Source organism: Lampetra fluviatilis, chromosome 43 (genome assembly GCF_964198595.1).
Source record: "Lampetra fluviatilis chromosome 43, kcLamFluv1.1, whole genome shotgun sequence".
NCBI lineage: Eukaryota > Metazoa > Chordata > Hyperoartia > Petromyzontiformes > Petromyzontidae > Lampetra > Lampetra fluviatilis.
In genome coordinates, this window is record NC_136317.1 from 2,448,884 (window position 1) to 2,520,972 (window position 72,089).

General features: G+C 49.3%; 1 protein-coding gene and 1 non-coding gene across 3 annotated transcripts; both read right to left on the bottom strand.

The window, feature by feature from the left end:
• Positions 1-3,065: 3,065 nt before the first annotated feature.
• Positions 3,066-33,298, bottom strand: LOC144947011 (cytoplasmic protein NCK2-like). 2 transcript variants are annotated; one of them, XM_078876130.1, is made up of 9 exons: positions 32,319-33,298; positions 10,951-11,108; positions 10,208-10,304; positions 9,168-9,349; positions 8,074-8,287; positions 6,380-6,489; positions 5,810-5,949; positions 4,850-5,033; positions 3,066-3,803 (listed from the first exon to the last, which is right to left on the bottom strand). In XM_078876130.1, exons 2-9 carry the CDS (start codon positions 11,068-11,070, stop codon positions 3,609-3,611), a joined length of 1,242 nt encoding a protein of 413 aa, XP_078732256.1. In that variant the 5' UTR covers positions 11,071-11,108; positions 32,319-33,298; the 3' UTR covers positions 3,066-3,608. The 2 variants fall into 2 exon arrangements, with proteins under 2 accessions (XP_078732256.1, XP_078732257.1); XM_078876131.1 differs by having other exon boundaries at positions 4,850-5,006; positions 32,319-33,297.
• Positions 33,299-37,233: 3,935 nt separating this feature from the next.
• Positions 37,234-37,306, bottom strand: TRNAF-GAA (transfer RNA phenylalanine (anticodon GAA)). The gene has a single exon. It is a non-coding gene; the product is annotated as a tRNA-Phe (tRNA).
• Between the last annotated feature and the right edge of the window lie 34,783 nt (positions 37,307-72,089).

A 72,089-nucleotide genomic window follows, 5' to 3' on the forward strand; every position in this document is an offset into this window, starting at 1 on the left:
GGGGTACGAACACAACTCATTTTGCAACGGGGAGAATAGACATGTCTTTTGGGAACGATCATTTCCGAGGGGCTTTGCGCTGTCTTCTGTTCTCTGGGTGGTCAATGTCTTGCGATGGTGGAGAACCATCTTTCGGAAGATGCAATTTTTACCAGATTATAAGGCTTGCCTTTAACTTTTTTTTATTTAAAATAAGAGGGGGGGGGGGGGGGTGAGGGAGTGGTGTGCGGGGAGTGCATCATAATCTGGAGAAAACAATATACAACCGGGTGATAAAAATGCCAACACCACTGACGAAGAGCGAACACTTCTTACGAGTAACGGCCCCCCCGGTAGCCCGACACCGAACCCGCATCTCGAGGGACATTTCATTCACCAGCCACAGATCCACAACAATGTCGACGGATCGGCTGCCCGCGGCGATAACGGAGTCGCGCAAGTCGACGGCGCAGCAATCCCCCTGGATCGCTTGAATCAGTGCGATGTTTCACAGCGAGATGCAGTTCTATCACCACTGCTGCTCGCTCTTTAACCCCCCCCCCCGCCCCCCATTGTAAATTCGACCTCGATTAGCAACTACATGACTCCCCCCCCCTCTCGCTCACAGATCCCCGGCGTTTCTCTCGACGTTGTCCAAGATTAGTTTTCAAAGGGGCATTAGTGTTACAGACTGGCGCGCGGCTTTCGAGGACACGGCGTGAGAGCGAGCGGGCCGAGCACGAGAGGTCGTCATGGGGGTGACGGGAATTGTCGCTGCTTCCGCTGGTGGAGGGAGCGAATCCCAAGTCGAGGGTTGGGAGTTCAAATTCTGGTTTGGGAGGGGGGGGGGTGACTAGGCCCATTTCGTTGCTCCGGGGTCGATAAAATAGGTACCACTTCGTGGGGAAGTCTCAACTGTTGTTGTTGTCACGTGGGTATACTTGTCCCTGCCGTAGGAACTGGAATTGGGCTGCAAACAAGAAGGCAGCACCGCCTCATTGCTCATTTTAAACAGGAAATCGTTGACTTTTTCACGCAAATGTAGCAGTGTCCAAGGAGCATCAGTGATCAGTGCTGGGCAGTAATGAATGAACGTAATGATATTATGATGAATCACCACAACGATATTACTGTATTGTAGCAAAAAAGCTATGCGTTCAATCTTGATTTAAAGCTTTCGTGACTGCAGGAATTCATACTCTTTAATTCTTTTAGTAAAGTCACTTGGGTAGAATTTTTTTTAGATCATGACGTTTCGATCGCCACAAAAGCAACCGTCTTCTCTCACCTGAAGATGGTTGCGTGTGTGGCGATCGAAACGTCGTGATATATTATTTCTTCTACCTACATGACTTTACCGAAAGAACTAAAGCGTGGAAGCTATGTATTATAACGGTTGCTTGTTTTTTAATCAAATTGCCGTTACCTTGGCATGCACGGGCTGATTCACGACTACCTATTATTACTTTTATTGTTATAATTACTCGTAAAACAACTTTAAAAAAAGGGGGGAGGGGGAATTTACGGCGACATCAGCAGCCCGAGTTGCTGCCACCACACAACAGCGTTCACATAGGTCAACCGCCATGGGGAGCGGGTGGCGTTGCATCGAAAGCACACCGCCGCCACGCTCCCCGAGAATTAAACCAACCTCGCGCAAGAAGTCAGTAGAGAGAGTAAATCGTAAAAGTAATCGAGCGAGGAGATCACATCACTCTGTAATCTCAGAACACAGCTAATACCAGACTATGTTAAGTTACTTCTAAAATGCCGAGTAGCCGGCAAGCGCAGAGAGACAGAGAGAGAGAGAAAGGGAGAGAGAGAGGGGGGCAAAGTACTCTTCTTAAGTCGCCCTCCCATCACTGACGATGCATGGAGGAAGCCAGCACGAGGCGGACGTCAGCAAGTGACGAGCGTTTGCGGGGGAAGCTCGCCGCATCGGAGGAGCGACGGCCGCATCGAAGGCCGCTTCGTCGCTTCGGAAGAACCGACGCCAAGGGCTCGTGCCGCCACCATCGTCGTCGTCGCCAACATCCCCGGCAACGCCACCAACGACGCTCGAAGCAAAACTTCCCCCACGGCTGCTGGGGGCGACAAGACTCCACCGGAGTGCCGCGTGCGTCACGCCAAGCCGCGAGGCGCCGTGCGATCCGGTGATGTGGTAAATGGGAGTGCTGTGGGTTCGGTTTCTCCATATCGCGACGCGATTTTTGTGTGGTGGTGGTGGTTATTGTGGTGTGCTGTTGTATGCTCGTCTAAATGTGGTGTAAATGTAGTGTGGTCATTTAAAGAGGATCTGGTGTGGCGTGGCTGTGTGGTAATGAAGATGAGCTGTGGGAGTGTGGTATCATGACGAGGTGGTGTGGGTGTCGCATGCTGAGGTGTGGTACCGTGGGCAAGCAGCACGACGGCGTTCTTCGGCAAGATGCGGCGCGGCACAATGCGGCATCATTACGTGGCTCGGCACGCATTACGCAGCCGGGCGCGCGGCTCGGCAAATTGGCACGCGTAGCAGCGCACCTCTTTGTGAACCCCCCCCCTTCCGAAAACATCACAACCACGCTGCCCTCGCGGCCGCTCATCGTCGTCAAAGTTCCAAATCTTCTGCTACAATCCGCGGCGGGGGGGGGGGGGTGGCGACGGAGATACCGTCGAGGCCTACAAAAGCACCGCACCGTGACCGACGTCGCAAGGGTTGAGTGGTGTCCGGGGGGCGGGGGGGGGGACGTAGTCGATTGGGGGGCGCTGTTCTCCCCTCCGCTGCCGATGGTCCCCCGCTGTTCGTCGCTTGCCACCGTCATTTCCGCGGCCGGTTCTGGCCCTGTGTATTGTTCCTTTTCTTCCCCCGTCTGGATTGTGGATAGTTTTTACTTACAATCGCCCAGACGCGTTGCTTCGTTTCTTGTTTACGTCTTCCCCCCCCCCCCCCCCGCGTGCATTCCTTCAATCTCACGGCACGCACGCGAAGCGAATGAGCGTTGGCGGAAATTGGCGCCACGGAGAATTGGCGAACAGAAACACCCCCCCCCCGCCCACCACCACCGCCCCCCCCAGGCCCCTCCCCCCCAACCAAAACAAAACCCATCATAATTAAAATAATAATAAGCAGAACGTTTCACAAACACTATTCGAACAATGTTAACAATATCAACAATAACACTTGTGTTGTTTAAGACAGTTCTCTTCTGCTCGTAAAACGCCAAACCCGCAGAGCAGAGGGGAACGGACATGTGCGCCCAGAGAAGCAGCGAGTACGAGGTGGGGCCCTGGGGGGCTTTGGGGGGCTGTGGGGGGGGGGGGGGCGGTAGTCGAGTGGAGTTCGACGGGCAGGTGGTCCAGCCGGGAGGGCCGCTGGGAGCCACGCAGGAAGTGAACGGGCCGCCACCCCCCCCCCCCCCTCCCGACTAAAACAAAGCCGGGCCTTCGCGTGAAAACGGTTCGGTCTGCGGCGTCGCGGGGAGAACACGGCAAGATGAGCTGGCGTCGGGGTCGGGGTGAGGGGTGGGGGGGTGGCGATGGACGACGATGGCGGCGGCGCCAATCGCGAGCGGGGGACGGGGGGGGGGCACCCGGCGTCACAGAGTCAGCGTGAGCGGCGACGATCGGTCGCGTTTCTCGGCGTCCGCGGCTCAGGGCAGCGGCCGGATGAGGTAAAGCTTGTCGCCCTGGCTCGAGGTGAAGATGGGCGCTCGCTTGTAGTGCTCGATGAGGTCGGCCATGCTGCTGAAGCGCCGCTGGCCGATGCAGAAATCGTTGCCGTTCTGCTGCACCTTGAAGTGCTTGTTCTTGCCCGTCGCCTTCAGGGAGACGGAGAAGTCCGTGGGCTATGGGGGGGGGGGGGGGCGAGAGGAAGCGTCAGAGGGAAGAGTTGGAGGGAGAGTTGGAGGGAGAGTTGGAGGGAGAGTGGGAGGGAGAGTGAGTGGGAGAGTGGGAGGGAGAGTGAGTGGGAGAGTGGGATGGAGAGTGGGAGGGAGAGTGGGAGGGAGAGTGGGAGGGAGAGTTGGAGGGAGAGTTGGAGGGAGAGTTGGAGGGAGAGTGGGAGGGAGAGTGGGAGGGAGAGTGGGAGGGAGAGTGGGAGGGAGAGTTGGAGGGAGAGTTGGAGGGAGAGTGGGAGGGAGAGTGGGAGGGAGAGTTGGAGGGAGAGTGGGAGGGAGAGTGGGAGGGAGAGTGGGAGGGAGAGTTGGAGGGAGAGTGGGAGGGAGAGTGGGAGGGAGAGTGGGAGGGAGAGTGGGAGGGAGAGTGGGAGGGAGAGTGGGAGGGAGAGTGAGTGGGAGAGTGGGATGGAGAGTGGGAGGGAGAGTGGGAGGGAGAGTGGGAGGGAGAGTTGGAGAGAGAGTGGGAGGGAGAGTGGGAGGGAGAGTGGGAGGGAGAGTGGGAGGGAGAGTGGGAGGGAGAGTGGGAGGGAGTGTGGGAGGGAGTGTGGGAGGGAGAGTGGGAGGGAGTGTGGGAGGGAGTGTGGGAGGGAGAGTGGGAGGGAAGAGTTGGAGTATGGGAGGGAGAGTGGGAGGGAGGGAGCGAGGGAGTATGGGAGGGATGGTTTGTAACACTTTTGCCTGTGCTCTTATTTCAGTATTTCCGTATGCATGGCACTGCATTTTGCTGCACTGCCCTCTGCTGCCAATGACGTAAATCCACAGGCGAAGTGAATTCTGGCTCAAATGAGCATTGAGACTGTGTTCGGTACCCATTTACAGCCCTTAGCAAGTGGTGGGAATTCCACACGCCTATAAACCCACTACTGACCTCGCAAAGTGCATCTCATTTTATCGATCACAACGGGAAAGGTTTCTTGGCAAACGTGCCATTGTTATTTATTGAAACAGCCCCGCTGGGCGTGTGTGCGTGCGTGTTATTTGCTATTCGTGCTCACCGACGACTCGCTGTTGCGCACCAGGAAGTCCCCGTCGACTCCGCGCTCATTGAGGGCATCTTCCGCCTGCTGTCGCGTCACGTGGCCATAGTACCAGGGCCGCCCGGCAAACTGGCCCGACGACGCCGGGCCCAGGCAGCCGGCCAGCACCGCCGCGCTGCATGCATCGGCACGCGCACACGCACTAAGGACAAGAGATCCAACCACACCCCTGCCGTGTAGCCCAGACAGACTGTTGGGGACAAGGAGCGTAATAAACCACCATCACGCAAACTCCGGTCGGCATCCTCGCAGCAGCAGCGGCAGCTTTTGGCTGCTGGGCCATCGAACAAAGACGGTCACCACATCGCGCGGCGCTTTCAGATGCGCTTCTGCGGCCGTCTGGAACGCTCTTCCTTCCGATATTAGGAAGCCACTGGAGCTATGCACTGAGAAAGATTGTTTGAGGGTGCTTTATACATTTTCATTATTATTATTAAATCCAAGTTGAAAACTCGTTTCTTTATAACTATTTTTGGTGTTTAGTTTGTAGTTCTTTTTCCGCACCTCCGATTAACACAGCTGGCTATGTACAGTGCAAAAGAAGTTCAACATACATACAACTGCCCAAGGTGCACACAACTCTGTCGTGTGCCTCCAACAGAGCATCTCGAATCGTTTCCTGAACCCCTTGTGGAAGACTTTTATTCTTCCATTATTTACTAACTTATTAAGTTCAGCTCCCCACCAGCCCAACAGCCAACACACATACAAACACGGTGGTGGTGTCTCGCGTGTGCCCGCGTGTGCCCGCGTGTGCCCGCGTGTGCCCGCGTGTGCCCGCGTGTGCCCGCGTGTGTCCGCGTGTGTCCGCGTGTGCCCGCGTGTGCCCGCGTGTGCCCGCGTGTGCCCGCGTGTGCCCGCGTGTGTCCGCGTGTGCCCCCGTGTGTCTCGCGTGTGCCTCGCGTGTGTCCGCGTTACCTGTGAGCTCGCTGGCTGGGAGAGTCGGGCACCACCTGCACGTAGTTGCGTGGCACCAGCCCGACGCGCCCGTCCGACTTGCGGCAGCGCCACCACTCTGGATCGTCCTCGGGTTTCTCCAGCACGTCCATGACCTCCCCCTGCGTGGCACCGCGACACGCACACACGGGGGGCCGGCGAGCGGGGTGGTGCAAGTGTGGTGCACACGAACAAGGGGACGAGGGGGGAGTGAGAGGGGGTGTAAGTTAGTGTAAGAGGGAGGGGGAAGGGGGTCATACATGACGCGTACGACGAGGGTAAAAAAACAAGGGATGTCGACGTTCCCACTGCAATCCCAACCACAGAAAAGATTCCCACTTCCGCACCAAACAATTTTTTCCAGGCTCAATATTCCCCATGGGATTTCCCGCTCAAGTGTTTCCATTAGTACTCTGCCCCTCCCGTGCATCCCCATGGGAATTCCGCCCGGCACGTGCATCCCCATGGGAATTATTCCACTCTTGTGCATCCCCATGGGAGTTCCCCGCCTCCCTCGCGTGCGTTCCACGGGAGTTCCACACTGATCTCCACCTTGTTGAAGCCGAGTTCCTCGTCGCTGCCGGAGCTGAAGGGGTACATGGCGTGCACCACGTGCAGCACCTGCGGGCACGCCGGGGAGACGCACGCTCCACCGCGGTTTCCTACACACCCACGCACACACATAACACACACACACACGTACATATATACGTCGCATATATATAACACACACATATCACACACACGCGCATATACACAAAGACAACGCTTCCCTCAATAACATTTCACATGCTGTAAGTGCTGCTCGCAGGCTTACAAGGGGGTAGCGTGCCCTGAACTACGCCTCGCCGTCTTTGTCTCCCCAGTGCTAGATGTTTTCACACTGCACATGAGGCTGAGTGTACCTAGAGGAGGGCCCACGATCGGTTGGTTCAGATATCGTTCACTACACCCCTCGTTAGCCGAGGCCAGGAATCAAACTCGGGTCGCCAGGTTCGTAGCGCAGCTTTCATTTCAGACGAGAAACCTTCAGGCGGCAGGCGAACACCCACCGCACGTCCCCACGAAAAAGCCGCGTCGTCTCTCTGCGGGTGGCACGGTGGTGAAGCGGTCACAATTGCGTCTCATGGGAAGAAGCCCCCGGGTTCATTTCCAGACTCTTCTTTTTCTTATGGAGTTTGTATGTTCCACCCCACATCCCACCTCCACCACCCCCTAAACCCACCCCCCACTGTTTCTCACGGGTTTCTTCCGTGTTCTCCAGTCCTCTTCTCAAAGCTAACGACAGCACACAACGTAACCGGCGTTGGCCAAATATATCCCCAATGCTGAAATACTGCCTACAAATTACCCACGTGGGACGACGCACATAGCAACACGTTCCCGCGGCCTTGCAGCGGATAAACATGGCAGAAAACCTAGTAACAAAAAAAACAAACGAAGTGTCTCGAGGCTTTCCTCGGTAAAAGAAGCGTAAATAATAAACATGAGAAAGTTGGGGAGCAGCGTTCGCAAAGAGAGTCTATGCAGCTTCCGCGCTCGCCGGATCTTCGCAAGAGGCACGCGGTAACGAACGTGTCCCCGCCGCCCCCTCCCCCCGTCAGGCACGGTGGGAGCGTGTTTTGTGGCCGGTCACGCTCTCACTTCTAACTGTGGCGACCCCCGCGCGTTTAACCGATTTTGCGGGCGCGCGGCCGTGCAATGATGCGGGCAAAATATCTATCCCGAGGCCCTTGGCCGACACGACACGGCCGAATAAAATTGTAATTGTCACGCCCGCCGCAAACGTTTAATGACGCGCCAAATTTTTATTTTTGTTGTTGTTGTTTCGGCTTGACGTCGCTTGTCAAAGTCGACTTGCAATTCGAGCCAACCAACATTTTTTTAGCAGATACTAAACTAAACAATTTTTATTTTACCATGTAAGGCCACAAATGATAGTTGAACAAAGTGGCTCACCACGTGGAAATTTATAGCAGCCAAATACTTGAAACGCTTGATCTCGATTCTAAATGTGAAGGGGAAAAAATCGGAGAAAAATCCACGCGACCACACGGCGAACAATTCAGGGTCGGGATCGAGCTCACGACCTCTCCTGTATACCAAGGCGATATAGTTAACATCTCACCACCGACGCTCAAAACTGCGTTGTCAAAGCATCTTCAGGAAGCTAGGAATAAAACCCAGAGAGACAGAAAACCCCGCTGGGATGGGTGGGCACGCATGCGCACCGTCTCGTATCTCACCATTGGTGGCCGACAGCGCCGCGGCGAGCGCCGTGCCCAGGCGAGGAGACGCAGCGCCGGCGTCGAGACGCCCCATCCCACCCCCTCCTCCTCCTCCCCCTCCTTCCACGACCTCCTCCACCACGTAGTTGGAAGGGAACCAGCCTTCGCGGCCGTCGCACGCTCCCCGCCACCAGCCGTCGTTGCACTTCTCCTGCACGGTGACGCGAGCACCCTGCGTGGGGCGGCGACGGCAAAAACAAACGCGATAACGCAAACGCCACACGGTGCGATATACAACGCCACGCGGTGCGATATACAAAATAAAACTCGGGAGGCTTGATGAACCACAGACAGGCGGGAAGGCAGCCACACGGCAAGCCGGCGCCAACAATTGCCCAAGTTCTGCTGTCCTCTATATATGAGGGTGTTACCGGCCAACTAATGATTGTTTACATGTGGGACGAAAACAGTGCACCTGGAGAAATCCAACCCGTGCGAGAGTGCAACACTATTTCATGCAGATGGAACCGGTGTTGTCCACATTTTTACCGTTACCGCCTTTTCTCCTGGCGAGCCAGGGTACGGCCACCTCGACGCCCACGGGAAGGGAGTTTCACAACGACTGCGTGATCCACCAACCCTCCACTCCAAAATGCTGCATTACGGGCGCGCTCAGCCATCACCAGCGCCTGGGTTGCCATGTGCCAAAGGCAAAAATCTCTCCGCTATAGCGGTGGTGCTCTTTGAAGGCAAAGCAGCAGGTAGGGCGTTACGTGCTTTTCTAAACACGGTAATGGTTCGTTTTTTTGGGTTAAATCACGTAAATATGAATGTGTCGTTAACCTACCACCACCACCAGACACGGCCAATTAGCAAGGTTTGTCATGTAAACAAAACGCCGGTGTGTTGGAGCGTTAACCCACAACTTTCACAATTTGAGCATGACGTTTCGCTGGCTATTACAACAATCAGCTCCATCAGACGATTTGCCAGAATTGTGAAGACATCTTCCAGCTTCTGTCTCAAAAAGGTGAGAAGACCGGGGGGGGGGGGTTTAATTTAACCGCTAAAAGCCCTGCCCCACATCATCCCATCCTCCGTCCACCCCCCACCTTAATGAGCGAAAGCTCGTCATCGCGTTCGGCCGCGTAGTTGAACTTGACGATGGCGGGGAGGCTTAGGGCCCGGGTGGTTTCCGTGGGGCTTCCGTCGGGCCCCGAGTCCAACGTGGAACTGGGGCTTGCCGCCGCGCCTCCCTCGCAGTTGCTGGGCTTGCGTTTCACCTTGCCGATGCCTGGCGCACATGCAAGCGGCGGAAGGGAGCGGAAGGGATGGGAGTCGGGGACAGCAGTGGTTCATGACGAAGGCCCCCCCCACCCCCCCTTAAAAATTGACTGCCAGCTGCCCCCCTTAATAATAATAATAGTTCAATTTGTAACGCGCGCAAATTTGCAGACGTAGTGGCCGCAACTCAGAGGCGTGGAGCCAAGCTCAGAGTCGCTCAAAAGCACGTGATTATAGAGGTGAGTTTTTAAGTGTCTCTTGAAGGAGGCGATTGAGGTGATGCTGCGAATGCGCAGAGGGATATCGTTCCAGACTGTTGGGGCTGCCACCGAGAAGCGGCGCATAGACACGGATCTTGGTATCAAGAGGAGGTCGTGAGTCGCACTGCGCAGGCATCTGCCGTGTCCTGCCCTCCCCGAAGGCAGGAAACCCCCCCCCCCCCGCCCCCCACTACCTAGCCACGCCGATCATGACGAGGCTGATGGCGATGCCGAAGACATGAAGCCCCCGTCGGATTCCGAAAGTCTAAATAACGATTCTGATGCTAAACCCTCGTACATCAGCTCCCGTCCAGCAGCACACGTGGGAAGAAAGGAGAGATCTACCAACTCCTCGAACCACCGCCACAACTATTTAAATGCCATCCAATTATTCTAGTAATCGAACTGATAATTGGGAGAATGATTGAGATTACATAGGTTACCGAACAGCCCAGCCCTAACTATTTGCGCTTTTATAGCTTCTAAATCTCTTTTACAGAGCAGGTAGGGGTGGTACGCAAAGGAGCCAATTTCACCGTCGTGTCTGATAACGCACCTCTGCATTGCTTGTGGACGTGTGGCCACAGTTGTGATGTGCGTGTGCTTACCCAGCATGTTCTTGACAAAGCTGGCTTTCTTGAGGCTGTTCTTGCGCTCCACGTAGTTTGATGGGACAAACCCGGTCTGGTTTTGCGCATTGCGGACCTGGGAAAGAAGCCACGACGCAGGTATTGAGACAATCCCACGATTTCAGGCGTACATTTCAGATGCTTTCAAGATGTGAGCATTAATTGCTGTGACCACGAAGCAAGCTTTGTACTTGTGTATAATATATCAACCAATTAGGACTGGAACTCGGATTTTTGTCCACAACAGTAGTGAGAATTGTTCTTCAACTAACCGGTGAGATGAGCTGAAATAATAATTAGCACATTGAACGCATACATGAGTGACAATTACATTTATTGGACTGTGTAGGGTGGTAGAGGGCCTGACGACACAAACCTGAATCTTCACGTCGCCTCACGCAAATTTCAATCGTCAATCACATAACATGGACCACGACAAACTGAATGCTAATTAGTCCGCGAGCCTAGACCAGATATTTAATTTTCCAGTCACCACCTGAGGTAGCATCGCTTTAGCGGTTCCAAATGTCTCTATGCATGCGGGCCACTAACAGCCAACGACGGTGATAACGGTGCGAAACGAGCGGGGTTACAAAGCGATTCATTATCATCAACCGTATTATAATTAAATTGAAGCCAATAAAATTTTTGCCACCTCAGGCGGGGATGCCAATTTTCTGCGCTGACCCACGGAATAAGGAGTAACCGTTGACACCGCGTACCTGCCACCAGGACTTGGAATCGTCCAGCAGCCAGAGACGCTCATTCTTCTTGATGTTGAGCTCCTGCTCCTGCTGAGCAATGTAGTCATACTTTGCCACGAGGGACACCTCCTCTGCCATCTCGTCAGCCACGGTGGCGAAAGCACGGGGGGAAGGCTCTGCAGGGGAGGGAACACACCACGCGGTCCCGCGTCGTCGTCTTTACTGGGCCTCGAGACAAAACCACCGGCGAATATCGCCACGCTGCCATGTGGATTCACAATCGCATCCAAGCCGGTGAATGGGCAACCCAGACACGTTAGGGGGCAACTTGAGCGGCCCTCCTTCACCTCGACGGGCCGCAAGCTGGACACGGCGCTTGTGCACCCTTCATCATGGCCCCGCGCATCGCCCGAGAGACACCGAGACCAGGCAGCCACGCGGAGGGGCACCACGGGACGCAGGGTGCCCACCATTGGTGTAGTGTATAGCGTAGTGTAAAGCGTGTGTAGTGTATAGCGTAGTGTAAAGCGTGTGTAGTGTATAGCGTAGTGTAAAACGTAGTGTAAAGCGTGTAGTGTATAGCGTAGTGTATAGCGTAGTGTTAAGCGTGTGTAGTGCATAGCGTAGTGTAAAGCGTGTGTAGTGTATAGCGTAGTGTATAGCGTAGTGTATCGTGTAGCGTTTAGTAAGTGTAGTATGTAGTGTGGAGTGTATAATGTAGTGTATAATGTAGTGTAAAGCGTGTGTAGTGTATAGCGTAGTGTATCGTGTAGCGTTTAGTAAGTGTCGTGTGTAGTGTAGTGTATAGTGTAGTGTAAAGCGTGTGTAGTGTATAGCGTAGTGTATCATGTAGCGTTTAGTAAGTGTTGTTTGTAGTGTGTAGTGTATAATGAAGTGTATAGTGTAGTGTATAGTGTAGGGCAGTAATGGGCAGCCCAGACGCGTGGGCCACATGAGCGGTCCTCCTTCACCCCAGTGGGGGCGGAAGTTCGACGTTGTGATTGTGCACTCATCATCACGAGCCCACGCATCGCCCTAGAAACACCGGGACCAGGACATCACGACGAGGGGCTCCACGGGACGCATGAGGCCCACGGGCCACAGATTGCCCAACACTGATCTAAACCTTTGACCCAAATAGTGATAATACCAACAATTGTAAATTTGGTGTTATAATAATGATGAATATATTTGGTAGAGGGACATGAGAAACGAGAGGTAAGGTGCATAGGTTTTCTCCTGGTGGTCCGGTTTACTTCCCACATGAATAATACACACTCACTAGTTGGCTGAAAACATCTTAATATGTAGATCACATGAGAGCAATTGTTGATGGCCGGATGGCAATCATCCAGAAGTGGGTTGACGAAACAGGTTTTTATACTTACATCACAAAATTTAAAATATGGAGATAAAAAAAAATATATTGCTGCATGAGTAAAAAATGTATCAAACGTAGCTGCACATGTGGTCTGGGCATATCACTTTCATCAGTTTAGCAAACTAAATATGTTGGTCTTATTTCAGAAAATCGAGCAAGGTTGCCAAGGATGTGTGGTCAGGTTGGCAAGAAGTGTGGGAGTTTGGAAGGTAGTGGGGACGATGGGGGCAGGGCGTGGGGGCGATGAGGGCAACAGTGAGTGGGGGCGATGGGGGCAGCAGGGAGTGGGGATGATGGGGGCAGGGAGTTTGGGTGGTGAATGCAGAGGAGAGCCTCATTTTTCCACCTGGTGGTAGGCAGGCAGGGATTACCCCCCATCAGCACAATCGCACAAGCAGACTCTGCCCAATGGCGGAGCCAGGATTTTCAGGTAGGGGGGCAACCCCTCCAGCAATGAAAAATGATAGAGGAGTTGTTAGTAAGTAAGGACTTGTCCCTTGCTTTTTATTCGATGCGGGTCGTGATGGCGCAGTCATCGATCGAGGGTCGAATTCGAACCGCGTTGTGTGATCGGCATCACGCTCGCTGAAGGTGTTGATGCCTTCAGGGAAGTCGTGTACTGTACTGTATACGCAACTACAATTCTGTGAGTCACTTATAACTGCTTTGCCGTTACTTATTTCCAATTATGGACTCAGACTATTGTCCTATCATCTCATAGAGTCCCTGGCACGTAAGAATATACTACACAGTGGCAGTGGGGGTCGCAAAATGCCGATGTATTACTAATAAACCCCAATGATCCGATCGAAATTAGGGATTTCGATCGGATCATTGGGGGTCCACGTGCCACCCCACCCCCCCCTCTGGCTCCGCCAGTGACTGCCCCACCTCCAAAACAGCCACAAAAATTACCACCACCATAAATACTACGTTAAATACTAATAATTAAACAGGTAATCTGAGTATTGGATAAATAGTTGATATTTCACATTTGCCGGGGTCAATATATTATCTCACAGTTGACTTTCATGGTTATTTTTCATGTTGAGGTGTATTGTTTGGGACGTAATGATGGACTCTGTTAATTGACAAGAACATTACATTAATGCTGTGGTGACCTCAGGAAGAACCAGAACAGGCAGACACCAGTTGTTATTTACATGTTATCCAGAGATTATAATTTAACCACTACACCACAAAATCAAAACGCAATTTGCCATTAAGTCACGGTGATGACAACACGGTATTTGTGCAACACGAGGTGCACTTTGAGGCCACATGAAGTGTAGAAGGCTCGCTGGCAGGAGGTCAAGGGACAGACATAGGTCTTATGGCTTGACTGCCTAAGATGACTTGCAGAGGGCAGCAGTTGTGCTCTGTGCTCCCCTCCGCACCTTGTGCCACTTGGCCGTGTTTTACCACCCAGCTCTCTACTCGTTGTTGTGAGCGTCGCTCCTCTGCACTATATTGTTGTCAGTAGGCGACTGCCTAAAAACTGCCCGGGAGTCCTTCAAAAGACTCCGTCACAGAGGCCGATCTTGACATCGCTGGTAACAGTCACTGTGGAAGTACGAACAGGCCTAAGTCCTCCTGAAGCACATCAGCCCCATAACTTCTGTAGATGTACCTTGTCCATTTAGTGCCTTATATCTGGCCAAACAGAAGCTGTTTTTCATATCCGGACATGCAGCGGCTGGGCATGCGGGTAAAATGAACCAGCCGATGTAAGTAACTTTGCCTGTTGGAGAAGCTCACTGATGGGACTGTGTCCAGCTCTTCAGGGATATGTGGGCGTCTCACACAATCCCATTTAGCACTCGTGATGGACCGCAAACACGACAGCCTCAACGTTTCTAATTGACGCAGTATTCCTGTAAAGAGGCCCAGGGTTTCACAACTAATATGAAGAGAGGGCATCAAATGTTGCCAAGGAGGCCCAAAGCATGCATTGCCCTGCAACTGATCAAAAATAATTGTTGCTTGACTAATTATTATTAGTGAGACATATGTCACCATACCAGAGCTGGTCATGAGCACGCTGGCCAGGTATGTGAACTACTCCACCCTGTCGACAACTACCCCATTACTCATGGGAGAGTTGAGGGGGGGGGGCATTCAATGATGATGCCAAGTATCCAGGCGGGTGCTTTGCTTAAAGTTTGGCTAAGGCCACACTAATCTCGTGGCAAGCCCCAGATCCAGCAGTAGAGTGATTCTAATACTTTCTCAGAGTGGCAATTGCCAGGTCCTCGGCAAACCACGTGGTTGAGGCACGTTATGTTCGCCGATGACCTGGCAATCATCGAGCTGCAGTGAACCAATGATTAGACCGATTAGATGTACTAATATTTCGATTTAAAGCTTTCGTGACTGCAGGGATTCATCTTCTTGGTTCTTTCGGTAAAGTCACGTAGAAGGGAAATAATAAAATAATAAAAATAAAACATAATAAAATACAATTCTCACGACGTTTCGGCCACAACGCAAGCAGCCGTCCTCAGGTGAAGAACAGTTTTATTATTTTATTATTTCCCTTCTACGTGACTTTACCGAAAGAACCAAGAAGATAGATGTACTAATGTTTGATATGGCTATTGTTCACAATTGCACCCACAAAATAAATAGAAATGTAAAAAAAGCTAAAGCTGCGAGATCAGCCTCGTTTGCATCTCTACCGGATGTAAATTCCACTTACAGTGATAGAAAGCTTGGCGATAAGCTGTTAAGCGGTAGTCCAATCGTATCTACATCACAGCCATACGAAAGAAGTAGTTGAATCACGGTCACGATTCGAGGTTAACGCGAGCCTAAGACCGTCGACCAATTCCACCTCGGATCGTGGACCCTCCCCGAGTTCTCCCATCATCTTTTAACGAGCCTGACGGGGAGTAGGGGAAGGAGGCGGTGGGTGCGGGGCGGGGGACCGCGTCACCTGCCAGCGGTGCCCGTGAAAGACGTCACGATTCATCCCTCTCATGTCTCCCCCCTAACCCAAGTAACCAACTAAACACCCCCATAACACCCCAAACGTGCAGTAGGTGCAGCAGGCAAAAGGAGGGCACCTTACCTGCCCCTTGAAGATCACCCATAATGAAGGCGACGTGCGGATTTTAAGCGAGGCTCGGGAGGCCCGCGTCCACCTACTGCCGACGGCCCGGGGACTCTTGAAGATCGCCAACCGTGGTTGGGAGCGAGCTCACTTCCCGGCGGTCCGAGTGGGGCCGGGATCGCCGGGCTCAATTAAAGAGCGTTGGGGCCCAGACCGCATTCCCGTCGCACCCAAAAGGTGTCAAGGGGAATGGCCCCGGTTAAAACTTCGAAGGCCCCTCCGCACGCACGCGCACGCACACTTATGGTGCACGACTGTACATGCCCATACGCACTCGAACACGCACGCACACTCGCAGGCGGACGCACACTCGCAGGCGGACGCACACACACACAAGCACTGGCCCGCACACCATACACACACTTGCACACGCCCACACACGGGCGTCCCCCCTCGCCAGATTGTGGCTTCCGCCTCCCCAGCGCAGGCCCTTATCTCCGGGCTCGAGATGGTGAATTCTGTGCCGCAGCTCTGCACACAGAACCACGCTCCCGAGTGCCGCAGCCAAAGCGACGCGTGCGAGTTTGAGCGCGTGTGCCGGGGCTCGCCGAAGCCGCTCGCAGCCCTATCGTGCGCGTACAGCGCGTTTTGTCATTCCTCCGCTGGATGAGGGCCTACCACAACGCGTGAGGTTGTGCCGATTGCTTGCCCACACATCCCCACGCTGCTCAGGCCCGTTAGGCGTGGAGCATAGACGCGGGGAGCAAAAAAGTATAGTGCAGTAATGGATTCTGTTGTATGTACGTAGAACTTCTTTCGCACTGTACGGAGCCAACCGTGCTAATCGGAGGTGCTGCACCGCCCTCTGTTGACCACATGTAACGTCGGGCTATTAACCCGCGTATTGTTCACAATTTACAAACCTGTGTACATTGTGTGCAGACGTTACACGACAACAATGGAGCGGGCAAAACGCAATATATGAAACAGGCGATACAAATGGGACATAAAATATGAGCGAAAAAATCGAACGGATTCTCGAATCATGTCGAGACATATAATGGAGATAATTCAAAAATTGTCGTGAACGGAGGAAGGTGACTTGTTAAAGGCCCGTAAAAATATCATAAAAATGTACACACATTGCCGTGCCACTATCAAAGGCTATTCGTCGCCTATTAGGGATATAGTTTAATCTCACTCTGCATCATCAATTCGCTCGCCGCTCTGTGAAAATAAAACGCAAACTGAAGCTCTGTCCGAAATCAAAGTGCGCCTCAAAAGCTTTTGCTGCACGGTCAATAATGACACGGACACATATCAACCTCGGCTTAATAGCGATCCTATTGCGACCGCATACTCACTGCAAGTTGCGATAAGCGCACAGCTGCAACTGCAAAATTTATTTAAGCCTTGCACAGTGACCATTTGACGGGCAGTGAAAGCCTTCGTTGGTTGTCCTCGATAGGGCCTTTCTAAGGGAAAAAGAATGCACCTTGGACAAGGCAATGTGATGTAGATTCGTCATCTCCATCATGAGCCTTGATCTATCCATCGGTAGATTAAGGCCTACTCGGGCAATCGTCAGCGTCGGTCATCATCGTCATCAGTAACAGCTGTCCGTTCTCTTACCTCATCATTATCACTATCATCAGCCATGTTCTATCCACTGCTGAATAAGCCCACCCCATGCTTTTGCCATCCCCAGAGTCCGTCTCACGCCTGCACATCTGAGCAGATCATGTCAGCCCTTCACAATTCCGCATTGACCAGCGTGGTGAAGTATGATCAAGCAACCACCATGATGGTACTGTGTAGGGGAAGGTGGTGATGATGATGACGGGCAGGCCTTCACCTATAAGTTGCTGCAGCTGATCACACAATTAACGACAAATCCACTTTTGGATGCGAGTTATTGATAATTAGCTTTTTTTTTATCTCCGGCAACACATGTGAGACTGACCACATGCCTGGGCTTGGGATTGCTGCTCAATAGAACAGATGGTGGTCGGAGAATGACGACAGAGTGGCAGCCAAAGAAGCGGATAAACCCCCCCTAGCGGACATTCAACGCGGAGATGGAGCGATAAAATTATCTCGTGTGCAGGTGCTGGGTGGATTGTTATATTATAGAACCATGAAGGATGGCGATAGCTTTGGGAGGCTTTCAGCCAGCAGTGGATCAAGCGTGGCTGATGAAGGGGATGATGTAAAGACCGCACCCAACCTCGTGATGGCCACCATGTGCCCATAAAAGGACTGAAACTCAAAACATCCAAGGTTTTCATCAAGGTTTACTCCGTGTAGGGCAAAATCCTATCGGTTCGTGCGACGACAAAGATTAGCTCGCACGCTTGGACAATAAACTCATGACACCGTTGGCTCAGATGTTTGCAGCGACGCATCCGTTACTTTCCTGGTCAGCTGTTGGCTCTTGCTGGACACGCAATGATTGAGGTCATCATTCTCATTATGCGGAATCATCATCATCGTCAGTCGTCCGAGGTGGATAATATAAGTAACACTCTGTGAGAAATCAACAGTCATCTTTCACGTGAAGAAACTGGTCCCCGACAAGAAAAAAAAGTAGAATTTCCACCGCTTGCACAGGACCTAAAAAATAACCCGCAAAGGGCGATGTCTTCAAATTTGATTTGAACAGTGAAATGCGACTCGCTGGTTGTAGTTTGTACTGGGGATGAGAGCCGATGGTTCAGACGAACTACAGAGTGGCGTAGATTTGAAGCTTTCGTGACTGCAAGGATTCATATTCTTAGGTTTTTTCGGTAAAGTCACGTAGGTAAAAAATTAAAATTAATAAAAGTAAAATAAAAATAAAAATCACGACGTTTCGGAGGCAACACAAGCTTCCGTCTTCAGGTGGAACCGTCACAGCACGATAGCTGTATCAAGTAAGATAAGTAAGTAAGATAAGAAAGTTACTTGATACAGCTATCGTGCTGTGACGGTTCCACCTGAAGACGGAAGCTTGTGTTGCCTCCGAAACGTCGTGATTTTTATTTTTATTTTACTTTTATTAATTAAAAATTTTTACCTACGTGACTTTACCGGAAAAAAACCTAAGAATACAGAGTGGCGGTCAAGGGAGGGAACGTGCCCGAGAAGAAGTCCACCATGGATATGGAGGGATGAAACTCGCTTTGTGTGCAGGTAATCGATGGATTGTTACCCACTGCAGGACCATGACAACTTGGGGAGGCCTTTGTCCAGTGGTGGACTCATAATGGATGCTCTCACACATTACAGTAATGTTTGTTTCTTGCTGTGGTTGTCCCACCTGATGACGGAAGCTTGTGTTGCTTCCGAAACGTCGTGATTTTATTTAGTTATTTCTATTTTGTATTCTTTTTTATTTTAATTTTTTATTTCACCCACGTGACTTTACCGAAAGAACCAAAGAGTATGGATCCTTGCAGTCACGAAAACTTCAAATCTAGAACAATAAAAGTGTTCATAAAAAACAATCTTACACTTACACATACTGTACCTGAGAAACGATTTCATATATACGAACAAACTTTCCATCAAGTAGCATTTTTGTTAATCTGATTAATCAAACTAATAACTCGTGAGGGTGATGCTATTTAATGCACCTTGAGCTTACAGATCAATTCAAAAGAGCATCGCTTTTTTACCGTTTCGGCCAACCACCCTTCTTCAGGAAATGGTGAGACTCACTGAGCGAGAGCCTCAAGAAGCACGGCAGCGATTGGGGCTGAGGTTGACTGGAGGGTGATGTCAAGCTTTAGTAGTTGTGGTTCATTCTAGGAGCCAATCGCATGCTACATAATGACCATTACATGCTCAAGCACCACCGATAAGGAAGTTTCCCTTAACTAATTGCTGACATGATTCACATCTCCCGCACAACTTCCCGGCAAGTTCACGAGTTAGGTGCCGTCACGATTCAACGCAAGAGTCGGTTCTTGTATCGTCTCGCTCGCGTTGGCCGTGGCTTAACGCCCGTCCCATTTTGTACGTCACAGGAACTCTGACAATACACATTGAGTTGAGCCACTAACTATACAGACAGGAGGGACAGCACAGACGACATGAGCAACAGGCGAGTCACAGTACAATCGGGAAAGTGACCAATTTTTTTATTAAATCGTAACCTTTTAACTGTAACAAAATATATAATTAGTTTTGTCTTGTTTATTGCATTGGCCTCAATGTGCATTGGCATATAAATGACAACAATGGTGACTAATATAATCATTACTCACGTGTACAGTTCAATGCAAGCATCGGGAATATAAGAGTCGATGTTAATCGATGATTTGGAATTGCGTGCGAGACGGTGCGTTGACCAATTGATAAGATTTTCTTGAGTGCAAGCTGCGTGGCCAAGAAGCAACGCTTTCTAATCGTCTTGAGTTACGCTCAATGCGATTCACATGACCCCTATAGCCACCGAAGGCAGCACCCATCACTGCCTGCAATGCTTCCAAAAAATTATCTCGTCTCATATAGTGACCCTGACGATTCACTGAATCGCCGGGAGGATGTATATAATGTCACCCGAAATTGTTAGGTGCCTACTTGTTCAACAGGTTAACATTGTTAAAGTATCCTTGGTTCTACGTGACTTTACAGAAAGAACCAAGAATATGAATCCCTGCGGTCACGAAAGCTTTAAATCGAAATTTATTGTTAAAGTAGTGTTGATTATTTTACATATACAGGCGGTCTCCGGTTGACGACGATCCAGAATTACGTATGTATGACGAACTTCTTTCACACCGTACGTAGCCAATCGTGCCAATCGGAGTTGCATATAATGCCACCGTGGATCGATTTATGACACAGAAACTTTGATTTACGACGAATCTTCCGACAGGACTTCGAACACATTTGAACAAAGTCAGTCCGGTTTCCGATGTGACTTGGCGCAGAGTTTTTGTTATTCTCAAATGTGTTTTTTTGTGGATGTTCAGCTATGAAACCCCGTTAAATACTGACGATAAAAGTAAACACACATCGCCAAGTGATGCTTCCACTGTTTCTACTGTCCAAGGGAAAACAGTGGCCCGATTTTGCGATGACGGGTTTTCCAGGAAAGCACTGTGATGTGGTCAAAGCGAGGACTGCAGGTATATATGTACATAGCAGGACCAAGGGAGATGGTGCCTTTATCCATCAGCGGATTGTACATGGCTGGTGCTAACGATGATGACGACGAGTCAGTAGCGTTTGAAAGTCAATGGCGACAGTTGTTAGGAATTCTCTGCTATCCATACTTGGGCAAGTGTGACAGGCATGCAAAGCTCGCAAACACTCGAGGCATGCGGATACAAAGCAGGGGTCTGCGAATGCAAATGAACGATGCTGGAGATCCAGAAGGGCGAGTTTCAGCAATAGAATACCAACAGCAGCAGCAATCCACTTGAAGCTGCGACATGAACATATGAATGTTTGAGTTCAGAGGCCCGTAGTAAAGTCCGGCAATTCCTTGAGAGAGGCACGAGCAGAGGTCGCAACCGGGTACCCGATACCCGTACCCTACCCGTACCCGGCCGGGTACGGGTAGGGTACGGGTTAGGCCGGGTACGGGTACCCGTTTGCGACCCTGGTGCAGCCGGGTACGGGTAAGGAATCAAAATCCGTTTGCGACCTCTGGGCACGAGCAACGTTTTTACGACGCCCGTCGGAGGGGTGCATGGCCTGGCACACACAAGGAGCGCTAAAGCAAAGGGTGGTTGTACAGTCATACCCTTTTGTCAATCCACTGCTGGACGAAGGCCTCGCAACGCCATGCACGTTGACCAGCTGGTTCAGGCAGCACGGGGGAGGGCAGGGGAGACGTACCAAGACGACTTGGCGCAGTTGGGAGAAGATTCCAGAGGCTTTTCCAGATATTACGAATACCACTTCACGTACATTCAGCAGTTGATGCGTTATTCTGGTGGGTCATAGAGGGACTGACGTAACTATGGGATTGTACAGGACAACACGTGGAATACCGCGAGTACTCTTAATGATTGGTCTTTACAATAACACGCACATGCACTCCACGGGCGAGTATATTAATGACACATACTACATAGTAGACATGACTGATCGATTGATGTTTGCATGACATACACTTTAGAGTACACATGGTTGATGAATATATTTTTTAAACATGAATTTTTATTTCAAATCGCAGCTAGCCAAACGTTTTAGCTAGCTGGACCCAGGGTTCTCCCTCCTATTGATCCGGCTAGCCAGAGTTTTACTTTATCTACAGAGTAAGTGCAGGTCAACCTCGAAGGATCCCCAAAAATTATCATATGAGATGTTCCATTGATTGAACACATTCAAAAGAAACCAAGATGCTATCTTCCTATGCCATTCCTACTGGCAAAAACCAATGTCTCTCTTATCGTAAAAGAATGGAGCGTATCAACCTTTAGGTGCCTCTTGCAAGACTGAATGTGATCGTCCAAGTCAAGTTGGCTCCTTACTTAAATAAGCGTTGGGAGGCACTAATTCACACTGGTACCTCTGGGCCCGTGGTGGCAATTCCACATTCCCATGCTGCATATGACACACCGGTCTCTCCATGACAGACCAATGTTGACTGTCCACAAAGCGGTGCAACTGTTAATGATCGCCAAGCAATCATGGCTCCGATGATGATGATGATGTGGAAGGATTGATTGATTAAATCATCGCCTGACCAGCGAACATGGAAAGCTGTTAGAAAGTGCCATGAAAACTCTGACAATGCCACGTCCAACTCTGCCGCTAATTTTGGATGAACAAAAAATTAATAAAAATAAGCAGTTCCTGGTGTACGGGAGGAAGTCGGGAATATGTGGTCACAAGCTCACGGGGCTTTCTGCATGAACATCATGCTGCCAAACAGAAAACACACAGGAACCGTGACGAATTTAATAAAAAAATGTCGGCAATCACGATGCACCCATTGAAGGGTGAGCGTAACCATCATATACAAGTGATGCTTTGTTGTAAGTTTTCAATTAGTGCAGCAAACCACCAGATTCTAGGAATTAATTCTGATAGAGATGCTACAAATTCGTAAAACTGCATGACTCAGAACTATACATTCTACATGATTTACAAACGAGTGTAGATTATAATAACACATTCCTGCGGAGGGAGCTGGTAGGAACGTTGGGTTGCTCGGTCAATGGCCAGGGTCAACGGCGGCGTGGTGTATTCCGCAAATATGCCCGACTGTGAGGGCGGGCACAAGCCGGCGTGAGTAGGCTAAACGTTGAGTTTTATAAGGGCACCACGGGGTGACCAGCCCCTCCCCACCCAGCCCCACCCCTCCCACCCCCCACCCAGCCCCACCCACCCAGCCCCTCCCCACCCAGCCCCTCCCCACCCTCCCCTCTCCACCCAGCCCCACCCCTCCCATTTTTGGATGCACGACGGACGGACACAATAATCCCGTGGGCTGGTGTAACCAGGAGGTTCCTACCAGTATAAATTCACTCAGCTGTTGTTTCTAAAGATATATTCTACTATTAATTCTCTATTATTCATATCACCGTGGATTATATTAGATTAACAGTGCTTAAAAAAAAGACATTGTGACTAGCATTGGCCAAACATCACATTACCCAATTGGGATTGCACACTGAAGAGGTTCGACATGTACACATCACTGTAGCTTGCACACATTCACTCTTCAATACACATTCACACGTCACTGCAGTAGATTCTCATTCATATAAATGTAGATTCAACAGTCACATATGAAGGAAGATTCTAACAGAGCGCAGTAGTGGAGATTCAGTTTCACACCACACACAGATTGTCCTTTAGGCAAAAAAAATGTGTGCATTTGTGAACCGAATCGTGACCCCAGATGACGATGATGGAGCCCGTACAGGAGATGATTCAGTTACATCCTGAGTAAACAACAGGGATTCAACTCTTCCTGTCTCACCAGAAGGCCACAGAGGCACCCGACACGCCACCGGGCGTTACGTCACGACATCCACCCTGCGGCAACTCGGGGGGAAAAAAACTCTCTCGAGGGCGCCGTCTGTGCTCGGTGGTGGCGCGGGGGTCACGTACGCCGAACCACCCACTGCAATCAACGAACACCGACCTCGGGGCAAGGGAAAAACAAGCGAACGAACGCAACTGCAGGGGATGGTGCAGGGCAGTGGGGCTGGCTGTTGCGTTGGTGGGGGAACCGGACTTAATGACGTGCTCAAGATAAATAATAGAAGATTAAAACGTGGCCCACACGGGGTTCAGGAAGCGATTCGAGAGACGCTCTGTTGGAGGCAGGCGACAGAGTTCGTGTGCCACCATGGCCAGTTATTGAATGGACGTTGAACTTCTTTCGCACGGTATGTAGACGACCGTGCGGGGGGGAAGGACAACAAACTAAACACAAAAAGCAGTTCCAAAGAAATTAGTTTTCAATCTACACAATTTAAAAGTGCATAGCTTCTGTGGCTTCCTAGTATTGGAAGGAAGAGCATTCTACATGGTCACAAAAGCACATCTGAAAGCGAGCAATGCGGTGACCGTCCTTGTTCAATGGTTAGCCAAAAGCCACTGCACTGATGACCGGAGTTTGCAATAGTTTATGCTCCTTAGCGAGATTATTGAAGGTGGACCGAGATTAAATCTTTTTGGTTCTTTCGGTAAAGTCACGTAGAATGGAAATAATAAAATAATAAAACATAATAAAATAATTCTCACGACGTTTCGGCCACAACGCAAGCAGCCGTCCTCAGGTGGAGAGCAGGTCTGTCGAGCAGAAACGTCGTGAGAATTATTTTATTGTGTTTTATTTTTATTATTTTATTATTTCCATTCTACGTAACTTTACCGAAAGAACCAAGAAGATGAATCCCTGCAGTCACGAAAGCTTTAAATCGAGATTAAATCTATGAAATAAAGGGGCTGACGAAGGGATAGGGGCGCTTTTTGGAATAAAAAGCTCCACCAGCGTACCTAATGGAGAACGTTTTATATCAGTATATATATTACCTGCTAGGACACTGACCAAAAATAACATGGAAAAGCTAAAACAAATACGCAAAGAAGCATGCAGAGGTGACAGAAAGAGAAACAATCAAGATTAGATTGTCTATCATTGTAATAAAATCCTTTCTATATAAATGCAGGACAGCCAGGTCAAATTGAAAACATAATTTTCAAGTTAACCAAGGTAGCGGTGGTTACACACGCATACAAGTCCTTTGCGAGTCCGCTTGTAGATAGTACACTGTTCAATTTAGTTTATTAAATTATCGCAAATGTGAAGTAAAAAACAAATATCAGCTGTAACATAAACTGAAACCTAAAGTGTGACATTGAGTGACCCTAGTGCGTCACCAAATAGAAATTTGCAAGCGTGCAACCATAACAATATGTCAATGTTTACATAGGACGTGGTCATGAGTAAGACACGATAAAACACCCACGGGAGGTACATCTGTGCGTGGCTCCGTGGTTGGCATGCTGTGCTGCCAACCGGACGAACCGAGTTCGATTGCTGACGAAGGCTAACATTAATGGCGAATGACATCTATTTACATTTTATTTTATCAGGTTAGGCCCACTGACCTATATACAGTAGCTCTTTTTCCGAAGCGAGCCGGCCATAAATGCTAGCTCAACAAAGTGGTTTCGCATTTGGAAATTCATAGCAGCCGAATAATCTAAACGCGCGTTTCTAAAATGTGGAGGGAAAAACCGGAGGACCCGGAGAAAAATCCACGCGACTACGGGGAGAACGTGCAAACTCCAAATATACAGATGTCAGGGTCGGGATTGAACCCAAGACCTCCTGCATACCAGGCGAGGTAGTTAACATCTCACCACCACAGCACCTGGACCACAACCCACCAATGTCACAAACCCATAACCATAGCATAACGAGGCCTTCATATAGCAGTATATTGTCAAATGCTTATGAACTATTATTTTTATAATTGTCTTTTTTAAACAGATTAATTGGCAAATTATCACATCTCCAATCTATGTACAAGTATTATTTGGTTCTTTCGGTTAAGTCACGTCTAAAGATAAAATAATAAATTAAATTAAATAATAGAATACGACGTTTCGATTGCAACACAAGCAATCATCATCAGGTATTCTATTATTTAATTTAATTTATTATTTTATCTTTAGACGTGACTTAACCGAAAGAACCAAATAATAATTCCTGCAGTCACGAAAGTTCTAAAATTAAGACTATTTACAAGTGTTTACCCATCTGGCATTTTCACTGAAAAATGGGAAGTATGAAAAATGCAGTGAAAATTTGAGACCAGCATGGTGAAGTATGGTCAAACAACCCCACCTGCCCCCATGAATAACATGGCAATGAGGAGGCCCTCATCCAGGAGTGCACTGTACTGACAAAATGGGCCGGGAACTATTTTATTATTAAATCATTGTAAATGTCGACGTGCCGAAGTTGGTTTGGGAAAAACGTACTCAGGAGGCTCACCCCGGCTGTGTCAGTCAAAACCGGTGGCCGCAAGTTCCTGATTTCAAAACCTATTTTCAGCCGCCCACGGATTTAAAAGTTTCTCAAACGTAGCAAGTTTATGGTGGCAGCCCTGCCTCCAACGCCTGCAACAAAAGACCTCATTACTCTACTTTAAGTTTGTTTGGTCACCAAATTCAGCCGATTCCAGCTGCGAGAGCTAAACATCTCAGTTTTGATTGCCACTGAAGGGTGTGAAGCCCACGCGTAGATAAGTGGATATTGAAACGATTGCAGAATCACGGCAGCAAGTTTTGTGTCGTCATCTTCTAGCGGCCAGTCTCTGACACAATGTGGTCTCTCTCCACTGCTCGCGGTGAGAACTCTTGAATAGAAATGTCTTTGTCTCAAAACCATGTGACACAGACAGGAAAGCAGACAAAATCTGTGACAGAAAAAAGGTTAATAAAATATAAACATCAAAACCCACACGAAGGATTTATTGGACTGAGTTATGACAGCCAGTACTAAACAACTTACTGAAAGGTAGGTAAGAAACTAATTAAATAACCACACATTTAAATACTTAGGAACATGCTGAATGTGCTCAAATGCGACAACCCATGGGGGTTTAGTTCGCATTCGATTCATCATCCAGTTGTCTTCCCAACTCGGTTCGTCTTGATTGAACTGGGTGAAAGATCACCGAGATGAATTGCCTCGCCTTGTCAGAGTTTACCGGTATAGTGGAGGAGGTGCATGCAAAGAATGCCAAGCATGTCTTGGCAGGATCGGGTAAACAACTTGTAATTTTGAAGTACAAATGCCGAGGTAAAGAAATATAGACAATGGGGGAAGAAGAGGCGGCGATGCATGGAGGAGGGCCGGTCACCGAAACAGGTGGAGAGAGGTTCCGACGGACGTACTCCGACCGGAGAGAGAAGCACCTCTACGGCTACCACCGGCTTCTCCCCAGACGCCCTATTCGATCCCCTCTCTCTACCCCTGGTTCCCTCTTCACCCTTCTTACTCTACCCGTTCCCACAGTGACCCCGCTTACGTCACGGGGTATCCCTTAAGTACCCTAGGAGATGTGACGTCATCGCACTGAACGGCCCACCTGACGTCACGTCCCCATTTTACTCCTCTACACAGGCATTGGGCGAAGCACTCGGAGGTCGGCGGCCAATGGGAAGACCTCAAGGCAGACCGCGGCGATGATGAGATTACGAGGTGGGGTGCTGACTTTGCAACTGCTGCGAGATCTGGCAGGAGGGGTGGGGGAAGCGATGGCATCGTGTGGTGGTACTGGCAACGATGGCATTGGCAGTTGCCAAGTGACGCTTCGCTAAGTTTCCCCATCGCAATTCAATTAATGTTCTTGATTCGGGGTCACATTCAAGAAAATGTGTTTTCCCATCAACGCCTCCAGTGGTATACAGGTTTACACGAACCGATAACATTGAAAATATACAATAAAATTATCCATAGCTTTAAGTATTTTTTCAATACACAGCTGGAGCCAGTTAAGGTGGTTCTGGCACCTAGTAAGGATGCCTCCCGACAGACTCCCCCTTGAACTCTACCGGGCAGCAGCACGTCCCACTGGGCGAAAACCCCGGGGTCGGCCCAGGACACGCTGGCGGTGGGACGATGTCACTCGGCTGGCCTGGGAACGCCTGGGAATTCCCAAGGAAGAGCTAGAGTCTGCCGCCAGAGAAAAGGGAGGTCTGGACCGCCACTACGCAACATGCTGTTGCTGCGACCCTTACCAGGACAAGTGGACTGAGAAACAAAGGAATGAACGAGCTGGATGAAGGCCTCTCCATGCCATGTCAGTCATGAATGATTGTGGCGGCAGTAGCAGGCAAAGACGAATAATAATTTTCACGATTACCTTTAAAGTTTTCTGTTAAGCACTTAGTTTCCTGTTATGACCAATGCCAATGAGTGCTGTGAATAGGATATTCTCATTTGGGTGTTCGGCCTGGCACAGGAGTGCCCTAAACTATCAACCCATGGGATTAATGTCTACCGAATATGATTAATTTGCGTTGTAACCCTGCGCTATTTCCCCCGATGACTTGAGTTACATTGTCAACCACAGTTAATATCAGTGGCGAACAATATCTGAACCGGCTATGGGCTTCCCACTTAAACCAACCAGGAATAACCAGTGTCAAGCATGATCAAACCACCCCATGACTGACACAGCTGGTCAGTCATTGGGGTGGATTGACAAAAGGCAGTAACAAAAAAACCTCAACCTCCACCCAACACTGACGCAAACATGCACTTACTTACATTCTAAAGTTCGTAGGTGCCTAATGTGAGAGGAACAGTTGTATTGCTCACTGTGTAATGATAGAGGCGTGTTCTTTACTGGGTTTAACACGTAGGCTTTTATTATTGGATATCGTGTTCTTTATTGGTTTTCATTAGGGCTGGGGTGATTCACCTCCCCCTGGGGATGGGATGAATTGGCACGGTTCAGGGTCACGATTCAACCGATGAGACTAAGAGGGGTCCTTGACTCAGCGCAATAAACGATTCCTTTTTATCGCTTTTCCAAATAAGGTTGAAGCGTTGATGTGCTGGTTTGGTCCATTTGCCGGCCTTGTAAGGGAGGCAGGACTACGCTCAAAAGTTCATTCGAAAGAAAAATACCGTTCTATAAAATAAGTTGAGATTACTTACTTATTCGAGAAAAAATGGAAAATTAATTTTGGGTTGCCTTATTTTCTTGGCGAAAAAAAAATCAAGTGCCAAAAGAATTATCCTTGCAAGCCAAGGCGATGCCATTCCGTGTGCTGCCATCTGCCTACGTCACAAGTCATGCATGCACCTCACCTCCCGATGAGGTCATTACGTGTGAAGTAGCCTTGCGAAATCACGTCATCGCATTGTTCGGCTCGGCGCGTACCATCATTCATGCAATGTTGGAAAGCGTTACTGAATCCATGCGTACGGATGTTTTTTCTTCCTCGCTTCAACATTGTGGTGAATGACAGAGGCTCTAATCTCCGAAGGAGTTAAGTAAAGCCATTCCAAATAGCATATACACATCATTGTATCAAACGAATACCGTCTACGATCAGATTAAATGATTCCGATGGTATCTGGATAAGAAATATCGATGTTGACAAAGCAAATGGAACCCATTCTGAAAAGTGGCCAAAAAAGTATGGAGAGGTGCATACTTGGAATTACACCGAGCGACAAAAAGGAACAAGTATAAGTTACAGACATAATTTGAAAAAAAGATTAACGCAGCCCGCGGTTCTCGAACAGATGACTAAATGACAGAGCTGCAGCCAAAGAAGACAACGCGCCCCCAAGAGAACGTCTACCATGGAGATGGAGCTGTTGAATCAGCTCCCCGTGCAGGTGCTACATGGATTGTTGCATTGAAAACCAACGTGCAAAAAATAAAAGTTCCATACAAAAAAAAATCTGTTTTGCTGTAGTCCCATTTCACATGCAAGGGGCGATGCTATTGACTGGGTGTGATTTCGTGCGTTGGGTGTCATTGAAATGTGAACGCTAAATTTAAAAAGGGAAGAATTCGTTCATAAGCATGTGACACTGTTTTTAATAAGCCAACTGGATACATCCGCTTTAGTGAAGGCACTTAAGAAACTCAACTTTCGTTTTTATACACACATTTATAATACATTTTCCTAAACCCCAAACCATTAATCATGATTGTGTTCATAGCCGGAGCAGTCCCAACAAACCCCGACCTACTTTGAGAGAGCTCTTGACAGCTCCTGCTGTTATACTGGTAGGAACCTCCTGGTTACACCAGCCCACAGGGGATTATTGTGTCCGTCCGTCGTGCAGGGAGGGGCTGGGTGGGGAGGGTGGGGCTGGGTGGGGCTGGGTGGGGAGGGTGGGGTGGGGCTGGGTGGGGAGCGTGGGGAGGGGCCGTGTGGGGAGGGGCTGGGTGGGGGGGCTGGGTGGGGATGGGCTGGGTGGAGGGTGAGGCTGGGTGGGGGGTGGGAGGGGTGGGGCTGGGTGGGGAGGGGCTGGTCACCCCGTGGTGCCCTTATAAAACTCAACGTTTAACCTACTCACGCCGGCTTGTGCCCGCCCTCACAGTTGGCCATATTTGCGGATACACCACGCCACCGTTGACCCTGGCCATTGGCCGAGCAACCCAACGTTCCTACCAGCTCCCTACCAGCTCCCTCCGCAGGAATGCGTTTTCCATATCCCCCAGAGTATAGGATTCTCCAGAAAGAAAGACGCACCTAAAAACTCGTCCCCAATGTCACTAGAGCTATACGAATCTGGTCACACACACACACCTTCTGGATTATGAGCAGCAAACGTAACCATTGCTCTTAAAATACAAGAGCAAAAGAAGTCACATTCATATTATTGGTTCTTTCGGTAAAGTCATGTAGAAGGGAAACAATTCAATAATAAAAATATAATACATTAAAATTCTCACGACGTTTCGACTGCAACACAAGCAATCATCATCGGGTGACTTTACCGAAAGAACCAAGAATATGAATCCCTGCAGTCACGAAAGCTTTAAATCAAAATAGAAGTCACATTCGTCAAATAAACATTACCTAATGAGGACAAAAATATCATAGGTGGCGTTTCGGGCACTGGGCCTCCTTCAAAGCACATCGAACAGAGTCGGGAAAGTCCTTTTTATAATCCAGAAGAGGATACTGCAATAATGGAAGTGTCCTGGAGAGAGAGAGAGAGAAAAGAACGCTTGATTAAACTGCAAAAGGCCTATTGTCCAGAGAGGGTTTTTGTTGGGAGTAGGCGGATCAAGTGAATGTTCTGTTTCCATGTTCACCACAAGTACCGAATGCGGTTAATGCAGACTTGGCTCCTCGCAAAATGTATCTATTTGGTGTTTGAACATGTCAACACCTGCTGTTTTATTACCAGAAAGGATAATAACACCTATTCATTCTTTGATACTGGCAACAAGAACAAACAAAAACGGTCCCACGATACAAGTGTTGACGGCGTGGTCACGAGCAGGGGAAAAAGACAATCGGAGTTGATCCACAGCAGCTTGGCACAGATGCCAACGAAGCCACGATCCGGTCGAATGAAACAAACGTGGGTGTGAAACATCATTTTGCCTCGCTCTCAGTACTGGGGTGAAGGTTTTGGTCACGACTTGCTGCAGGAAAGGCTCAAATCCAGCGACGTTGGAAGAACTGCGTTGCAGAATCGGCAACGTTGCCTGGTTTTGCAGCGACGTTTGCGCAACGATTGAAAGGGAATAACAGACAGCGAACAACATTTTACGCGTTGCAAAGTTGCACCATTTGACCGTCACGTCTGGAAGGCAACGCCGCCCGTTTTACAAAAAAGTGTACGCTCGGCAGTGTTGCGCAACTGCTTAAAGCAGTTGGGGGGTGGTGATATTATTGGTTCTTTCGGTAAAGTCACGTAGAAGGGAAATACAAATATAAAACAATAAAAATTCTCACGACGTTTCGACTGCAACACAAGCAATCATCAAATGCTGTGGATTTCACACCTGATGATGATTGCTTGTGTTGCAGTCGAAACGTCGTGAGAATTTGTATTGCTTTATATTCATATTATTTTATTATTTCCCTTCTACGTGACTTTACCGAAAGAACCAAGAATATGAATCCCTGCAGTCACGAAAGCTTTAAATCAAAATTCAGTGGGGGGTGGTGATAACACGTTACAGCGTGCCCGACCATGTTTAACCATTCATATTCGTTGGGTCTTTCGGTAAAGTCACATAGAACCAAACAGATAAAGTAAACGTGACTTTACCGATAGACCCAAAGAATATCAACTCCTGCAGTCACAAAAGCTTCAAGTCAAGATTCAACCATTCAATTGAATCTGTCAAAATCATTATCAACATTTTGTTTGTGGGATTTGTATGCGCGGTAAGATCTCCCCACTCTCTCACCTGATCGTTTCATATATATTTTGAAAACCTAGGTATAACTATCCACTTCTCCCTGGCGATTTAAATGATTTTTCTTTTACCGCGTGGTGAATGTAGCGGTCACTAGTGGCTCCAATTTGCATACAATCCTTTAAAAAAAAAGTCGAATCCGACACGCGATTTGAGTGCTGTAGGTGTCGTGAGCTTGTGCATGTACATCTACAGGACTGCAGCCCTGTTTGGATGTGTGTGTGTGGGGGGTGTTTAACCTTTGCGGGTTCATGGAGCTCATTTGACCATACTTCACCACGCTGGTCAGTGCGGATTCGTGAAGGCGGGGCGAGCTTGCCGATCGATATTAATCGCATCTTTGCGTTGCTAAACCTCAACACGCACAATCCCCTGTGGCTCCAAATTCTCACTTGGTCACGGAATGTCACTTCAGCGCCCTCAAATCAACATCCAAAAAGGCCTCATTCACCCGCACGCGTCTGGCCGACTGCAGCAGCCGTGACCGTTCTCCTTGCGAACATCAACGCAGCATCACCAGCAGTTCCAAGGATCACCTCACCCACCCACCCACCGACCCCCCCTGAAGAACACCAACCTGGAGAGAAGTGTGGGGGACCAGAGGGCGGATTCACCGCCTCGGTTTACGGCCGCCTCGAGACCGCCGCTGCTGCTGCTGCCGCTGCTGCTGATGTTGATGTCGTCCCGACTGCTGCTGGTGGTGGAGAGTGTGCGGATGGTGTTTCTCGAAGCTGCTGCTGCTGCTGTTGTTGCTGTTGTTGTTGCTGTTGTCCACCGCTGCTGCTGCTGTCACCGAAGCCGTCGTTCCCGGCTGCCCTTTGGTGAAGCTGCCGTTGTTGCGAGGTCGCCCGTGTGGGTGGAGGGTGGAGGGGGGTTCTTTATGTTTGGCGCGGTGTCGGTGTGGACCCGTTGTTGTGAACTCTGTGTTGTGTTGTTTGCCGGCGATGTTGCTGCTTCAGCCGAGTGCTGCTTCTGCTGCTGTTCAGTCTCCGCTTCGTTAGAGCCGCCACCGCTCTCCGCCTTCAGACCTCTCGTCTCCTCTCTTCTCCTTTCTCCTTTGTGGCCTCTTCCCTTCACCGCCCGCGCCGAGCCACGGCTAATGTTATAACAATGCCGCCACGTACGCTCCCGACTCTGCTCGCCGCGTCCCGCAACGCTCTTGCTGCTGCTGCTGCCCTAACGCTGCGTAATCATTGACAAACATCCGGCGCTCGGCGGCCGCAATTATCGCCCAGCATCGAGAACGAGGAAGACTCCCGTTGGGAGGGCGGTTCGCGAGACCAGCCGAGACCGGGGGGGGTCGGGGCGGCGGGAGGGCCCAGGCAAGGAGGGGGGGGCCCGAGCGCGACTAGGCCTCGCTTGTGGGAAGCCGCCGGGAATGGTGGTGGACGCGCGGGTGAAGCGGGAGGGCAGCGAGGGCTCGACCGAACGTTGCGGGGCCGTGCGGGCCGAGAGAGACCGGCAAGGAAGGGCCGAGGGTGGCGGCAGTAGAAGCCGAGGTTAAGCCAAAAGTTGGGGCCTCGACCGCAAGTAGTGCCCGGATGTTTACGTCATCGTGTACCGATGCGCGCCCGGCTCCCTCCACCGTGACGGAGCACAGTTCGCGACATCACCGCACATCGCACCACATCCGCGTTATTTGCTTAGGGAACTATTTAGTCCTTAATTGACACTTTCAGGACGCTCCCGAATTAAAACGTTTGGGCCAATCCCATTATTATTTAGTGCTCTGCATTCCAAATTAATGTCGAACGCACTTTATTGGGTTTAATAATATTGTGATAAAAGGAGCAAAACCAATCAAACTACTTACGAATACTGTATCTCCAAAACAGGTCTAAATATCATTTCCTCTACTGGCCTTTTTAGACGAATGTTAACCAACAGAGTTGGTGTAAGGTCCGAGTGTCAACATTACATCATACGAGCCCCGTTGAGTAATGGACACTTCTTCTTTTCCAGAACACTTCCCCCCCCACCCATAAATCTGTGGGCCCTGCTGCCTTCCTGTGCCTCTTCCGCCACTCACTCCTGTCCTGGGTCATCCATAATCTTCCACGTCCACTCCACAGTCCCTCACATCCTGGCCTCAACACTTGCAACCTCCTCTCCGTCTTGGCGCCACGGTGGCTAGGAGATGTTAACTACCTTGCCTGCTACACAGGAGGTCGTGGGTTCGATCCCGACCCTGACGCCTGCTGCTGTATATTTGGAGTCTGCGTGTCTCTCTCTCATCATCATCACGGTGGCTAGGAGATGTTAACTACCTCGCCTGGTATACAGGAGGTCTTGGGTTCGATCCCGACCCTTACGCCTGCTGCTATATATTTGGGGTTTTCGTGTCTCTCTCATCATCACGGTGGCTAGGAGATGTTAACTACCTCGCCTGGTACACAGGAGGTCTTGGGTTCGATCCCGACCCTGACGCCTGCTGCTATATATTTGGGGTTTGCGTGTCTCTCTCATCATCATCACGGTGGCTAGGAGATGTTAACTACCTCGCCTGGTACACAGGAGGTCGTGGGTTCGATCCCGACCCTGACGCCTGCTGCTGTATATTTGGAGTTTGCGTGTCTCTCTCTCTCATCATCATCATCACGGTGGCTATGCGATGTTAACTACCTCGCCTGGTGTACAGGAGGTCGTGGGTTTGGATTCCGACCCTGACGCCTGCTGTAGATTTGGAGTTTGCGTGTCTCTCTCATCATCATCACGGTGGCTAGGAGATGTTAACTACCTCGCCTGGTACACAGGAGGTCGTGGGTTCGATCCCGACCCTGACGCCTGTTGTGTATGTGGAGTTTGTATGTTCTCCACGTGGTCGTGTTAAATTTCTTTGGGTCCTCCGGTTTTCCCCTCTACGTTGAGAAACAAAACGTGTTTAGAGCATTTGGCTGCGATACATTTCCACACGATATGCTGCTTCGTTGGGCTATCATTTGTGGCCAGGTCGCTTCTGGAAAAATAGCTATATAGCCCACTGGGTCTATACCTGATAAAATACATAAACAACGTTACATATTTAGGCCTGCCTCTGCACCCTGGTGCTTCCATACGTTCATCAAGTGTGTTTTTTATGATGTGGCTTTGCTCTAACATGTCCTACTTAAGCCATCTCAGTAGACCTTATTTCAATGTTAGTTTAACGCGTAGGCTTTTGCTACCAATATCCATATTAGAGGGTTTTTTTGGGATTAGATCGCGTAAATGTAAACGTGTCGTTAAACCCGCCACCAACTGACGCAGGAACAAATTGGCATTTTTGTTGTTTACGTGACAAACCTTACTAATTGTCCGTGCCGAGTGGTGGCAGGTTTAATGACGCATTCATTTTTATGCAATCTAACCCAAGAACACCTCTATTATGTTTGATTTAAAGCTTTCGTGACTGCAGGGATTCATCTTCTTCGTTCTTTCGGTAAAGTCACGTAGAAGGGAAATAATCAAATAATAAAAATAAAACATAATAAAATACAATTCTCACGACGTGTTCGGCCACAATTCTCACGACGTTTCGGCCACAACGCAAGCAGCCGTCCTCAGGTGAAGAACAGGTCTGTCGGAAAGACAGCGTTTGAATGAAGCGTTTGAATGAACGCTGTCTTTCCGACAGCAAGCAGCCGTCCTCAGGTGAAGAACAGGTCTGCCGGAAAGACAGCGTTTGAATGAAGCGTTTGAATGAACGCTGTCTTTCCGACAGACCTGTTCTTCACCTGAGGACGGCTGCTTGCGCTGTGGCCGAAACGTCGTGAGAATTGTATTTTATTATGTTGTATTTTTATTATTTCCCTTCTACGTGACTTTACCAAAAGAACCAAGAACACCTCTATTATGGTTTATTCCAGTGTGTCCAAGATTCGGTTCCAACATCCACTCCTTGTTGCCACCTTCCCCGTCTTCTCGTTTCTGACCCGACACAGTCTTTGTGACCCCTGGGGTTCACTTCGTCCTCCTCTGTCTTTGTGGTGCACAAGATCTGATCCTCCTCCCCCACCCCCCACCCCCTTAGAAAATGAACCGACTTTGGAATGCGGTTGAAACCTTTGGACCAACGTTGGCTCTTTGGCTTTTAATTCGAGTCCATAAATGAGACCCTCGTGTTAGCGACTGGTCTCATGAACGTCTTCTAAACGCTTCCCTATCGACGGGTCGTAAGACCTCCGACTAGCACGGTTGGCTACGTGCGGTGCGAAAGAAGTTTCACATACACACGGACATGCATTCTCGTTGCTTTTGTAATAAAGAAAAATCTGGACGAATCTCCATCTGTTCCGTCTGCCTTGCCTCCTAGCACGTGCGTGTTTTCTCCATGTGCTCCAGTTATCCTCACACGCGTGTAATAAAATCGACTTGTTATTTTATTTTAATAGGCCGACTATTTTTGCTTCTACGCAGCGTGTGGATTGTGCGGCGTTGTGAGATGCAGTTTGAATGATTTATGCCGTGTATGAAAACGCCGATCGTTATCGTGCACTGTGGACCATGGTTAGATGCCTGAACGCGTCAGCTCTCTCACCCACTCGGAATCTGCACCCCAATTCGCCACTTGTGACTTGCCCTGGTCACGCTGTTTGAACCTTGTCCTCCTCGTACACTACGTCTCTCGGTGCAATTACGGGAATTTCACATCTACAAAAAAATGTGTATCATAAATCTTCTCCCCATCTCCCTTATCAAGGCCCATGTTTATGATTCATCCCATTGTCAGGTACAAGGGACACATACGCACATTTTTTTTATTCTAGCAGGTAAAGCCCACTGAGCGATATAGCTGTTTTGCAGAAGCGACCTGGCCACAAATGATAGCCTAATGAAGTGTCTGCCCATGTGGACATTTACAGAAGCCGAATACTCTAAAACGCGTGATGTTGATTCTAAATGTGGAGGGGAAAACCGGAGGACCCGGAGAAAAATCCACGCAACTACGGGGAGAACATTCAGACTCCAACTATACAGGCTTCAGGGTGGAACCTACAACCTCCTGTACACCAGGCGAGGTAGTTAACATCGACACCGCGGCGTTCAGTGACAACCCGAGAACAGAGGCGAGAGAAAGAAAACAAATACATTAAATCACGATGTTTTGGAGGCAACACAAGCCTCCGTCACAGCAAAATCACCTGAAGACGGAGGCTTGTGTTGCCTCCGAAACGTTGTGATTTAATTCATTTGTTTTATTTTCTAACCTACGTGACTTTAACGAAAAAACCAAAGAGTATGGATCCTTGCAGTCACGAAAGCTTCAAATCTAGAGAGAAAAAAATATTGAGCGCTTGCATCTGCAAGTCCAGTTTTAGACAGCAGATGGCAGACTTAGCATTGACTCACGCCATTGCCATTGGATGGGATGTTCATGAAGAACTGCTACATATTTATTTTCCTTACGCTCTTTAAATACATTAAATAAATAGTTAGTTTGAAGCAAAATCGTCGCTTGTTTACAGACGTTAACGAGACGAGAGTTGATTTATGGCGATGACAAAATAATACTCTGCCGAAACCCGGGATTGAACCAGGGACCTTTAGATCTTCAGTCTAACGCTCTCCCAACTGAGCTATTTCGGCTGCCGATTTAAAGTGATCGTGTTGGCGCTTATAACTGTGACCGAACACGTCACCGAACGGATTTTGGCTCGCAAAATATCCCAGTGTGAATTTTGACTTAAAACTTTCGTGACTGCAGGAATTCATATTATTTGGATAGTTCGGTAAAGTCAAGCAGATAGAAAAAATTAAAGTAAATGAAACAAAAAATAACGACATTTCGATCACAACACAAGCGATCGTCATCAGGAGGAAAAAATGATGACGGTCACTGGTGTTGTGATCGAAACGCCGTAATTAAATGTATTTTATTTACTTTAATAATTTATATCTACGTGACTTTACCGAAAGATCCTTAGAATATATATCCCAGTACGGTTAGATATACACACACCACACCACACTGGGTATGTGACTGATTTTAGGCTGAGTCGATCTGGAGGAAGCCCACACACGGTTTGAGTGTGAGGTTGACTCAACCTTAAAGGATTTACGGCACTTGGTGCTGTTGTTAAACATCAGTAGTGGGGAGACAAAGGCGGCCGGGGGTGGCTCTGGCTATCACCACCCCACGCGTGCGGTGGTTGTGGCAGGGGAGCGGTGGTGCTGTGGTTGTGGCAAGGGAGCGGTGGCGCTGTGGTTGTGGCAGGGGAGCGGTGGTGCTGTGGTCGTGGCAGAGGAGCGGTGGCGCTGTGGTTGTGGCAGGGGAGCGGTGGTGCTGTGCTTGTGGCAGGGGAGCGGTGGCGCTGTGGTTGTGGCAGGGGAGCGGTGGTGCTGTGGTCGTGGCAGAGGAGTGGTGGCGCTGTGGTTTTGTTAGAGGAGCGGTGGCGCTGTGGTTGTGGTAGGGGAGCGGTGGTGCTGTGGTTGTGGTAGGGGAGCGGTGGCGCTGTGGTTGTGGTAGGGGAGCGGTGGCGCTGTGGTTGTGGTAGGGGAGCGGTGGTGCTGTGGTTGTGGTAGGGGAGTGGTGGCGCTGTGGTTGTGGTAGGGGAGCGGTGGCGCTGTGGTTGTGGTAGGGGAGCGGTGGCGCTGTGGTTGTGGTAGGGGAGCGGTGGCGCTGTGGTTGTGGTAGGGGAGCGGTGGCGCTGTGGTTGTGGTAGGGGAGCGGTGGTGCTGTGGTTGTGGTAGAGGATCGGTGGTGCTGTGGTTGTGGTAGGGGAGCGGTGGTGCTGTGGTTGTGGTAGAAGATCGGTGGTTCTGTGGTTGTGGTAGGGGAGCGGTGGTGCTGTGGTGTAGTGTATAGTGTAGTTCTGTATCGTAGTGTAATGCGAACATAAACGGGGTGGTTGCTGGCCTCGGCGCCAATCACACGGCCCGGAGCATTGGGGGGCGGAGCCTGGTCGGCGGAGCGTGTGGGAGGAGCCACTGCTCACCTCGGCTCCAATGGGAGACGAGGTGAACGGGGGGCGGATACGGGGGCAGTACGGGAAGGAGGAGTCAGGGTCACGTGATGGGAAGGATATAGGGAGAGAGCCGGAAGAGATCGAGGAGTTGGAACGGAGCGAGAATAGGAGAAGGCACGCTGGGCAGTGTGGGAGATGGCGCCATCTGCCACGTGGTGGAGCGGCGCCATCTGCCACGTGGTCGAAGACCTACGCACATCGTCGGCCAGCGGTGTGCGTGGGGTAGACGGGGCTAGCGGTGTGTGAGGGGCTAGCAGAGTGTGCGGGGCACACGTGGCTAGTGAGTGACTAGCAGAGTGTGCGGGGCACACGTGGCTAGTGAGTGACTAGCGGAGTGTGCGGGGCACACGTGGCTAGTGAGTGACTAGCAGAGTGTGCGGGGCACACGTGGCTAGTGAGTGACTAGCAGAGTGTGTGGGGCACACGTGGCTAGTGAGTGACTAGCAGAGTGTGTGGGGTACACGTGGCTAGTGAGTGACTAGCAGAGTGTGTGGGGCACACGGAGCGTGCGCGGGGCGCGCACGGAGGCGGCGCGGGTCCGGGCGGGGACCAGCGGGGTGCGATACGAAGAACCTAAATAAACGACAATGGAGACCAAGAAAGCCTGACAGAGTCGTTTATTACAGTAGTATAGTGTATAGTAGTGTTGTAGTGTATAGTGTAGTGTGTACTGTATAGTGTATAGTAGTGTGTAGTGTAGTGTATAGTGTAGTAGTGTATAGTGTAGTGTATAGTGTATAGTAGTGTGTAGTGTAGTGTATAGTGTAGTGTATATTAGTGTAGTGCTGGAGTCTGTCGCCAGGGAAAGAGGGAGGTGTGGACCGCCACTCCTCAACACGCTGCCCCCACGACCCTCGCCAGCACAAGCGGATTGAGAAACAAACGAGCGGACGTCTCTCGCCCGCTATCTCTCACAAATTACATCTCCCTCTTGTCACTGATCTCACCCTAATGCTATGTCTCTTGTGAATGCATCTCTCCACTGCCCGGGCGAAGTTGGTCATAGTCTTTATCGGAATCGCTGGAGGGTAATCCGCCGTCGAACGCATTACAAACATCGGGCGGTCTGAAAGTGATCCGCGCGCGTTCGGGAATGCCATCCTCTAAGCCGGTGGCTTTAGGTTTGTGTCAAAATGATTGCGTTAGGATTTTGCTCAGTTCCCCATTGCCTGCCACGGCCGCACAACTTACTTAAGACATTCTTAGGTTTTTTCGGTAAAGTCACGTAGGTAAAACATTTTTTAATTAATCAACGTGACTTTACCGAAATAAACCTAAGAATATGAATCCTTGCAGTCACGAAAGCTTCAAATCTAGAATTACTTAAGACAACAATAATTATTAACCCCATTCGGTGGACCGCGTTCGACAATAAATACACCGCGTGGCATGTATTTCTCAGCAGAAAATGTTTACAAAAACAAGCCAAAACTCCGGATCGGTTTCTTGCCTTCTACCAGAGTCGGGTTCATCTTCTTGATTCTTTCGGTAAAGTCACGTAGAAGGGAAAAAATAAAAGAATAAAAATAAAACATAATAAACATAATAAAATAATTCTCACGACGTTTCGGCCACAACGCAAGCAGCCGTCCTCAGGTGAAGAAATTTCACCTGAGGATTTTCTTCACCTGAGGACGGCTGCTTGTGTTGTGGCCGAAACGTCGTGAGAATTCTTCACTTAAGGATTTTCTTCACCTGAGGACGGCTGCTTGCGTTGTGGCCGAAACGTCGTGAGAATTATTTTATTATGTTTTATTTTTATTATTTTATTATTTCCCTTCTACGTGACTTTACCGAAAGAACCAAGAAGATGAATCCCTGCAGTCACGAAAGCTTTAAATCGAGAGTCGGGTTCGTTCAACAAATGATTCTGGGTTACCGGATGCTATTGGAAAGAGCAGTCCATATCTCGACTATGCGACCCTTACGGAGCCTCCCTCCCCTTGCCAGTATCAAAATATAAGAATAGATTTCGATTTAAAGCTTTCGTGACTGCATGGATTCATATTCTTGGTTCTTTCGGTAAAGTCACGTAGAAGGGAAATAATAACATAATAATAAAAATAAAAAATAATAAGATAACATTCTCACCATTGGAACCTCATTTGCCAGTAAAAAATATGATAATAGTTTTTTTACCCTTTATTTGGCAACAAAACTGACACCTTTTTTTTACAAGGAGTCATGTTTGCATAGACCACAATACCTGCAGTCATAATGCAAACAAAAATCATAACTCTGATAATGTATGCACTGTCCTTGAAGTTGATTGGTCCACACCCGAGACAGCTTTCCTTAGAGCCTAGTCTCACATGGTGCACACCATGTGAGACTAGGCTCTAAGGAGTTATGTTTTTTGTTTGCATTATGACTGCAAGTATTGTGGTCTATGCAAACATGACTCCTTGTAAAAAAGGTGTCAGTTTTTTTGCCAGATAAAAGGGTAAAAAAATGTTTTCATAAAATTATCACTTTATGTTTAATTATTTTATTATTTCTCTTCTACGTGACATTACCGAAAGAACCAAGAATATATAAGAATAGGTTTTACCCTTTCTGGCAATAAAACAGTTGTGTTAAGATGTTGCAAGGAATCACGTCTGCGTGAACAACATATACTTGTGGTGAACGTGCAAAGAAAAATATGCATTCTGAAGAAGGCTGTCTCTGGTGTGGACCAATCAGTTTCGAAGACAATGACATATATTACCGGAGCGTGTTTTTTGTTTGCATGTTCGCCACAGGTATGTGTTGTTAACGCAGACACGAATCCTTGCAAAAGGTGTATGTTCGGTGTTATAACATCTTAACACCTGTTTTGATGCCAGCAAAGGTAAAACCTATTCTCATAATTCTAGATTTGAAGCTTTCGTGACTGCAAGGATTCATATTCTTAGGTTTTTTCGGTAAAGTCACTTAGGTAAAAAATTTAAATTAATAAAAGTAAAATAAAACAAAATGAAAAATCACGACGTTTCGAAGGCTTGTGTTGCTTCCGAAACGTCGTGATTTTTTATTTTGTTTTATTTTACTTTAATTAATTAAAACATTTTTACCTACGTGACTTTACCGAAAAAACCTAAGAATATGAATACCTATTCTCATAGGCGACTCTGTTCACTGTAATAGGAAGCAATGTTGGATACAAACTCCGTATGCGTTGTGGAGCATTCTAGGAACAACAACAAACTTCAATAAAACAAATACATAAAGTAGCTGTACATTTACTTGTACAGTAATTTTGCCAATCCACTGCTGGATGAGGGCCTTCCCACGCCGTACGGGCCGTGCCGGTCGTGGTGGTAGGGGCGAGGTATTTAACCATACTTCACCACGCTGGTCAGTGCGGGTTGGTGAAAGGTGGGAAGCATAGAGGGTGCAGCATCCATGGGCTCTGCTGCACTGCCCTCTGCTGCCCAACGCACAGCTCTGGATTGAGAACACCTCGAGCAAAACTGACGCGTTGCCAAAGGTTTCCCTCCGGCCGAACCCTCAGTCAGCACTAAGGTTCTTTATTTTTTAAATGTGCAGTTATTCTGCGACAAAGTTCAACAACAATATCGGCACCGGATCTGGTTATAAACGAATTCGTGCCACCTGATCGCCAGTTCCGCCATCTGCCTGCGTCCAAGGCGGAGAGTTGGCGGCCCGAACCATGGGGCAGGACACGTGGTGGGCCCTGCCCAGGGCCTGTGGTGCCTCAACTATTTCAGGAAGTATCCAGTGCCCTTAGGTTTTTTCGGTAAAGTCACGTAGGTAAAAAAAAATTAAAATTTATAAATAAAAATCACGACGTTTCGGAGGCAACACAAGCTTCCGTCTTCAGGTGGAACCGTCACAGCACGATTGCTGTATCAAGTAAAGAGCATTTTTTTTTTTATACCTACGTGACTTTACCGAAAAACCTAAGAGTATGAATCCTTGCAGTCACGAAAGCTTCAAATCTAGAATTAAGTACCCAGGACCCTTTGAGTGGCTGGATCAGGGCAGGTTGGCACCAAAATAACAAGAAGAGCCGTGTTTGTTAATTCGGTAACTGAGCGGCTGATGTCAATGATAATTATGTAGGAGAGATTACACTTGGCACACATGTAATAGATAAATGTACACTTTTTATAACCAGAAATATTTGAAAACCGTATCATATTTTCGACGTTGGGTAACCCAAAAATGTCGGGGCAAAATGTAAAACTTTTTAAAAATGTTGAACGTAGGCCGATGAAAGTTTCTCTCTCCTGTTCGAGTGCTTGTGGCATTAACGTCAGCGACGAGGGTGGCTCTATCCCAGGTGTGTGGCAACCAACATAACAAGAAGAGCCATTTATTTCAAATTCGGTAACAACAAACCACCCCCACCCCCCTCAATATTTCAAGAGCCGCAATGCAGTGCGTGGTGAGTACGAGACGGTGGATCTCTTCATAAACAAGGTCGCGAGTCGGTGCCTTAAAGAGCCACCGCGTGCGGCTCTGGAGCCGAGACTTGAACCCTTGAACCCTTAAACCAAAGTAGAGCATCACGCGGAGAGCAGAGGTTGCAAACGGGGTTTGATTCCTTACCCGTACCCATACCCGGCCGCACCAGCGTCGCAAACGGGTACCCGTACCCGGCCGTACCCGGCCGTACCCGTACCCTACCCATACCCGGCCGGGTAGGGTACGGGTATCGGGTACCTGATTGCGACCTCTGGGATGAAGCCATGTTGCAGGCGCGAGTGGGTTGATTCTAGGAACTTGAATTGTGAGAAGAGACAAGACGTTGGGAAATGAGTGACAAACGGTGACTCACCAGTGACTCACGGTCTACCCGTACCCGTACCCGGCCGCACCAGGGTCGCAAACGGGTACCCGTAGCCGTACGCGGCCGGGTACGGGTAGCCGAGTATCGGGTAGGGTATGGGTATCGGGTACCCGGTTGCGACCTCTGCGCGGAGGTGACTTCCCAAGCGACACAAAAAAAAACCAACGAAACAACGCCGCACGTTTGTCAACGACGCTGCCTGTCAGAAGAGCAAAGAGAATAACTGACTATACCTACGTGACGTTACCGAAAGCTTCAAATCAAAATCGAATAACTAACAGGCGAAGCGATTTTTTTGGGGGGGGGGATGTCCGGTGACCTTTGTCGCATCACTGACGCGGAATAAGTCAGAGACGTGAAGTCTCAACGCAGGCGCGTTCCGAGGGATGGTGGTAGTGGTGGTGGTGGCGTGCCGGCTGGCTTGACACCTTCACAAACTGCCTCGACGAAAGGGAGCGGTCCCACAGGACTTGGAAGGGATCTCGTTTAATCTTCTCAAGGTTTATATAGCAGCGCACTAATCCCGAGGTGCTTTGGCGACGATTATAAAATTGTACGCAAGATGATAGTGGTTAAAATAAAGAGTGGGGTTATTTTTAAAAGTGGCGGTGTAGTTATGGTGACAGTCAGGAGTACAGGTATGAGTGGTTAAGGTAGGGATTGGGGATGCCCTGATGGTCTCGATTTGTATGAAGGTGGGCCACACTAGTTGTAAACTAAATACCTTAAAACATACAGAGGCAAAGACAAACATACATATACACAAAGACAAAGGCCCCCCGTATAGGCTTGACAGACTTGGACAAGTGCTGTTAGCGAGCACCTATGAAGACCGGAACGGTACACGAGGGGGTGGGTGGCCAGCACCACGCCCGGCCGCCTTTGTCTCCCCAGTGGCGTTATCTACACACCATACCAGGTACTCATTTGAGGCTGAGTCGACCGAGGGGAGGCCCAGGACCGGTTCAGATGCCGTGAGCGGGAATCGAACTCGGGTCGCCGGGTTCGTAGCGCAGCTCGCTAACCGCGAAACCACCGCTCCCCATACACAATGTACACAAACACAATACACACGCTGCTAAACCCATACGCACACAGACACACATGTACATGGATTTAAGTGCACACACACACGCACGTGCACACGAAAACATAGCTCCCCCAGAATAACCTAAACAGGGTGAGTTAAATAATATACACACACCCTCCCGTCTCGCCTGCGTAGACTATTAAAGCAAATGTTAGCGAGCACTTCTAGAGCTGCGGTGAAGATATTCACGGACAGACTTTCACAAAGACAAATATCCCACACATAGCCTGTTGGGGCAATTGTTGTTAGCAAGCATACGTTATGGCCAGAACCGCACGCGCGGGAGTGATGTGGTCAGTACCACGCCCGGCCGCCTTTGTCTCCCCAAGGCCGAGTGGATGTGGGCCGCGAACTTGGGCCGGCGGATTCGATATAGCGCAGCAGCGCTAACAACTGCGCCACCGCTCCCTTGCACACACATCCAGAGAAAGACACGCTCTAAAAAAAAATGATGATACATTAAAAAATATATTATTCTCGAGATCAAAAGAGTTGGCCGTGCCGCTTTCGTTATCAGAGAATTCCCCGGCTAAAGCAGGATTATTCCTCTTTGAAAATGCCACTGGATTAGGGAATCCTGGAGCCAAAATTGAGAGTCGAGAGTGGAAAAGTGATTGAAATACCATTAGCATAATGTAATCCACGCAGAGCGAGCACGGTGCCTTTTGAAGCCACGAGTCCCTCTACAAAAGGGCCCTAAATGGGTTCTATACAGACTCGTACAGGGACGTAATTAGTCGTTCGTGAGATAGAGTCTTGCTGCCATCCCTTTCGTCGACGAATCGTCGATTCGTAAGCTCCGCGGCTGTGTGCGCGGTGCCGAATCGTGGCATCTGAGAGTCTGCGTGTTTTGGTTCGCGTAAACGGAGGATCCTTGCGAAAAGAGTCCGAAAGATCAGCGCTCCCCAAACTTTTTGGCACCAGGAACCGGTTTCATGGAAGACAATTTGTTCACGGACCGGGGGGAGGAGGGGGGGAGTTCATCATTGGGTCTTTCCCCCTTTTCAAAGAAGCTCTCCAGCGACGTTTGTTTTTTTAATCCTTTATATTAAGTTCACTTGCTTGCTTGCACGCTTACGACCGTGCAAATCTTTCGGTCGTTTTTTAACCCACTTCCCGTGATCCAATCGAGCTGACATTTTGCACACAGACTCGTTGTGCGTGACAATTTATTTTCGTGAATTTTTTTTTTCCATAACTTTACACTTTTTAGGATTGTTTTAAAATATTTAATAACCAATTGCTTAATGGTGGCAGGCAATCATCTGACCCATAGGTGGCAGCCATCTCAAGCCAGAGGACGAGAGGACTCTAGCCGCCACGCATATAAAGGATTTATAGTGAAAAACTTTGTTTTCACGGGTTAATTTTTACTCATTTTGACTCGGCACGGATGGAAGTGCTAATCAAATAATGGGGGCGGGGGGCCACGCGCGGACTCACCGCTCTCACCTCCTGCTGCTGTGCGGCCCGGTTCCTAACAGGCCACGGACTGGTCCTGGCCCACGGCCCGGGGGTTGGGGACCCCTGGTATAGATAATAGGACTTACCGTGACCCCGTGCAGCCAATAGAGGCCGCCACTACGTTTGGCACGAGTGTACCACGTTTGGAGATGAATCGGAAAAATACAACCTCCCCCCTCCCCCCCAGATCTGGACAATTCCTTGAATAGTCGCAATCATTTTGTGTTTTTACGTGATTATAGAGACGACGCACGGACACAATCATACTAATAATCAGAGTTATTTCTCAAGTTAAACAACAACAAAAAAACTCAATTCGTCGCAGGGATGTTTTTCAGGAGAGTCCCCTCCCCGGGGTGTTTGGCCGTTTCCATTTCAAAAAGTGACACCGCACAGATGGGTTCAAGAAGGCCACTTTTGCTGTACTGCCATCACCTGGCCACCTCGCGGCCCGGCGGGGTTTTGTGAGTTTTCCAAATCTCTCTGTGATCCACCAAACCCTTGTCTGGTTTACAGGCGTGCAGAGTCGCCGCGCCAGCTGGCGACTTACATTTGCATGCCGTTCAAGTTCAAGTTTCATTTATTAGGTGTAGCCCTGTGAGCCATTCGGCTCTTGAATCGGGTGCAACCGCAACAAACAAAAAACAAAAACATTAACAAAAATAACATCTTAAAGTGAATATGTGACTGAGTGCAAACAGAAAATCCAAGAAAAGACAGCAAAATATTGCTGAAAAAAACACCGTACACCAACGCTGTGTGCAAAAATCCCAGTGGGATGCAAGTCAAACAACAACAACAACCACAAGACAACTTAGATTAAGGCCATCAGTCTAACTCTGTACTACAACAAACAAACATGGCTAAACCAATACACTTTTCGAAATCACCAAAATAAAGCCATGAAACCAATGAGCATGTTTACGAAACTTGCCAAAAGTCCGTTCGAGGCTACACGAGTGATCTTTGTATTTTGTGTCTACTTCTAAGGGGTCAATTCTGCAGTGGTCGCAAGTTCAATTTCCGGTCACGGCTAACATTAGTGGTATCAGAACCAGTCCTGGAACCTTTTCTAGGCGTCCTCAGCCTTGAACGGGTACCCTGTGTGGTGTGCAAACATCAGCGCTGGAGAGACAAAGGCGACCGGGTGTGGTTTCACGGCCACGCCCATCCTCTCATGTGTCGTTCCCACCTCAATAGGTGCTCGCTAACAACACTTGCCCCAACATTCTGTTAAAACCGATAAAGCATAGGTGTGTATATATATCTGAACTAGCAGAAGTACCCGGCGTTGCCCGGGTGAAAAATATATTTCTTAATAACCTTACATATATACACACCCTCACCACTCACCACTCACCCTCACCACTCTCCCTCACCACTCTCCCTCAGCACTCATCCTCACCAATCACACCCTCACCAATCACCACTCACCACTCACCCTCAACACTCACCACTCACCACTCACCCTCACCATTCACCCTCACCACTGTCCCTCACCACTCATCCTCACCAATCACAGCCTCACCACTCTCCCTCACCACTCTCCCTCACCACTCATCCTCACCAATCACACCCTCACCAATCACCACTCACCACTCACCCTCAACACTCACCCTCACCACTCACCCTCACCATTCACCCTCACCACTCTCCCTCACCACTCTCCCTCACCACTCATCCTCACCAATCACACCCTCACCAATCACCACTCACCACTCACCCTCAACACTCACCCTCACCACTCACCACTCACCCTCACCATTCACCCTCACCACTCTCCCTCACCACTCTCCCTCACCACGATTGCGTCAGTGCTATATGGGGGATCTTTATCTTTGTACACGTGTGTACGTATCTGTATGTATGGGTGTGTGTCGGCCTGTGTGTGTGGGGAGCGGTGGTCTAGCGGCGACCCGAGTTCGATTCACGCTCACGGCCAACACCAGTGACGATTATTCGAACCAGTCCTGGGCCTCGCCTAGGTCTACTCTGCCTCAAATGAGTACCTGGTGCGGTGTGTAAACATCGCGACTAGAGATACAAAGGCGGTCGGGCGTGGTGCTGGCCACCCACCCCCACGTGTGTCGTTTCCGGCCTTCGTAGATGCTCGCTAACAGCACTTGCCCCAAGAGTCTGTTCCAGGCTATACGGGGGACCTTTGTCTTTGTGTGTGTGTGTATGTGTGTACAGTATCATCTCTCCCAAAACGATTCGTTCAAAATAATTATTTTTGTACTTTCTCAGCCCGTGTCTCCCCATGCCTCTCAAAAATCATTGCCTAAATGCATGTGCATTCATTCCCTATCTCTCCACCGTGCTCGCTCGGAAATGATGGCTCCCGAGTAATTGTGTGTGTGAGTCTCCGCTGTACCTCTTCTCTCAAAAAATAATAGTGTTGTGGTGGCCGGGTGGCCCAGACGATTCATCGCCGCACTGTCTGGGTACCGGCCGAGCGTCTCTGAGACCCCTGGTGCTCGACTGTGATTAAATAGTGCCGTGAAAATGGCAATGTGCCCGAAACGTTGCCTATCATATACCCTGTGTCTTTTGAAGCCACAGTGTTTATAAATCCTTTATATTAAGTTCACTTGCTTGCTTGCTTGCGCGCTTACGACCGTGCAAATCTTTCGGTCGTTTTTTAACCCACTTCCCGTGATCCAATCAAGCTGACATTTTGCACACAGACTCGTTGTGCGTGACAATTTATTTTCGTGAAAACAAAATCCAAAATTTGACACTTTTTAAGATTTTTTTTTTTATATTTAATTACCAATTGCTTAATGGTGGCAGGCAATCATCTGACCCATAGGTGGCAGCCATCTCAAGCCAGAGGACGAGAGGACTCTAGCCGCCACGCATATAAAGGATTTATAGTGAAAAACTTTGTTTTAACGGGTTAATTTTTTTGACGAATGTGTTGGGTTTTATTTTGTGATTAAATGGGGTTCTTAAGTGTAGCGAGTTAAAACTAAATTCGAATCCGTAACATTTAAATGCCGAAGATAAAATTCTGCAAATCTGCACTGAGGGTCCTGCATTGGGATGTTCTGCCCTTACTGTCACGTATAATTACACTTATTCCAGTTCGCATAACGAGACAACTCAACAAATTCATCAATAACACTGCCTTCATGATGAAAACACAAGAATAGGCTTCACCCTTTCTGTCAGCAACACAGGTGTTTAGATGTTAAAACACTAAATACCCACCTTTTGCAAGACCTTTTGGTCTTCTCTGGACTGACACTGGTGAGACAAAGGCCATAAAGAAAGCTGTCTCTGGTATAGGCGAATCAATCTCAAGGACAATGCTGAAATATTATCATCAGAGCACTTAGTTTGCATGTTTATCCACAAGTTCGGGTAATGCAGACTTGGTGTTTCAGCATCTTAACATATATTTTATTGCCAGAAAGAGTAACATCTACTCTGATTTTTCATATTTTGATACTGGTAAAAAGGTCCCATAATTATAACTGCTCAAGCCGAGCTATAAATGCTCTGAAACTTGCATTGCCTCTCGACTCTTTAATTCTAGATTTGAAGCTTTCGTGACTGCAAGGATTCATATTCTTAGGTTTTTTCGGTAAAGTCACGTAGGTAAAACATTAATGAAAGTAAAATAAAATAAAAATCACGACGTTTCGGAGGCAACACAAGTCTCCGTCCCACCTGATGATGGAGACTTGTGTTGCCTCCGAAACGTCGTGATTTTTATTTTATTTGACTTTCATTAATGTTTTACCTACGTGACTTTACCGAAAAAACCTAAAAATATGCCTCTCGACTGTTCGCCTTTTGGCGTTCTCTGACTCACACTGGTGAGACAAAGCCATACATAAATCTGCTGTCTCTGATGTGGGCCAATCAGTTTCAAAGACAATGAACACATTCTAATCAGGGCGTGTTTGTGCACATGTTTTACTAAAACTGCGTGTGGTTAATGCAGACTCGATGCCTTTGCAAGAGGCGTCCACTTGGGCGTTGTGCACATCCTAACACCTCCCGTTTGCACTACGAGACATCTCCTTTACCAGTGGCAAAATATAGTGATAGGTTTTAACCCTTTCAACTGGTACAAAAACTGACACCTTTATACAAGGCAGCATGTTTGCAATAACCACAACACAAGCAGTCAAAATGCAAACAAAAAGAAACAACTCTGATAATGATAATGAAATGCACCGTCCTTGAAGTTGTTTTTTTGAGTTGTACGCCTTTTGGCGTCATCTGGTCCAACACCAATGGAGACTAGGCTCTAAGAAAATCTGTCTCGGGTGTGGACCAATCAACTTCAAGGACAGTGCATTTCATTATCATTATCAGAGTTGTTTCTTTTTGTTTGCATTTTGACTGCTTGCGTTGTGGTTATTGCAAACATGATGCCTTGTATAAAGGTGTCAGTTTTTGTACCAGTTGAAAGGGTAAAAACCCATCACCTCCCGTTTGATTGCCAGAAATGGTTAAAAAAAAACCTCGTCTCATTTTTCATGCGCGCAGTGTTCGCTCCCCCCTCGACGTCAGGGAACGACTCCGAGGCGCGAGGGAGCCTCAGACAATGCGGGAGGGCAGAAGAAGGCAGCAGCCACGCCAGTCAGCTGGTGCCAACAGTTGCCCAGGCTCTGCGATCCTCTCTCTATATGTGTAAATGTACAAATGATGGGCCACTTTGTTGAGCTGTCATTTGTCGCCAGATCGCTTCTGAAAAATAAGTTAACACCTCGGTTGGGCTTTGCCTGGTAGGATGCGGGTGCTTTGTTTTTGCCTGTACGTGTTTGGGTGATTTGTTTACCTTTCTTGTACTTGCCACTACTTATCGTGTTTTTGTCGTGTTTGTTGCAACGTGCTGGCACGCCGCTACTGGACATCTGTGAAAAATAACTTCGTAGCTCGTCGGATTCCTCCTCCAGTCTAAATGCATTTCCTGATGAGGTGCTGTCAGCCACCCAGAGAAACCCAACGCGTGCGAGGGGGCAACGCTCTATGCAGTGCACACGGAGCAGGCGAGGTCCATGTGACGCCAACCTCCTCGACGCACCCCACGGGTAGAGAGGGAGTGTCACAACGACATCTGCGTGCGGTGATCCCTCAACCAACGCTGCTGCCCCCACACAGCAGCGCAGCCACCACCAACACCAACGGGGCAAGGGCAGAACAACGTCTAATTGAGAGAGCGTGAGAGCGAGAGAGAGCGAGAGAGCGAGAGAAAGACAACATAAAACATTAAATCAAATGATGGCTTAACGATAATTCCGTCTGGTGTGTGGTCGGGTCTGTGTCTCTGCGTGTCTCTCCAAAATTGACGGGTGCTCTGGTAATTGTGCGTGTGGTCGCGCTTTGGGAGTCTGTCTCCACGCGGCCTTCCCTTCCTGTCTACCAAAGCGATGGCTTCAAAATAAAGGATTAACGCACCCATCGCTTTGACAGAGAAGGAGGATCCAGCGTGATTTTATTTGAAACATCATCTCGCCTTGAGATCTCTCTTGACACGTGATCAATGTGTGTGTGTGGAGCGGTATGGTGTGTAAACCTGGTGCGGTGTGTAAACATCGCCACTGGGGAGACAAAGGCGGTCAGGCGTGGTTCTGGCCACCCACCCCCTCGTGTGCCGTGACGGCCTTCATAGGTCCTCGCTAAGAGCACTTGCCCCAACAGTCTGTGAAGGCTACACGGGGGATCTTTGTCTTTGGAGCGGCAGTGCAGCAGTTAGCGCTCTGCGCACCAGACTATTAAAGGATATACGGGGATGTGTTTGTCTTTGTCTGTGGGCTTGTACACACACACACACTTCTTTGCAATGACAAGTTACGTCTAAGTGTTTTCATACTCAAACCAGCAATGGGGCAGTGTTCACATTCAATGGAAACCCTGAACCAGAAATACGGCGCTATGTAAATCTAAGAAAAGATGAGTAAACGCGGTGGCTAGGAGATGTTAACTCCCTTCGCCTGGTATACAGGAGAGCGTGGGTTCGATCCCGACCCTGACGTCTGCTGCTGTATATTTGGAGTTTGCGTGTCTCTCTCTCCCCGTGGTCGCGTGGATTTGTCTCTGGGTCTTCCGGGTTTTTTTTCTCTCGCCACATTTAGAATCAACATCACGCGTTCAGAGTATTTGGCTGCTATACATTTCCACGTGAATACCCCCCCCCCCCATCGTTGAACTCCTCTGAAGGCCGAGGAGGTGGGGGGCAGCGCCACACACACACAAAGTCAAAGGTCCCCCGTATAGCCTGGAACAGACTCTTGGGACAAGTGCTGTTAGCAAGCACCTGGGTGGCCAGCATGCACGCCCGGCCGCCTTTGTCTCCCAAGTGGTGACGTTAACACGAGCTCGGCGCACGGGGGGGGGGGGGGGCGAAGGGGTTCCTCGGTGTTGCCATCGATCACCACGCCCGGCCGCCTTCGTTATCGCCGAACGGGATGGGATGTTCGATGCTCCACACAGGGTAACTCGATACTGGCATTAGTCTTGGTTGGGATTCGATCTGGCGTAGGCTGTCGGGCATGAGTCCCCCCCCCTCCCCCCGAGTTGTCTTCGCCCCCCCACCACCACCCCAACATTAAATTCAAAAACCGTTCCCACGTGGCCAATTCTCAGGATGCTCGACCTAAAGAAATTCGGGTGTGCAGGCTGTTACAGCAGGGGGCTGATGGAAGAGTCCATGTCCTGTCGCGGAGAGGGGGGTGAGTGGCTCCGATTGAAGCTGCGTCGTTTCAGCCCGTGGTCACCTTGAAGGGCAGTGCGCTTGGTCCTTAATCACCACCACCACCACCATCATCACCATCATCACCATCATCACCATCATCACCATCGTCGTCATCAATACATCATCATCATCGTTGCTTGATCCTTAATCACCACCATCACCATCATCACCATCATCACCATCGTTGTCATCAATCCATCACCATCATCACCATCGTCGTCATCAATCCATCATCATCATCATCGTCGTCATCATCAACATCATCATCGATATCCCAAGGATTTAAACTTCATCATGGGACCTCCTTTGCCAGTACCAAAATATGGGAATAGATTTTCCCCTTTTTTCTGGCAACAAAACAGTTGTGTTAAGTTGTTAAAACACCAAACTGAAACCTTTTACAAGGAATCGTGTAACTGCATTAACCACAATGCTTGTGGTCAGAATGCAAACAAAAAACATACTCTGATAATATATGAAGCATTGTCTTTGAAACTGATTGGTCCGCACCAGAGACAGCTTTTTTTTGAGCATCGTATGTATTTTGTTTGCATCCTGACCACAAGTATTGTCATCTGGTCCAACACCAATGGAGACTAGGCTCTAAGAAAAGCTGTCTCGGGTGTGGACCAATCAACTTCAAGGACAGTGCATATCATTATCATTATCAGAGTTGTTTCTTTTTGTTTGCATTTTAACTGCTTCTGTTGTGGTTATTGCAAACATGATCCCTTGTACAAAGGTGTCAGTTTTTGTACCAGTTGAAAGGGTAAAAACCTATTACCACAAGTATTGTGGTTAATGCGGACATGATTCCTTGTAAAAGGTTTCAGCTTGGTGTTTTAACAACTTAACACCTGTTTTGTTGCCAGAAAAAAGAGGAAACCATTTTATACTGGAGGATGAGCTATAACACTTTTTTTCACAGATGTGCAGCTCCGGTCGAGCCAGCTCACGAAATCACTCGCCCCCCCGCCCCGTGAGTGACTCTCTGGCTGTGGAGACACGTGGATGACACAGACAGCCAGTTCTGGTGAGGGTGGTGGATTTGCTTCAAATTCCTCTGCGTTGTGTCTGATTTGTCTCCAGATTTCTCTGATATTCAAACATATAATTATAATTATTTCAGATTTTAAACAGGGTGCTTTGAATCACCACCACCACCAACTATCATCATCATAATTAGCCATGATCCATCGACCGCTGGATGAAACCTTCCAACAACAACCCGTCACCATTCCTCGCGGTTGTAACAAGAGCAGTTGATCTCACGCGTCAGACTCCCGTCCTGTGGGAATCAATCAAACCTCGTGGATGAGGAGGGGGGGAGGAGGTGGAGGAGGGCAGGAGAAGACGGGGAAGAGCGGTTGATGGAGACGATGAGGTTAGGAGAGGAGAATTAGTTGGGAGAGGCAAGGATGAGGGAGTGGGGAGAAGGAGGTTCAGGAGGTCTCAACTATGTTTGAACTTGACTTGAAGCTTTCGTGACTGCAGGAATTCATGTTCTTTGGGTATTTTGGTAAAGCCACGTAAATAGAAAAAATATAATAAAACAATGTTTTCTATTTTCCTACCTCAGCAGCTCTCACCTGATGACGATTGCTTGTGTTGCGATCGAAACGTCGTGATATTGTGATTACAGTATTTTTATTATTTTATTTTCTATCTACGCGGTCTTACCGAAAGACCCAATATGTTTGAACTATTTTTATTTTCAATTTTACCAGGTAAGGCCTACTCAGCTGTATAGTTATTTTTCAGAAGCGACCTGGCCACAAATGATAGCTCAACGAAGTGGCTTATCAAGTGGAAATTTATAGCAGCCAAATGCTCTAAACGCATGTGGATTCTAACTGTGGAGGGAAAACCCGAAAGTTCCGGAGAAAAATCCAAGTGACCACGGAGAGAGAGACGCAAACTCCAAATGTACAGAAGCAGGCGTCAGGGTCGGGATCGGACCCACGACCTCCTATGCACCAGGCGAGGTAGTTAACATCTCCTAGCCACCGTGTAGATGATGAAGAGAGAGAGAGAGACGCAAACTCCAAATACACAGCAGGCATCAGGGTCGGGATCGAACCCACGACATCCTGTGTACCAGGCGAGGCAGTCAACATCTAGCCACCGTGATGATGATGATGAGAGAGACACGCAAATTCCAAACATACAGCAACAGGCGTCAGGATTGGGATCGAACCCACTACCTCATGTGTACCAGGCGAGGTAGTTAACATATCCTAGCCACCGTGTACCAGGCGAGGTAGTCAACATCTCCTAGCCACCGTGATGATGATGATGATGAGAGAGCGACGCAAACTCCAAATATACAGCAACAGGCGTCAGGGCCGGGATAGAACCCACGACCTCCTGTGTACCAGGCGAGGTAGTTAACATCCGAGGGGGACGTGGGAGAGTTGAGGGATAGGAGAGGAGGAGTTGGCGGGGAGATGAGGATTTCGGGGTGAGGTGAGGAGGTGAAGGAGGAGAAAAACGAGGACAGGAAATGAAGGAGCGAGTGGAACTTGGATAGACGACGGGGAGGAAGGGAGGGAAATGAGGAGGAACGGAAGAAGAAGCGTGGTTAGACGAGGGTGGGAGGAGAAAGAGGTGGTGGTGGAGTTGGAGGCGGAGGAGGTTCCGACGCGGTTTGTGACTCGGATTTAGAGCTAAATCCTGCCTGAGGCTGCTCATGCCAGATCCAATCCACCTCAGCCTCCACACTCCACACGCACAAGTACATACACGCGCACTCGCACGCACACACACAAAAAGACAAAGATCCCCGTGTAGCCTTAACAGACCGTAGGGGCAAGTGCTGTTAGCGAGCACCTATGAAGGCCGGGATGGTACACACGAGGGGGTGGGTGGCCAGCACCACGCCCGACCGCCTTTGTCTCCCCAGTGACGATGTTTACACATGGCACCAGGTACTCATTTGAGGCTGAGTCGACCTAAGGGAGGCCCGGGACCGGTTCAGATAATCGTCACTCGTGTTGGCCGTGAGCGGGAATCGAACCCGGGTCGCCAGGTTCATAGCGCAGTGTAGCGCTAACCGCTACACCACCGCTCCCCACACACTCACACACACATGCACACACACATGCACTCACACACGCGTACACACACACACGCGCATGTACATATGCGCGTGTGTGTATATACTATATAGCGCTTCCGATACTCTCATTGACAGTAAAATCGCCGTGGTATTTATTATTTATTTTTATTTCAATTAACCTGTTGTGTTATGTATAAGATCACTGGAGCAGAAACTTGATAACGCACGTATAATAGGCAAACATCACCGCTTTAATTTCCTCCGAGTCGAATGCCTTTTCACGCTCTCAAACGGATATGCATAACGGTATTTGGTATGCATTCGTCGCCTGCAGAATCTGATTGATAGTGTGTGTGTGTCGTTGGGGAGCGGTGGTGCAGCGGTTAGCGCTACGCTGCGCTACGAACCCGGCGACCCGAGTTCGATTCTCGCTCACGGCCACCAACACCCAGTGACGATTGTGTGAACAGGTCCTAGGCCTCCCCTAGGTCGACTCAGCCTCAAACGAGTAGCCCGGTGCGGTGTGTAAACATCTCCACTGGGGAGACAAAGGCGGTCGGACGTGGTGTTGACCACCCACCCCCTTGTGCGCCGTGTCGGCCTTCATAGATGCTCGCTAACAGCACTTGCCCCTAAAGTCTGTTAAGGCTATACGGGGGATCTTTGTCTTTGTTTAAACAGAATGGGGAGTGGTGGTGTAGCGGTTAGCGCTACGCTGCGCTACGAACCCGGCGACCCGAGTTCGATTCTCGCTCACGGCCACACACACCCAGTGACGATTGTGTGAACAGGTCCTGGGCCTCCCCTAAGTCGACTCAGCCTCAAACGAGTAGCCCGGTGTGTAGACATCGCCGTGCCTGGCCTTCATCGGTGTCTGCTCACAGTCACTTGCCCCAAAAAGTCTGTCGATGCTATACGGGGGAACTTTATCTTTGTGTATCTGTGGTAGAGGCTGGAGAAAGCAGCCCTTCGAAACAACCACGGAGGTGATCCCAAGGTGCTGCATCTCAGCGACAGATGGTGACGGATTATGGAGGCCTTCATCCAGCAGGGCATAGATCATGGCTGACGATGCCGATAATGATCATGCATACATGCGCACTCGCATTAATATATCGATCTGATAGATTAGTGACTGAGCGACTGATGCGAGTTATAATGATGTTGTTGTAGAAGGGCTAGATAGATTATTACATTTGGCACAGGTATACAGTGAGGGAAAAAAGTATTTGATCCCCTGCTGATTTTGTACGTTTGCCCACTGACAAAGAAATGATCAGTCTATAATTTTAATGGTAGGTTTATTTGAACAGTGAGAGACAGAATAACAACAACAAAATCCAGAAAAACGCATGTCAAAAATTTTATAAATTGATTTGCATTTTAATGAGGGAAATAAGTATTTGACCCCCTCTCAATCGGAAAGATTTCTGGCTCCCAGGTGTCTTTTATACAAGTAACGAGCTGAAATTAGGAGCACACTCTTAAAGGGAGTGCTCCTAATCTCAGCTTGTTACATGTATAAAAGACACCTATTCACAGAAGCAATCAATCAATCAGATTCCAAACTCTCCACCATGGCCAAGACCAAATAGCTCTCCAAGGATATCAGGGACAAGATTGTAGACCTACACAATGCTGGAATGGGCTACAAGACCATCGCCAAGCAGCTTGGTGAGAAGGTGACAACAGTTGGTGCGATTATTCGCAAATGGAAGAAACACAAAAGAACTGTCAATCTCCCTCGGACTGGGGCTCCATGCAAGATCTCACCTCGTGGAGTTGCAATGATCATGAAAACGGTGAGGAATCAGCCCAGAACTACACGGGAGGATCTTGTCAATGATCTCAAGGCAGCTGGGACCATAGTCACCAAGAAAACAGTTGGTAACAAACTACGCCGTGAAGGACTGAAATCCTGCAGCGCCCACAAGGTCCCCCTGCTCAAGAAAGCACATATACATGTCCGTCTGAAGTTTGCCAATGAACATCTGAATGATTCAGAGGACAACTGGGTGAAAGTGTTGTGGTCAGATGAGAGCTAAATTGAGCTTTTTGGCATCAACTCAACTCGCCGTATTTGGAGAAGGAGGAATGCTGCCTATGACCCTAAGAACACCATCCCCACCGTCAAACATGGAGGTGGAAACATTATGCTTTGGGGGTGTTTTTCTGCGAAGGGGACAGGACAACTTCACCGCATCAAAGGGACGATGGACGGGGCCATGTACCGTCAAATCTTGGGTGAGAACCTCATTCCCTCAGCCAGGGCATGACAATGACCCGAAACACACGGCCAAGGCAACAAAGGAGTGGCTCAAGAAGAAGCACATTAAGGTGCTGGAGTGGCCTAGCCAGTCTCCAGACCTTAATCCTATAGAACATCTGTGGAGGGAGCTGAAGGTTCGAGTTGCCAAACGTCAGCCTCGAAACCTTAATGACTTGGAGAAGATCTGCAAAGAGGAGTGGGACAAAATCCCTCCTGAGATGTGTGCAAACCTGGTGGCCAACTACAATAAACGTCTGACCTCTGTGATTGCCAATAAGGGTTTTGCCACCAAGTACTAAGTCATGTTTTTCAGAGGGGTCAAATACTTATTTCCCTCATTAAAATGCAAATCAATTTATAACATTTTTGACATGCGTTTTTCTGGATTTTTTGGTTGTTATTCTGTCTCTCACTGTTCAAATAAACCTACCATTCAAATTATAGACTGATCATTTCTTTGTCAGTGGGCAAACGTACCAAATCAGCAGGGGATCAAATACTTTTTTCCATCACTGTAGTTACAACACCAGAGATATTTGACCAACCATAGACATTTTTAGATTTGGGGAACCCCGAAAATGTGGGTGCAAAGAGCTAGTGGCAATGTTTACACACCGCACCAGGTACTCATTTGAGGCTGAGTCGACCTAGAGGAGACCCAGGACCGGTTCAGATAATCGCCACCGGTGTCGTCCGTGAGCGGGAATCGAACCCGGGTTGCCGGGTTTCGTAGCGCAGCGTAGCGCTAACCGCTGCACCACCGCTCCCCAACGACACACACACGCAGACACCGACACACACACACGCACGCACTCACTCACGCACTCACGCACGTGCACACATGGCCGAACACCCTCCTCATGCACGTGGCCGATAAGTGTAGATTGTGAGCGCGTGCGCCCAGGGGAGATTATAGCGGCAGGGGGTGGGGGATTGATAGGGTGGGGAGAGGGGGAGGGGGGGGGACCCCTCCCCTCAGCTCCACCGTGCCCCCCACCTCTGACCCGTCCCTACCCTTTTTCATGTTTGCATTCAAATGATCAAAGTATCTAACGGTTTGATTTCTTCCGCTTAATAATAACAACAGTATTATATTATTGTATTTACACGCACGGCCGTTTTGTTGGTCCGCTGCGGCCTCCCCACCCCATGTCCCTGCAGGTTATAGGTTGGGGGGGGGCTATTTGACCATACTTCACCACAACTGCTTTGTATTATTGCCCTTAATGCGCCCGCAGTGTGTCAACTTACTTACGAAACAACGTACAGGTGCGTGTTGAACTTGGTCCGTACACACCCGGTATGTAGCCCACGGTTAGAGGCGCCGATTAGTTTTCCATTCGGGATCTGGGTGACGAACGTGCAATGTCTTCGACGCCGAGGATATATAAGAAGAGCCACTTGTATTAGTTCACAACATACAGAAGCCGACTGTGGATTACACAATCAGGTGACTGTCGCCCGGCTTGTATCTTCCTACGAACCTCCCCATTCCTCGTGCCCCCCCCCCCCCCCCCGAAACATCCATCAGCTCCCCTTTCTCGAACCTTCTCGTCATACTTTGTTTTACCTCTAGTAGGCCTCGGCAAATTAAGGTAAAAACAACGAGCCTACCTTTACCCTACCTTTTACCTTACCACAATACAATCACTCGCCCCTTACCTTTTACCCTTTAGCAAGGTAAGGTAAAAGGTCAAAAGCAACGAGCCTACCTTTACCCTACCTTTACCCTACCACAATACAATCACTCTACCCTTACCTTTTACCCTTAGCAGGGTAAGGTTAAAGGACAAAAGGTCAAAAGCAACGAGCCTACCTTTACCCTACCTTTTACCTTACCACAATACAATCACTCTACCCTTACAATTTACCCTTTAGCAAGGTAAGGTAAAAGGTAAAAGGTCAAAAGCAACGAGCCTACCTTTACCTTACCTTTGACCTTACCACAAATACAATCACTCTACCCTTACAATTTACCCTTTAGCAAGGTAAGGTAAAAGGTCAAAAGTAACGAGCCGACCTTTACCTTACCTTTGACCTTACCACAAATACAATCACTCTACCCTTACAATTTACCCTTTAGCAAGGTAAGGTAAAAGGTCAAAAGCAACGAGCCGACCTTTACCCTACCTTTTGCCCTGACCCCATACAAATTACCCGATTACAGGGTAATAACTGGGGTATTACTACACATGAACAAGGTTTATAACAGGTGAATGCGAGGTAGAGCACTTTATTCATATAGAATACTTTCAGTGATTCCAATTTAAAATGGAGGCTGCGGACTGCGCCACGGAGCTTTTAGCGAGCGGTAAACAGGGTAGTAGGTAAACAAGGTATTTACTGGGTAATTCTTCCGTGCTACCTTTACCCTACCCTTTACCTTACCCTTTGGCATGTCGACACCTTGACCCTTTACCTTTACCCTTGTAGCCGGTAAAAAGGGCAAATTACCTTGCCTTGCCGAGGCCTACCTCTAGACCAGGGGTCGGCAACCTACGGCTCCGGAGCCGTATGCGGCTCTTTACGGGCTGCTTCTTGACAATATGTACGTATGTACAGTATGTACTCAGATGCATTGCGGCTCTTGAAATACTGAATTTTGTACCGAATTGGAAAGAAATGGATCGTCTTGTTATTTTGGTTGCCGACCCCTGCTCTAGACAATCCCTGTCCTTTCCCTTTAAACGGAATCCTTTTTGTTATCCCCTTCGTGGAGGACGCTTTTCCTCCAATCGGAGACCGTTTGTTTATTTTTTAAACAGCCGTCTGGGCTGCACCATGGCTTGGGGTCATTTTTCGGTCACTGCAAATGTGATGGACAAGAAGGCGCGGGTTTCCAGCACGTTTCAGCTCTTCGATTTGCTTCCCCCGCTTGCTGTGTGTCCGGGGTAATTCCTCGCTCAACGCGGCGGAAGGCGCGTTCAGCGAAACACAATTGCCCCCTAAGAATAATGCGACGATGAAGTCTGGCGACGTACGACTACCGCTACGAACACGCAGCGAGACGGCGGGACAGATAACCGAGGGCACGCCGCCGCGTTACTGTATCGCTACTCCGCATACTGTATCGTACCGCGCAGTTCAAGAAAGTAGTTCGTCATCGACCATTCAGAAATCACATTATAACGGGTGCGTTATGCGTTATAACGGGCGTCTCTCGCCATAACGCCCGCTTATAATGGGCATGTCCCGCGTTATAATAGGCATGTCCCGCGTTATAATAGGCATGTCCCACATTGCTTTTTAAAGTGCCGCTCCCAGAGATATCGAGTCGGCTAGGCGACCCCTGGAGTGCAAGGGCAGTGGCGGGTGCGAAGCAGTTACATGGCGTGGCAGAATCCTATACAGAATATAAAGTATCAGTTGTGTGAGTCGTAAATCCGTATTGTGTATATGTGTGGGCGAACTGAATTCATACGCGTTTACAAATGTGATTTATTCTTTTTTGCACACACACAGACACAAAGATAGACACACACACACAGACACACACAGACACAGACAGACACACACAGACACAGACAGACACACATAGACACACAGACACAGACAGACACACAGACACAGACAGATACACACAGACACAGACAGACACACGCAGACATTCAGACACACAGACACACACACACAGACACACACACACAGAGACACAGACAGACACACAGACACACAGACATGCACACAGACACACACACAAAAGATCAAAGACACACACAGACACACACACACACACAGACACACACGGACACAGACAGACACACACACAAACACACACAGACAGACACACAGACAGACAGACACACACAGACACACACACAGACACACACAGACACACACACACACAGACATACACACAGACACACACACAGACACACAGACACACAGACAGACAGACACACACAGTCCGCTTTGCCAAAATGAAAACACGAGGCGCTGAAATGAGCTATGAACGAGGAATGATGGACGGGTCACGTGGAAGACTTCAGACAAGGTTCGCATTTACACAATCATCTTGCCCTCGCTATTGGTGAGACCACCACCACCATCGTCATCACCACCTCCACCAGCACCACCATCATCACCATCATCATCATCACCACCACCACCACCACCATCATCACCACCACCACCATCATCACCACCGCCATCATTACCATCTCCACCACCACAATCATTACCACCCGCACCACCACCACCGCCGCCATCATTACCACCTCCACCACCACCATCACCACCACCATCATCATCACCACCACCGCCATCATTACGATCTCCACCACCACAATCATTACCACCTCCACCACCAACCGCCGCCATCATTACCACCTCCACCACCACCATCATCACCACCACCATCATCACCACCAGCACCACCATCACCACCACCATCATCATCATCACCACCACCGCAATCCTTACCACCTCCACCACCACCATCATCACCACCACCATCATCACCACCAGCACCACCATCACCACCACCATCATCATCATCACCACCACCGCAATCCTTACCACCTCCACCACCACCATCATCACCACCACCATCATCACCACCAGCACCACCATCACCACCACCATCATCATCATCACCACCACCGCAATCCTTACCACCTCCACCACCACCATCATCACCACCACCTCCACCACCATCATTACCACCACCACCACCATCACCACCACCTCCACCGCCACCACCACAGCGAACTCTTCAATTAAAGTCAGCCCAGGGGTCGCTTAGGCTCAGAGAGTGAGTGATCGATTGACACAAGAGGATGGTCGTAAATCCAAACCCTGGTCGGTCGAAGGGTCGGATTAGCCAATCATCACCAACACGAGTAGCAGCAAAGCAACGCTCGCTGCTGAGTGACTAAAATGAGTACCACTTTGCAAAAAAAAAAGGCACCAGTGGTCGTTCTGTCGAGAGAATTGTCTCGGCCATGAGAATGTGGTGATAAATGAATGGCAAAGGTGCAGCCCTGCAACTGCCTGTTCACGCCACTGCCGGCGAAAGGGTTTCCACTGGAGGCTGCTCGAGAGAGAGTCAACTCGAGTGGCGTGTCGCTGTGCCACTCTTTCACGCTGCACGGCCAAGCGTCTTGCCAGAGCCGAGTGTGTGTGTGTATGTCAGGGTGTGTGTATGTCAGGGTGTGTGTATGTCAGGGTGTGTGTATGTCAGGGTGTGTGTATGTCAGGGTGTGTGTATGTCAGGGTGTGTGTGTGTCAGGGTGTGTGTATGTCAGGGTGTGTGTATGTCAGGGTGTGTGTATGTCAGGGTGTGTGTATGTCAGGGTGTGTGTATGTCAGGGTGTGTGTATGTCAGGGTGTGTGTATGTCAGGGTGTGTGTATGTCAGGGTGTGTGTATGTCAGGGTGTGTGTATGTCAGGGTGTGTGTATGTCAGGGTGTGTGTATGTCAGGGTGTGTGTATGTCAGGGTGTGTGTATGTCAGGGTGTGTGTATGTCAGGGTGTGTGTATGTCAGGGTGTGTGTATGTCAGGGTGTGTGTATGTCAGGGTGTGTGTATGTCAGGGTGTGTGTATGTCAGGGTGTGTGTATGTCAGGGTGTGTGTATGTCAGGGTGTGTGTATGTCAGGGTGTGTGTATGTCAGGGTGTGTGTATGTCAGGGTGTGTGTATGTCAGGGTGTGTGTATGTCAGGGTGTGTGTGTGTCAGGGTGTGTGTATGTCAGGGTGTGTGTATGTTAGGGTGTGTGTATGTCAGGGTGTGTGTATGTCAGGGTGTGTGTATGTCAGGGTGTGTGTATGTCAGGGTGTGTGTATGTCAGGGTGTGTGTATGTCAGGGTGTGTGTATGTCAGGGTGTGTGTATGTCAGGGTGTGTGTATGTCAGGGTGTGTGTATGTCAGGGTGTGTGTATGTCAGGGTGTGTGTATGTCAGGGTGTGTGTATGTCAGGGTGTGTGTATGTCAGGGTGTGTGTATGTCAGGGTGTGTGTATGTCAGGGTGTGTGTATGTCAGGGTGTGTGTATGTCAGGGTGTGTGTATGTCAGGGTGTGTGTATGTCAGGGTGTGTGTATGTCAGGGTGTGTGTATGTCAGGGTGTGTGTATGTCAGGGTGTGTGTATGTCAGGGTGTGTGTATGTCAGGGTGTGTGTATGTCAGGGTGTGTGTATGTCAGGGTGTGTGTATGTCAGGGTGTGTGTATGTCAGGGTGTGTGTATGTCAGGGTGTGTGTATGTCAGGGTGTGTGTATGTCAGGGTGTGTGTATGTCAGGGTGTGTGTATGTCAGGGTGTGTGTATGTCAGGGTGTGTTCGTGTGGACGTGGGGAGAGGTTGTGCAGCGACGACCCCAGGTCGATTCCCGCTCACGGCCAACACCAGCGACGATTCTCTGAACTGGTCCTGGGCCCCCCCTAGGTCAACTCAGCCTCGAATGAGTAGTTGGTGCGACGTGGAAACATCGCCACCGGAGAGACAAAGGCGGCCGTGCGTGGTGCCATCCACCCACCCCCTCGTGTGCCGTGCCGGCCTTCATAGGTGCCACTCACTAACAGCACTTGTTCCAACAGTCTATTGAGGCTACACGGGGGATCTTTGTCTTCGTTTGCCTGTGTGTGTCTGCGTCGAATTGGGGCTATTCGTGGGACCTTTGTCCATGCGTCTCTGCGTCTGCAAGTGTCTGCGTGTGTCTGCGTGAGTGTGTGCGCTGGCCTGTGCGAGTCCACGTCTCTGTGTGTGTGTGTCTCCGCGCGTTGTGCGTGAGTGTGTGTGTGCGCGCGCGTGTGTTCCAGTGACAAAGTGGAGCAAACAAAAAAAATCCAATTTTCCCCATGAAAAATCTCCACGCGCGCGGCTCCCTCTGCGCGCCGCGCTCGTGGTGACGACGACGTCGCGAGCCACGGATCAGCAGAAGAGCCTCCGATCCTGGCCCATTAAAAACAACACTGCAGCGCCCGCAGGAGGAGGATGATGAGGAGTGGGGTGGGGGGAACCTCGTTATCATAATAGAATTGAATAATCCGTGTGTGTCTGTACGTGTGTGTGTGTGCGCGTGTGTGGGGAGCGGTAGCGTGACGGTGAGCCGCGCTGCGCTACGAATCCCGGCGACCCGGGTTCGATTCGCGCTCACGGCCGACACCGGTGATGATTATCTGAACCGGTCCTGGGCCTCCCCTAGGTCGACTCAGCCTCAAATGAGTACCTGGTGCGGTGTGTAAACATCGCCACTCGGGAGACAAAGGCGGCCGGGCGTGGTGATGGCCACCCACGCCCTCGTGTGCAGTGCCGGCCTTTGTAGATCAACTCCTACGGCACTTGCCCCAACAGTCTGATGAGGCTATACGGAGGATCTTTGTCTTTGTTGTCGTGTGTATACCGTGGTTGTTGGCCGCCCACCCCCTCGTGTACCGTGGCCTGCCTTCATCGTTGCTCGCTCACAGCACTTGCCCCAAAAGTCCGTCGAAGGCGAGGAGGCCACGAGAGGCGCGTGTCTGTTGCGTGACGGCCCCACGGCGACACGCGTGGCGCTGTGGTCGTCTGCCGTGGGTAGAACGACGCAGTGGAGTCGGTCCCACAGCACGAGAACCGGAGGGAGGCAGAGAGGCTGGGGCCACGTTTCGACACCACTATCCCCTCGTCTCAGTCAGCCCCCATCACCCCGTCGCCACCTTTCATTGCCTCGCTCGACGCGTGAGGGCACAGGGTTGGAAAACCCCCGAACGACGGCCGATGGCGAAGCTGTGGCTATTTAACTGTGTTTGTTTTAGCGGGTAGGAAAGACGTCGTTGGTTCGATCCCGACCCTGACGCCTGCTGTATATTTGGAGTTCGCGTGCTCTCCACGTGGTCGCGTGGATTTTTCTCCAGGTCCTCCGGGTTTTTTTCCCCTCCGCATTTCGAATCGACATCACGCGTTTAGAGTATTTGGCTGCTTTGGTTTCCACGTGATGGCAAGCCGCCTCATTGAGCTATCATTTGCGACCAGGTCGCTTCTGATGAAGAGCTACACAGCTCAGTGAGCCTTACCTGGTAAAATAAAAGAAACTATTTAGTTTGATTTTTTTTAAATTATTTGTAACAAGTAAAAAAAACATTTGATGTTGGATTTTTCAAAAGACATGCACGGCAACGCTGAAAAAAAAACAACAACTGGATATGTAGAATTATAATAATTTGAATTTGTAAGAAGCGTTTCATCCGTAGATGCCAATGCCGTGTGCGAAAAGCGGGCAAATGAAAACAAAACCACGGCCAACACGAAGAGGGGGTGGGGGCTTAACGTCGATCTAAAGAGGTCGTTTACGTGACAAACCTCACGCATTGGCTGTGACGGGTGGCGGCGGGTTTTACGACACGAATTTACGAGATCTAACCCCACCAGAGGTTGAGTTTTGAACAGAGATTTAAATAGCGCGCGTGAATCTGACTGCCTGATCACCACAGGCACAGAGCGTTGTCCCGCAGTCTGCCGCACCTCCGATTAGTACGGTTGGCTACGTACGGTGCGAAAGAAGGTCAACATACATACAAGACAAAGATCCCCCGTATAGCCTTAACAGACTGTGGGGGCAATTGCTGTTAGCGAGCACCTATGAAGGCCGGAACGGTACACGAGGGGGTGGGTGGCCAGCACCACGCCCGACCGCCTTTGTCTCCCCAGTGGCGATGTTTTCTCACCGCAACAGGTACTCATTTCAGGCTGAGTCGACCTAGGGGAGGCTCAGGACCGGTTCAGATAATCGTCACTGGTGTTGGCCGTGAGCGGGAATCGAACCCAGATCGCCAGGTTCATAGCGCAGCGCGCTAACCGCTACACCACCGCTCCCCACACATACACACACACATACACACACAGTGCAGTCAACAGCCCAGGAACAGAGTCCCGAGAAGAACGCGATCCGGGGCTCTCAGGGACCTCGCTGGAGAGTCAACACAGATCACGTGCTGCAGGTCTCGTGGGGCCAGCCCATGGCGAGCATTGCATAGGCCTGCAGCTGCAGGATCTTGTAGTCAACTCGAAACCTCATTGGTAGCCAATGCGATGACGGGAGAAACAAAGGCGGTCGGTGGAAATGTTCTTTTGCGGCACGACTAAGAGAGAGAGAGAAAAAAAATTCTCATTAATTAAGTTAATTTCTTTAACGTCCAAAATTAATGTCAAAATCCGAGAGCGTGCGAGGATGCCACGTGGTTTATGTTTATTGTAATGCGCCCAAGGGCTCGCGGTCACCGGCAGCGTCACCCAACCACGTGGTTTGCCAGAGATGACCTTGTGGTCGCCCGGGGGGTGCTCACCGCATGGCCCTGTGCTGAGATGTGAACTTCTGGACGGGTTCGAGGGGGCTAAGCCTCCGATAGCCCCCAGCCACACCGCTGCACACGTTCGTTTGCGCGGGTTGGATCCATGCTAACAGCACTTGCCCCAACATCCTGTCAAAAGGCTATATGGGGGATATTTGCCTTTGCATGCACGTGGACATCAGCGGGGAGCGGTGTCACAACGGTTAGCGCACTGCGCTCCTAACCCGGCGGCCTGAGTAATATTTTCAACCACGAATAAAATAAATGGCGAGTGATAAAAAAAAAATCAGTGCTGAGTGAGCATCGTCTAGGTCGACTCAGCCATTAATCGAGTAGCTGGTTCGGTGTGTGAATGAAATTCGCCACTGGGAGACAAAGCCGACCGCGCGCTGTTCCGACCTTAAGAGGTGCTCGCTAAGAGGCCACTTTGTGGGCGGGGGGGGTGGGGTGGGTGGGGTGGGTGGGTGGGGTGGGTGGGGTGGGCGGCTTCTTTGTCTTTCTGTTTGGCGAGCGTGGGTGCAGACAGCCGGTGGTAGACGGGGGGGGCGAGGGAAGGAGGGGTGGGGGTAGAAGTCAATGTGGGAGCAATGTGTGAATTGTGGTTGATAGGGGTGGGGGTCGTGGGTGGCGGGGTGGAGCGAGAGGGAGGTGGCGGTAAGGGGGGGGGGATCAGGAAACAAGATGGGGCATTGAGCCAGGGGCGGTGGCTTCATGATACATTTCGCGTGGTGGGTGGAAGGGTGGTGGGTGGAAGGACGGGGCGGGGGTTGGTTGGTGGATGGGTGGGTGGGGATGGGGCGCGGGGCATCTCACCAAGAAAAATATTCATAGCGGCCAGGGCGGACGGGGCGATAGCGAAGCGACGAATATGCTGTCCTAATGGTATAAGATATCTGTCCACCCCACTTCAAAGGCCATCCGTTCAGAAGAAAGGACCCGTCACAAATATAAGCAAAATGATCTGGAATTAAATCTCGCCCCCACTACATTGGCCGCGCTTTAATGCCCCGTTGTTCAAAGCGGGCCAACTCGGGACAAAAAATAAAATGATGTTTTTTTTTCTTTCAGTTTTTTGGGGGGGCCGGACGATGAATTCGGGTCCGTAGACTTTTAAGTTTTGATTTTGTAGCAGAATAAGGATGTAATGTGTATTTCTATCGCGCTGTTTGTTGTATGTGGGGTGGGGGGTGGTTTAATATTTTTTATATATATAATCCGAGGGATAAAAGTACTCTTTGTGGCCGGCTTATACGGAAGGAATAAAAGAGAATAGAAAGTGAAAGCGAGTTAAGAACGCAGTGACACGCGCGCGTGCACGAGCGTGGGAGGAACGCGCACGTGAACTGATTGGTGCGTCGCCCCCGCCGTTCACGCGCCGTGTTCGGAGGTATCTTTTCGTTTTAATAACTCGTGTCTTTCGCTCAAACAAAACGGGGTTTTTTGTTTGTTTTGCTTGAGTGGTTGGGGGAATGGGGGAGGGTGGCTGCGTGTTAAACAAAAAAATTAAAAGTAACATGTCCTTCTTTTTGGTTCTTTCGGTAAAGTCACGTAGAAGGGAAGTAATAAAATAATAAAAATAAAACATAATAAATAATTCTCACGACGTTTCGGCCACAACGCAAGCAGCCGTCCTCAGGTGAAGAACAGGTCTGTCATTCAGACGCTGTCTTTCATTCAGACGCTGTCTTTCCGACAGACCTGTTCTTCACCTGAGGACGCCTTTAACGTCATCTCGCGAATACGTCGTCACTTTATTAACATCGCTACCCGATCAACGCCACGCTTACGTTGCTGAGAGCATCGTCCGTACCTTCTCGTTATCCCTCGCCTCTCAGTCTTCGCCTCCACCTTACCCAGCGAATCATTTTGAGTTCACGACGTTTCGACGTAGACCCGCGGTTACTACTCTCTTACATTCAAGTAGATTATGTATCATGGGACCTCCTTTGCCAGTACCAAAATATACTAATAGGGGTTTTCCCATTTTTTTCTGGCAACAAAACTGACACATTTTGCAAGGAATCATGCTTACATTAACCACAATACTTGCAGTCAAATGCAAACAAAAAATAATTTTGTTTTTTGTGTCAGTTTTGTTGCCAGAAAAAAGGGCAAAACCCCTATTAGTAGATTATGTATGTTGAACTTCTCTCGTACCGTACGTAGTCACGCGTGCTACGTACGGACAGCAGACACAAAAAGCAGTTCCAAAGAAATACGTTTTCAACCTTCATAATTTAAAAGCACACAGCTCCAATGTCTTCCTAACATCGGAAGGAAGAGCGTTCCAGACACCCGTAGAAGCGCCGTCATGGTTCGATGGGACAGCTAAAAGCCGCCGCCGCCGCTGCTGCTACGAGGATGACTACCGGGGTTCGCGTGACGGCGTGGCGACCGCTAGCCGGTGGTGGAAACTCCACATTCCCATTACGGGGGCAGCGTCTCCTAAGAACGATCCTCCGATGAGTTCGCGGAGCGTGGAAGAGTGCACGAGGATTGAGGAAACAGCATGGACACAGCGGTCTCTTATTTAGCTTTTGCAGAGACACGCACGCGCTCTCGATTCGTTATTATCATCAATTATTATGACTAATTACTCTGACTGATTACACTGGTCAACAAACATTTTATGGCCTGGACTTTTGCAGCTGTTTTAGACTAATTTCAGGGTGCTGATTCCAAATCTGATCTCAGATTTGCTCTATCACATCATTTTTATGCTATCGGCAAACCCCATTTTCATAGATTTTACTCGAAATTAACTCTGTCACTTATGATTGCAAGTTGTTGCGAGTCAGCGACTGCTTTAGTGTTAAAATATGGTGCTGTACTTTTAGGATAGTGTGTTTATAATATCATTGTATGTAGATATCCACATTTATTTAATATTTTCTTCTACAGTTTTATTGAAAATGCAATATTTGATATCTCAAAAACCTGATGTGATAGACAAAAACTGATGCCAGATTTGGAATCAGCACCCCAAAATTACCTTTGAACCGTTGGAATACCTTATGCCAGAAAAAGTGTGTTGACCAGCGCTATTAGTACTATTGCTATCGGTCCCGTGGCACGCACGCGCGCATGGACTAACACTGCACCCGTAGGGTACCAGATGGCTTCGTGGGCTGGGATTGAGTCCACGGAGAGCCCCACACGCCACTTGGCTGCAGGAGACTTTGACAGCTGCTGCGGAGTGGCGAGTGCTGGAGGATGATCGTTGTGTCACGGTGGGCCTCGTGCTGGAGTTGCAAGCGTGGGTGGCTCAGCCCCTCCCCCCTCCCGGTCTATCCAAGGGGCGGCACCGCGTTGGTGAGATGTTAACTACCTCGCCTGGTGTACGGGAGGTCATGGGATCGATCCCGACCCTGACGCCTGCTGCTGTAGATTTGGAGTCTGCATGTCTCTCTCTCTCATCATCATCACGGCAATTTGGAGATGTTAACTACCTCGCCTGGTGTACAGGAGGTCGTGGTTTTGACCCCGACCCTGATGCCTGCTGCTGTATATTTGTAGTTTGCGTGTCTCTCTCTCTCTCATCATCATCACGGTGGCTTGGAGATGTTAACTACCTCGCCTGGTATACAGGAGGTCGTGGTTTCGACCCCGACCCTGATGCCTGCTGCTGTATATTTGTAGTTTGCGTGTCTCTCTCTCTCTCATCATCATCACGGTGGCTTGGAGATGTTAACTACCTCGCCTGGTATGCAGGAGGTCGTGGTTTCGACCCCGACCTTGATGCCTGCTGCTGTATATTTGTAGTTTGCGTGTCTCTCTCTCTCATCATCATCACGGTGGCTTGGAGACGTTAACTACCTCGCCTGGTATACATGAGGTCGTGGTTTCGACCCCGACCCTGATGCCTGCTGCTGTATATTTGTAGTTTGCGTGTCTCTCTCTCTCATCATCATCACGGTGGCTAGGAGATGTTAACTACTTCGCCTGGTATGCAGGAGGTCGTGGTTTCGACCCCGACCTTGATGCCTGCTGCTGTATATTTGTAGTTTGCGTGTCTCTCTCTCATCATCATCATTACTGTGGCTTGGAGATGTTAACTACCTCGCCTGGTATGCAGGAGGTCGTGGATTCGACCCTGACCCTGAGGCCTGCTGCTGCTGTATATTTGTAGTTTGCGTGTCTCTCTCTCATCATCATCATCACGGTGGCTTGGAGATGTTAACTACCTCGCCTGGTACACAGGAGGTCGTGGTTTCGACCCCGACCCTGATGCCTGCTGCTGTTCTCCCCGCGGTTACGTGGATTTGTCTCCGGGTCTTCCGATTTTTCCCACCACATTTAGAAAGGTGCGTTTAGAGCAGTGACTCTTAACCTTTGCTCTAGCCTTGTACCCCTTTGGTTCTGAATCGCGAACATTTTTACAATGTTAATCAATACATCGGGGTTTGATGATACAAAGTAGTTGTACTTACGTGCCCGTACTTAGTTTGTGTTTTCGATTATTTATCTTCTAAAAAAAATCTGGCCACGTCTCGCAGCCCCCCAGAAAGGGAATCTCGCACCTCCAGGGGGGGCTGGGTGCACCCCAGGTTAAGAAACCACCGGTTTTAGAGTATTTGACTGATATACATTTTCACGTGATAAGCCACTTCGTTGAGCTATCATTTGTGGCCGGGTCGCTTCTGAAAAAGAGCTCCATCGCTCAGTGGGAATTACCTGGTAAAGAAAACAAATTGTAGTATCCACTGCTGGATGAAGGCTCTCCCCACGCCGTGTCGCTAGTGTTTCTTC

Coding starts and splice junctions, on each gene's coding strand:
- LOC144947011 (XM_078876130.1), bottom strand. CDS start 11,070: ATGGCAGAGGAGGTGTCCCTCGTGGCAAAGTATGACTACATTGCTCAG. Junction 10,305..10,950: donor ATTCCAAGTCCTGGTGGCAG/GTACGCGGTGTC, acceptor CTTCTTTCCCAG/GTCCGCAATGCGCAAAACCA. Junction 5,950..6,379: donor AGGAACTCGGCTTCAACAAG/GTGGAGATCAGT, acceptor GGTGCCACGCAG/GGGGAGGTCATGGACGTGCT.